Here is a 72,089-nt window from a genome sequence, read left to right on the forward strand (position 1 = left end):
TAACCCGTTTTCTTAATGTTATTACGTTCAACGTTGTGGAATTACAGAGAAAGGGCTTCTTAACGTGCTTTTATCCGGGGTGGAGGGAGTTAAATATTAGTTAAATATAACATTGGGGCGTGTGATTGTAGTGGGTGGAGGTGGTGAAATGAGGATATCCATGTTGGAGTTCAAGCTAGCATAATATAGTTGACGTTACACACTCATAAGGAAGAGAGCTATTTTTGTGATACATTGCTATTGATATGGATTTAGAGTGGATATTTGAGACTTCTAAACAGTAAACAAAAACGTAACTTATGGGTGAGTGGTTTTAGCAGAGTCATATTATGTCCTTGTGATTCTGTTGATTATTACCTCTCTGTATTATGTTGCAGCTCAGCTGATTTTGGATTGATGGCAAAGGGAGAGGGACTTAAGTGAGAGTGAAAACACAAGGTAAGTTTAAAATAGGTCAGCCATTTCCCATCCTATAGGTTGCTAGATCTATCTAACCCTTTCTCCTGTCTTTGTCTCCCTCTCTCAGCACAAGAACTCCAGGGGGATTCAATGGAGCCTGAAGACCTGCAATGAGACCCTCACCCTGAGCCTGAGTCTCAACTCCCAGAGTTTTGCAAGCCTCTCCCTGTTCTTTATTTTGATTAAAAAGACATTAAGCTTCCCAATGGTGTGGTCTTCGTTTTGTGAAAAATATGATTACCTCACATATTTTGTTGCTGTTGTTGTCTTTTGTGATAGTTAAAAGGCTCCTGCTGACTTGAGCCAGCCATTCTTTCCTCCTCTCTGCAGGTTATTAACCGAGGTTAAACCCTGCAGGCTTTTGCAACAAGCCCTGCTGGCTAGTAACCGATAGGTTTTAGGCAGCTGGCTTACACAGGGGGGATATGTGAGAAACACTTGTTACTGATGACTCAGTACAAAAAGTTGGAAAATGAACACACTTTATTTTACTCACAAACCCCAGAACGTTAGAGCCGGCTCTGTTTCCTCTGAGGCTCTCGTGGAGCAGACCAGGAGCGGGGGAGCCTCACTCCCCTTTGACTCGCCGCCGGGAGACGCTGTCTCTGGGGGAGCGGAGATGTGGGACGGAGCCCCTGCAGCCGCCGAAGGGCGAGCCTGATGCTGAGGCTGAAGCCAGCTGACGTGCTGGCGACTTGAAAGGCACACTGGTGCACCCGGTCGGCCTGGCGGGCGACATACTGGGGGCGCTCAACTTAGGGTGCCGTCCGGCGATTATGTTGGCCTGTCTTACCCCCAAAAAACGCAGTCAGGCTCGGCTCCAGAGAAGGGGCGGCTGGAAAACCAGCATCTGTGAACCCCCCCACCTTGGTAATGGAAACAAATTTGGCCACCGGAGCCTTCAGGGTCCTAGGGTTCGCCGCCGCCCCCTCCTGGAACCTCCTGATGGCTGGGAAGCGTGGCCAGATCGGGTCACTCCTGACCGTCTGCACCCGCGAAAAGTCATTATGAACCCAGAGCCACATGAGGGACAATCTCTCACACAATTGTTACTCATGTTTACTTTGCAATTGAAGTGTCTCTTGTGCTTCAGTAACGGGGTGCTGAAGACAAGAGAGAGTAGATTGTCGGGCCTCCTTCCTATTTATACCGGAAGGGAGCCCGAGGGTGGGGCCCACCTTGCGGGCGCTCGTGGACTACAAGTGTTTTCAGTGCTGCGCGGGTGCGCAGGGGGATTACCCAATAGCGATAGCCTTAGAGGGCAAAGCCATAAACGAAATAAGAACGTGATGTTTTTTGCAACTTCAGCATAGGGGATTGGGATGTTTATTGAAATTCGGCTTTCAACTGATTTACCTTCGAAACACATGTATGGCTCTGCCGCTCAGCGCTGCAGCTTGCCTCTGTCTGTGTCTGCGTTCTTCGCACCTGCCTGTAATCTGAGAAGGTCCCGCCTCTCTGGCTGGCTCCCGCGGAAAATCTTCAGTGTTGATTGACACTTCAGTAATAGCCTTTCAGATAGCGCTGTGGGCGGGACATTGCTCGTGTACAGTGGTGGCTGCAGCCAGAGAAACGGCCACATCAGAGCCAAAGTTTTATCGGCAATTTGATTAAAAAAAAGGCAGATACCGATAATCGGTCAAATGCGGAATATCGGCTCCGATAATCGGCCTTGAGCCCTAATCTCTGGTTATATTTGATGCAAAGGTTTGTTTTAATTATCCAATGAAATTAGAAGTTGAGGTAAATCTGGTCATTTACTAGCATTACCTTTTACATTTTTAAGTATTAGTTAAAGTAAAAACGTATTTTATTCTTGCAGGAAAACATCTTAATTACCCATATGAAGGCTGCTTCTGTTTGGTGCCAAAACACAGTTTTGGATGCCGAGAATCTCAGTTATCAACACACATTGAAGTCGAGGAGAAAGACAAACACAGCACACCGAAAAATACCTACAAATCAAACGCTTGGTAACACTTCGGATTTTTCAAAAAAGACGGTCAACTTGAAAATTCGCTTGCAAAATGGAAATGATGCCGTGCCGCTTTAAAGTACACAAGTAGTACGAGGAACTTAGCGACGCACATGCTCCCCTCCTGTTTGTCTCTCTCTCTCCCTGCTGCACAGACACACCTGGTCCGCCCCTGGCTCCGCCTCCCCCAGGTGTCCTAATTACGTTCAGCTGGGGACGACTTAAAAAGGAGAAGCTGGAGGAGAAGAGCTCTCTTCCCCGATCTTAATGCCGGCAGACGTTGTCCGTGGACTTCCTCCTTCTACTGCTTCAGGATCTGTAGATTCCTAGTGTTTTGTGTCTTATGTACTCTGGAGGAACAGGTAGTCTAGGTTTTCGCGGCTTTGTTTTCTCCCACAGGGATTTGTTAGGTTTCTGGGTAGCAGAGGGAAGCTCTGGGTCCTACGGCCCGTGGTGTGGCTGGCCCAGGCCCCCTTTGTCCGTTTGTTTGGACAAAACAGTGTGCATCTTGAGCCGGTGAGGACACTACCTACTGACTCAGCAATCACTGTAAGTTATATTCTTGTTTAAATAGAGTTCTCTGTTTTATTTATTCCACTCTGTATAATTGTTCTGTAGTTATTGTAGCTAAAACGGCGATTTCTGAGAGATCTTAAATCTCAGATCTGCTCAACTCAACCTGTAACACAGGTCTCAGTGGGTCACGCGCCTCAACCCTGCATTACAATAGGCAGGAACACTCTGCTGATTGCGCGAAGTGCAAACAGCGTGAGTTAGTAAACCCTCAGCTAAAAATCATTTAAATAGCACATTTAAAATCTGAATAACTCAGTGTGCATCTTGAGCCGCTGAGGACACTACCTACTGACTCAGCAATCATTGTAAGTTATATTCTTGTTTAAATAGACTTCTCTGTTTCATTTATTCTACTCTGTATAATTGTTCTGTAGTTATTGTAGCTAAAACAGCGATTTCTGAGAGAATTTAAATCTCAGATCTGCTCAACTCAACCTGTAAGACAGGTCTCAGTGGGTCACACGCCTCAACCCTGCATTACAATAGGCAGGAACACTCTGCCGTCACCCACAAGCTGAAGAGAGTAACTAATTAGAGAGGCGTGCCCCCACAGCTGTGAGAACACAGCAATCAGGTGTCCATCTTAGGCGGCTCTTTCCTGGAGCGTCAGCTTCAGCGTCAGCCAGACAAAGACATTGGAGTCCTGTGGGAGTCACGAGGGAGGCAAAGAGGAGGCAAATCCTATTTTGATTGAGCTAAGTATCGCTGGTGTTTTCTTTTCTTTTATTCAATTCTCTTTGGTTTTTTAGCCCCTCATGCTATAATCATGTGTATTTTCTCCATTCCTGTTCATGTGTCCTCTCACAATTATCACTGGCCCCGTGTATCTCCTAATCGATATAACCGGCCTGCTCTTGTCTCTCCCACATGCTCCACTGAGATCCAACATCTCGTTTCAGGGGGGCTGTGGAACTGTATGTCAGCTGTTCCTAAGGCTGACTTTATTTCTGGCTACGCTTCCCTGCAGTCTCTGGATTTCCTTGCTCTCACAGAGACCTGGATCACTCCATCCAACACATCCACACCAGCAGCTCTCTCCACAGCAGATTCCTTCTCCCATACACCCAGACCCACTGGCAGAGGAGGTGACACTGGTCTCCTGCTCTCTCCCAACTGGAGCTTTTCCCTCTTAAAGCTACCTAACTTCACTCCTTCCACCTTTGAATTCCATGCCGTCACAGCAACCCATCCTATACAATTAACCATTGTTGTTCTCTACCGTCCACCAGGCGCCTTGGGGGACTTCTTGGAGGAATTAGATAATCTCCTCTCACACATACCTGAAACTGGCCTTCCCGCTGTACTTCTCGGGGACTTCAACCTCCAGACAGGGAAGATAGACGAACTAACATCTCTGTTAACCACGTTTGCTTTCTCACTGTCTCCATCCCCACAAACTCATAACGCTGGCAATGTCCTTGATCTCATATTCTCAAGGAACTGCACTACTTCTAACCTCTCTGTAAACCCGCTACACACATCCGATCACTTCTTCATTTCATTCTCTCTACCCCTTTCCAAACATAACAAACTAATCTCTTCTAATTCTCCACCTGTCCGCCGTAACCTTTGTTCCCTCTCCCCCTCTACCTTTGCCTCATCGGTGCTCTCAGCCCTCCCTTCCTCTGATTCGTTCCAACTCCTGCCTCCAAACTCTGCTGCAGAAACTCTCCTCTCTACTCTTTCATCCTCTCTGGACTCTCTCTGTCCTCTCACATCTCGGCAGGCTCGTCAGTCCCCTCCTGCTCCCTGGCTAAATGACGCGCTGCGTGCTAATAGAACCATCCTTCGGGCAGCAGAGCGGAAATGGTGGAAATCCAAACACCGTGACGACCTCCAACCTATCAGGCACTCCTCTCCTCTTTCTCTGCTTCCATCTCTCAGGCAGAAAGCACTTTCTTTCAAGATAAGATCCAATCTTCCTATTCCAATCCCAAAAAACTATTTTCTATCTTCTCCACCCTCTTGGACCCCCCCCAAAGCCCCTTCCCCCTCCTCCCTTCTGTCAAGTGACTTTGTTAACCACTTTGAAAAAAAGGTTGATGATATTCGCTCTTCTTTTTTTGACTCACCTTTACTCACCGCTGGGTCACCAGACCCTCCTTTCACCCAGACACTAACCTCCTTTTCCCCTCTCTCTCCAAGTGAGGTTCTTACTCTCGTTACCTCTGCCCGTCCTACCACCTGTCCTCTGGACCCTATCCCCTCAAACCTCCTTCAGACTATCGCTCCTGATATTCTGATGTTTCTCACCCATTTCATCAACACTTCTCTAACTTCTGGTCACTTTCCAAACAGACTCAAGGAGGCAAGAGTAAACCCTCTCCTAAAGAAACCCACTCTCAACCCGTCTGAGGTTATAAACTACAGGCCTGTCTCTCTCCTCCCGTTCCTGTCTAAAACACTTGAACGCGCTGTCTTTAAACAACTCTCCTGTTATCTCCATCAGAACAACCCTCTGGATCCGCACCAGTCTGGTTTCAAGGCAGGTCACTCAACAGAAACTGCTCTCCTTGCTGTCTCTGAGGAACTGCACACGGCTAAAGCAGCATCTGTCTCCTCTGTCTTCATCCTTCTGGACATGTCTGCTGCATTCGACACGGTGAACCATCAGATCCTCCTTCGCACTCTCCAAGAACTTGGAGTTTCAGGCACTGCACTTTCCCTCCTCACCTCATACCTCAAAGACCGCACCTACAGGGTAACTTGGAGAGGGTCCGAGTCCGACCCTTATCAATTAACTACAGGGGTCCCTCAGGGCTCTGTTCTTGGTCCCCTCCTCTTCTCCTTGGATCTGTCATTAGCCCGCATGGTTTTTCATACCACTGCTACGCTGACGACACCCAACTAACTCTGTCCTTCCCCCCTCAGAGACCCAAGTCGTCGCATGCATCTCTGCTTGCCTAGCAGACATCTCTCGTGGATCTCTGCTCATCACCTCAAGCTCAACCTTAACAAGACTGAACTGCTCTTCCTTCCGGGAAAAGATTGTCCCACTCTTGACCTAACAATCAACATCGGCACCTCTGTTGTTTCCCCGACTCAGACTGCAAGGAATCTGGGTGTGATCCTAGATAACAAACTGTCCTTCACTGCAAACATTGCTGCTACAACCCGCTGCTGCAGATACACGCTTTACAACATCAGGAGGATACGTCCCCAGCTGACCCAGAAATTAGCGCAGGTTCTGGTCCAGGCTCTCGTCATCTCACGCCTAGACTACTGCAACTCCCTCCTGGCTGGTCTACCTGCATGTGCCATCCAACCTCTGCAGCTCATCTAGAATGCAGCGGCTCGTCTGGTCTTCAACATTCCAAAATTCTCCCACACCACGCCGCTCCTCCGCTCCCTTCACTGGCTTCCGGTAACTGCTAGAATCCACTTTAAGACACTGGTACTTACCTACCATGCTGGGAATGGATCTGGCCCTTCCTACATCCAGGACATGGTTAAACCGTACACCCCAGCACGTGCACTGCGCTCTGCATCGGCCAAACAGCTCGCTGCACCCGCACTGCGAGGGGGACCCAAGTTCCCATCAGCAAAAACACGTGGGTTTGCTATCCTGGCTCCAAAATGGTGGAATGAGCCCCCCATTGAAATCAGAACAGCAGATAGCTTGCACATCTTCCGGCGCAGACTGAAAACTCATCTCTTTCGACTCCACTTCGAGCGATAGAACAACAAACATAATAACAAACTGTACATAATTTATATGGTGCTTCCAATTGAGTTTTTCGTCAACAAGCAGTCCTAAAAATGTACCAACTTTTTCTATCTCCGTATTGCAAATCCGTATAAAGTCATTTCTACTCTCAGACTTTGTATTGAATAACATATAATTTGTTTTGGCCACATTAAGGGATAATGTATTAACTGCAAACCAGTTACATAGTATTTCTAATTCTGCATTCATAATTTTAACAAGATCGCCAAGATTATGACGGGAGCAGAGAATTTAAAGTTCAGGTTCAGCTTCAATATATTTGGGGAGAATTAAAATGAGCTGTCTTTATTTGTAGACAGCCAAGCCCCCTCCTGTGTTCGGTGAAGCATTATATGCTTAAAAATCCAATGTAGGATATAAACACGACTAAACTCCAATGATAGCAAAGCTGTGGCTTGTGTTTTTGGGGTAATAAAGTCCAAATCATCGTTGAGCTGTCAGCCAATGAGTGACGTCTGAGGAAGACGAAAAATGTAAATTATACATTGTTGAAAAAATGCTGCATATCTTGCATTTATTGACATAGACATATTGGCTTATTGTTTACCTTTTTATAATTTTTCATTTTCAATTGCTTGGTTTTTGTTAATTTAGCCTGTTTTCCTAGTGCTAGTGGATTGCCGGAGCTGTATTAGATTAACATTAACATGCTTATTGTAGTTATAAGTTGGAAGCAATTCTAGAACCCTGAAGGCAGGAGAGACTAAAAAGAGTCAAGGGAAGCTTATAAAAGTTAACAGCATTTAATTACACAAAATATCTGGTGGTGTACAAAATGAAATGTGCGAGTGGAGGCGCTCTCCACATCCAACGACCGGTCAGTTCAGGTCAGGGGGTCGAAGAGATCAATTCTTGGCTTGCTCTTCTTGTTGTCATCTGAGGTCTTCTCCTATTGGCCGGCGTCGTCGGGGGGCGGGTCCAATGCAATTCCTGCCTTTTTCTTTAGCTAAATTGCATCATTCTGGTGTCTGTGGTTATTTAAACATTCCCTGCTACACATTATTCAGCGTCAATAAATGAGTGCTAATCCCAGTGTGCTCAGTGTACAACATCACATGTCATTTCACCTTGGTTCAAGGTTTGAAATCGTATGATTCCGCCAGATGCTAAATGCTAACCGAAAGTGACGAATTTTCAGAATAAAAGTGTTAAGCTAATAGTGAGAACTTCCGGTTTTTCAGAATAAAACTGATTTAAATCAAATAATGTATTTAATTCAAATTACGCCATATCAACATTGATTTTAATTTCTAACAATCCCTCCTAACATACCATTTAAGGTATGTAAATAATATTGAAATCAATGAGTTCTTCATCCGAACATTGCATGGGAACTCATAAAAGTAAAAAATACAAATAAGAATACATATTCATCATAAATATGAAGTTTTTCATTTGTGCATAACTTCTAGCTTAAACCTTTAATTAGACCCTCCAGAAAAACGCGATTCTGTGATCGCAGAATTTACCGCATAATCAGCAAAATGGCGCAGATTTTAAAAAAGCCGCATATTTATCAAAAGGCCGCATAATCCCCGCATTTTTCCACACAAAGTTGAGAAGAAAAAAAAGTTAACTCGTCTTGACGTGACGTCATCAGCTCGCGCATCACAGAATGTAAACAACAATATAGAGCTCATTTACCAACGAACATTTCTACTAAAGACCGGGCAAAAAGTGGGGGGAAACTATTCTGCACCCCGTGCAACTGTGTGTTGCAGCATAAGAGAAAATCGACGGTGGCGACCCACTTTGATTCATTCAAACATTCGAAAATGCTTTCTGCTGCTGCGGACAAGACAGCCATTCAACTCCCGTTCACCGAGGGATCAACCTCCAAAACCCTTTCGAGGTCTACAAGAAACGAAGTGAGTAGCCTACAAGATTGAAGCTGGTCAGATAACGAACGAGTAAATGAAAACAGAATGAGGCGGAGAAGTGTTTGTGTGTGTGTGTGTGTGTGGGGGGGGGGGGGGTGGTGTGTGTGTGAGATTAAAATAGCCCAATTGCTTTTACAATAAATAAACATTGAATGTGTTTAATTGAATAGTAAAGGGGTTTAAGTTAGTGGCAGGTTGTGTGTGAGAGAGAATAAATAAGACAGCCCAATATTTTAAATTTTTTTTATTTTTCCCCCCCGCATATTTAGCATATTTCGCAACTTTCCGCATATTTCCTAACTTCCCGCAATTTCACCGCATAAAATCACATAAAACCCTGCATGTTTAATCGCATAATCAAGGATTTTAGTCCGCATAATCAAGGAATTTAGCCCGCATAATCAAGGATTTTTGCCCGCGTTTTTCTGGAGGGTCTATTTAATGTCACTTTGCAAAATAGCAGCAATTAGCTTGGTATGGAAAACGTCTAACGCCCTCTTTTCACATCATAAATCATCTTCATACTGTATCTGGTGTAAAGGCACTTGTTCTTTTACAAAGTATAAGAAGGATTAAACTATCTAAAAATTAGGGATGCACCGAATATTCGGCCGCCGAAAATTATCGGCCGAAAATGGTTAAAAAGGCCCTTTCGGCTTTTGGCCGAAAGGGTTCTAGCACCGAAAAAATATCACCGAATGTCAGAGAACAGGGTTACGTTGGTAAGCTAACGTGTTGTTGTGATGACGTAATCAAAACGCGGCGAAAAGCACGGCGCGCGACCATGACCATGACCATCAGAATATTAAATAAAATATGATAAATACAACTTTGAAGCTTGTAACGGCATAATTACAAGCGGAGAACGGAGTAACTTTACGTCAAAGCAGGCATAACAACAGCCGGTGTTTCTCGTGAGTGTTTTCCCCGGGAAACTAACACAATACACACAAACGCAAAAATACACAAATACAAACACACTCGCGAGCTTCCCCCAGACCAGTAATACAAACGAAAATATGTTTCCTCCGTTAGAAAGCTAGGAATATCCTCTTTCTAACAGTGTGTAACTCAAAATGTGTCTTCGGGTCAATGTGACTGATTTCGATGGAGCAAGTTTAGGCACGAAAAATACTACCAGTAGAAATACATTGCTTTTATGTGCTTCATCCTCTGAAAACCACAGGATGGCGACTGTCGCACATACTGACATAGGTACGCTCCTTTTTATTATTGTCACCTGCATAAGCAATTATCTCACATCGAGTTTGCTAACGTTACTAGCTTAAACAAACGTAACATGCAACGTTAGCCCAATCCAAAATGCTCTACTACGGCTTACCTTTCATATGGCTCGTCAGCGCAGACTCTCCCATCGCGAATAATTGAAATTCTTTGTGGCAAACTGTGCAGAAGGCGAATCGTTGGGTTGATCCTCGTTTTAGCCACAGCTTGTATATCTTTTCGGATAGCCGGTCACACAAAATAAAACACTTGCACGCAGGGGTGAAAGTGGTTTGAATTTCTTGCAGGTACTATAATGCTACCCCGACCTTCATTGGTTCATATTGTTCTCCTCCCGCCCCCAGCTTCATGCATCCTTGAACACAAACTTCACATTTGTAATGCCTTTATGGGGTAGAAATTAGAAACACTTGACAATATGTATAGTCAATTATTTATTTTCAATTGTGCATACAACTTGTGTCAAAACGTAACAGACCATTAGCAAGGCATGTTGAGGGAGGTAAACTACACACTTTTCCACATTTTCCACAGAGGGCTGAAGTAGCTCTCCTCTTCTGTGTACCGGCGAGCCATGCAGCTTGTTGAGTGGGCAGCTCTTCTTCCTTTGCCCAGCCAGGTCTTCACATAAGGCAGTGGATCCCACTGTCTGCATGGTGGTCCCACAGAGCTGATGAAGAGGATATTTGCTGCATTTTTTGCTGTAAGTTTGCTCCTATACTCAGTTATGATGTTGTTCATTGTGCTGAACCCCCGTTCACAGTCAGCATTGCTTGGAGACAGTGTGTCCACTGCCATGAGCAACTTCTTCATTTTGTTGGGAATGTTTCTTCCTCCACTGGCCTTGTATTCTGTGAATCCAAGATGGGCCTCTTGTTGGTTCACATGTAGGACATCACACAAAGCCCTCACCTCATTATCTCCAAATCGAGGATTGTCATGGTCCCAGTTGTCAGGATTGAGGACTGCCATTTGAATGATAAGGCTGTAATAAGCCTCTTTTCGGTTGGCTGCAACACTGGCCTGTGCTCTGTTTGCTGTGGTTGTGAAGAGTCTTTCTTTCATATTGTCTGCCACTGCTCGGATGAACTGAGCAGAGTCAATGATGGGAGACCTGCCAACTCTTAACTCCTCTCCCTTGAATTCCATCACTTCCTCTGCCTGACTGGCATCAACTGCATGTTGTCCTGGGTAGCGATTGAAACTTTCTATGCGTTTGACATACGTCGTCATAGAATTTCTGACAAGTTCTTAAGTTCAGTCAGAACATCTGCCATCAGTGCAAGACTTTTCAGGAGGTTGATGGAGCACAACTTAGAAAGCAGACCTTTGAATTTGGCCCTCTCTCTGCTGTCCCTTGTATCATCCTCTGATGCCTCACGGAAATGTTGTGCCAAGGCTGGATAAGACTGCCAAACTGCAGAGACTGCCCTCCATGAAGAAGCTACCCAGCGAACACTGAACACTTTTCCAATCCTCCTGAGGGCGATGTCCAGGTTGTGAGCACATTCACTCAGCTGCCGCATGTTTTTTGGTGACTGGCTATATAATGAATATAGGCTGTCCATGAATGCCTGGAAGTCCTTTGTTCCCCCTGTCACATCCAGTGCCTGGTCAACAGCAAGCTCCAGTCTGTGATTAAGGCAGTGCCATAGTATGATCCCTGGGAAGTCATCCTGGAGCAACTTCCCAACACCTGACTTCACTCCCAGCATGACACTGGCCCCATCACTGCAAAATCCAATGAGGATTTCTCTCAGCAACTCAACAGTGAAGCCATTTTTAAGCAAGCAACCCATAATCTGTTCCTTGATATGAGCAGCAGACATACTATCCAGCTCAACCAGGTCCAATGGAAAGGCAATGGGCTCCATGTCTCCATCAACACTAGCCTTCAGGAACACAATTAGTGTCAATTTGTGCCCAACACTGGTTGACTCTTCAGCCAATACTGTGATTTTTCTCTTGGTCCCTCTTATCTTTTTTAGAAGTTCCTTTTTCATCTGTGATGACACATGCTCAATTATGTCAACACAGACAGTTTTGCTATGCAAAACACGCCCTAAATCAGCAGAATTTGCATGCTGCAGGTCAATCAGACTCTCAAAGTCTTTGAAAGGCTTGTTGTTCTTGGCCACATAATAGGCTGTCATGAATAACTTGGCAGTAGACTCAAACATAGACTCCTGACTACTCGCGTTCATTCTCAGAAGAATATCTTTATTTGCTGTCTGAAGAATCTTGACTGCTTCATTATGTGCTGCAGAGTTCTTGTGCTCACAGATTTTTTTGCGCAGTGATGAAAGCTGGACATCCCTTGATTGACCAGCTGGGATTATCTTTCCATCAGCCCACTGAATAGCAATATTAACACCACGGGATGCCATGACACCCAGATCCTTCACATCATGGCATGGGGTACAGCCTAGCCTTCCATTGTGAGCATACATCCATTCATTTTTCTGTTTGAACTGTTCATATTGTTCTTCTTTCCATATAGAAGGGTATGCAGTAGGGCTAGCATCACCTGTGGTGGCTTTTGAGGGACCTGCTGCCACTTCTTCTGGCTGAGTCTCCTCTTCCTCCCTCTGGGCCTCAACTTTTATAAATTAGAATAAAAATGTATAACTAAATTCAGCAGACAGTCAAAAGTGTACAAGTCTCTGTCTTTCTTTGAATTTTCAGAATATTGGTTACATAAATTAAAATACTAATAAAATAAAATATCTCAAAATGTATGCCACAATGTCCAGATTAAAATAGAAGATATCAAAGTAAAATATTTAATGTTAAAATACTATGCTGTGTACATGTTGTGTTCTGAGTAAGATAGCCATTGACTATATAGAGCAGGGGTGCCCAACCTTTTTTGAACCAAGACGGCGGTGATCGTTGACGGGGGGGGGGGGGGGGGGGTTATTAACTATAGTTATTTGACCACAATATTTGACCACAATTACAGTTTATTTTATTTTCAACTATATTCTTCTTCTTCTTCATATGTAATATGTTTCACTCCCTTCTCTTTTTCAAGTGAGGGTGCATTCAAACATGCATTCATAACATTCAACTGGGACCCTTATGCACCCCTGTAGAACCGGGCCCGGAGGTGGCCAAACTATGGCCCACGGGCCACATGCGGCCCGTTGATCTGTTTAATTCGGCCCGTCCAATATTGGTATAAATGAGCCAGGGTTCCCGCGCTGATCTTAAAAAGCCTTAAAGTCTAAAATCCAACGATCCAATTTTTATTTATGTTATCCTCCACTGTCCACACGCACCGCGCAAAGTCCCTTCCTCCCTGGTTGTCACAGCTGCGCGTGGACGTCGCGCCGCGCGCGGGTGAATGAGATTAAAACAACCCTCAGCCCGACATGAATCAAGACGGAACCAAACAATGCCCCCCGGCCCGGCTGTCACATTAATACATCATTGTGGCCCCTGAGCCAAAAAGTTTGGCCACCCCTGTTGTAGGACATTAACGATAAAACAGAATATTGTTGTTCTACTTTTAGACATCTCGCGATCAACTTGGGATCGACTGGTTGGGCACCCCATATGGAGATATACAGTTTACTAGTTAGCTAACTTATTATAGTCAGACTGAGAGGCTGATAACTACAGCTCAGTGAGGTAAGGACTCTGAGTGTTTCGATAGTTCACTTCGACGGTCCGCAGGCTGTGGTCCGCACTTACAACATGGCGCCTCTGTTTGGCTTGGCTATTGTTGCTCCTGCTGCCACCCGTTTTTCGCTGTTTTTATCTGTCATTTTTGTTGTCATAACCTCACCTCTAAATGGATGTATCTCTGCTGCAATGGTTTATGACCGATGGTCCTTGTTCCGGATTAAAGCGTCCATGGAAAGACCCTTTGACTCCCGGGAGGGCTACCGACAAACTTTTCCGCCACCGTTTGTGTGTTCCTCCTCCTCACCTGAGTACCGGCTTCTCTTCGCAAACTGGCGTCCAGGTAAGCCAGGGAAGAAATCCAGGAGAAGGGGTTGCCGAGGTGGCGTACAGGTATCGAGGAGGCGAGCTTTTCGGGCTGATGGTCCTGGGTCCAGTCGCCATGAACATACTCGCTGGTTGCGACCGATTTCCCTCCAGGACATGGCCGCGGATGCTCCACTGATCCCCCAGTCATGGATTTATTCACCTGTCACACACGTTTCTCCGCCCTGGCCGCTCGTGGATGGGATTATGGACCCGTCTTTGGTGTTTCGCCGGACTGTTCTGCCCGACCAGAGAAGGACTGCCCGGCCTCGCTGGAGTTCCTGTCATCGCAACAGGTGCCTGCTGTCAGTCCCTCTACAGTCAGCTGTGGCCACAGCCGATCTGTCAGTGCCGATCCGGATGGCATTATTGAACGCTCGTTCCATCTCCAACAAATCCCTGACTCTTAATGAACTCTTTTCGAGTGAGAACATGGATTTTATGTTCCTTGTTGAAACGTGGCAGAGGGACAAGGACTATTTTCACTTAAAGGAGCTCTGTCCTCCCGGCTGCTCTGTGATCGGGTCGCCTCGCATGGAACGCCGTGGTGGGGGACTCGCTGTTGTGCATCGCGACAGCAAACTGTGCAGACTGGTAAATTCCGAGTCTTTCTCTTCCTTTGAGTCCCAGATTATCAGAGTTGGGACTTTAAACACATTTTATTGTGTTTTAATTTACCGTCCTCCTGGCACAGTGAGTACCTTCCTTAATGATTTCACAGACTTGTTATCTTCCATTATTAAACTGGAGAGGGTCCTAATCATTGGAGATTTTAACATTCACGTTGATGATGTCTCTTGTAACACAGCTACTGACTTTTTATCCATCACTGACTCTTTTAACTTCACCCAACATGTCAGTGGACCAACACATACAAAGGGCCATACTCTGGACCTTGTTTTTTCACTTGGCCTAGATGTTGGGAATGTGCAGGTGGAGGACCTTCATGTCAGTGATCATAGCTGTGTGCTTTTTAATTTAAACTTTGCTGTAAACCCTCCTCCTTTTAAAAGAAAAGCCCGAAGGCGGATTTTAAATCAGGAGGTTGCAGATGATTTCTCTGCTTTGTTTGAGCCACTCATAGGCCTACTGATGGGAATAAATCATCCTGATGATTTTATCCAGAGTTTTAATAGCCACTGTTTGGCTATTTTAGATAAAGTTTCATTGGTGAAATCCAGCTGTGCAACAGTAATTCTGCCTCACCCCTGGATAAATGACTCCATCCGCTCCTTTAGGACAATTTGTCGAAAAGCAGAACGTCTCTGGAAGTCGACACAATTAGAGGTCCACAGACTCCACCTAAGGGAACTTAGAGCCTCTTTTAATGATATGCTGAGGAATGCTAGGACCCAGTACTTCACCCAAATAATATCATCAAATAAAAAAAATCCCAGAGTCTTGTTTGACACAATTAACTCTCTTGTCTCGCCTGCTGTCCCCCAAATTCCTGTGTACTGTAAAACAGACAGCAATGAATTTCTTAGATATTTTGTAAATAAAATCAGAGACATCAGGGAGAACATTTCACCACAGTCTTCTCTAAACTCTGTTGATGAAATGCCCCCACCCTGTACTTGGTCCTCTTTTAACCCGGTGACTCTCCAGGATATCACTGCTCTGCTTCTAAAAATGAAACCCTCCTCAGCTCCTACTGACATCATTCCTACTAAGCTGCTTTTAACAGTCTTCAATTTGATCGGCCCCGCTGTTGTATATTTGATGAATCTTTCACTTTCAACTGGTGTGGTTCCAACCTTTTTTAAACATGCAGTTGTTGAACCTGCACTTAAAAAGCCAAATCTGGACCCATCACACCCTAAAAACTATAGGCCAATTTCTAAGCTTCCTTTTCTGTCCAAAATCTTAGAAAAAATAGTGTCAGAGGAACTTACAGTGTTCCTTAAGGGAAAAAACGTCCTGGATAAATTTCAGTCCGGTTTCCGCAGTAATCACTCCACGGAAACTGCCCTTATTCGAGTTTCCAGTGACATCATGATGGCAGCCGACTCTGGTGAATACACTGTTTTGGTTTTATTGGACCTTTCGTCTGCTTTCGACACTATTGATCATGGCATTATGAGAAACAGACTCAAAGATTTAGGGTTAGCTGGTTTGGTTTTAAAATGGTTTGATTCTTATCTTACTGAAAGAACTTTTAATGTGTTTTCCAACGAGTTCTTCTCCGAAACAGCTGACCTGACATGTGGTGTACCACAGGGCTCGGTTTTAGGGCCGATTCTGTTTTTATTGTATATTCTTCCCCTGGGACAGCTAATTGGCCAGTTCCAAAATGTCTCCTACCATCTTTATGCGGATGATATCCAGCTGTACTGCACCTTCAAAAACTCTGAGCTACACAAACTGTCCTCCTTAACTAGCTGCTTGACGAGCATCAAACAGTGGTTAAGTGAAAACTTTCTCCAACTTAACTCGGACAAGACAGAGACTCTGATCATTGCTCCAAAAAACCGGATCCCTCTCATTAGCCACCACATGGGTAGCCTTGACTCGTCCACCCAGTCAAGTCTTCGGAATTTAGGTGTTGTTTTTGATTCAACCATGTCATTTAAACAACACACTAAAACACTGATCAGGAGCTGCTTTTTCCAGTTGAGGAACATCTCAAAGCTGAGAACCTTAGTATCAAAGGTGGAACTAGAGATGATCATTCATGCTTTTATTTCATCCCGCCTAGACTACTGCAATAGTCTCTTTACTTGCCTGAGCCAGAAGGATCTTCATCGTCTCCAGGTTGTTCAAAACTCTGCTGCAAGGCTTTTAACCCACACTAGTAAAAGAGCGCACATCACACCAGTTTTAGCAGAACTACACTGGCTCCCAGTCAGTGTCAGGATACATTTTAAAATACTAGTCCTCACTTTTAGAGCTCTAAATAATCAAGCCCCTGCCTATATTTCTGAGCTGCTGAAACTTTATAATCCTGCACGTTCTCTTAGATCCTCTGACCAATGCCTGCTGGTCATTCCGCTCACGCACTTTAAAACCAGAGGGGATCGAGCCTTTCAAGCAGTGGCCCCCAGACTGTGGAACGCGCTGCCACTTTCCTTGCGCACTTTAAACTCTGTGGAGCCTTTTAAAAAGCAGCTGAAAACCTTGTTGTTTAGACAGACTTTTAGTAAAGGTGAAGGTTCTTTTTGACAGTTTGTTTTATGTTTTGATGTTGTGTTTTGATGTGTATATGTAGCTGTGTGTTCCTTGTTTTACACCATGTATTCTCCTTTTTATCGTGACCTCACTGTGAAGCACTTTGTGAATCCTTTCTGTGAAAAGTGCTATATAAATAAACTTTACTTACTTACTTACTTACTTATATTCATCATGGCCAGGTTCATGTCCATTCTCTGAGCTAAATAAGCATCATCACCTGTGTCATCTGTGGGCGTTGTTTTTCTCATTTTAATCACATTCTGAGTTTCTTCATCTCTCTCCTTTCTCTTAAACATCTGAAGAATCGTCGTTTGCATCTTTGCTTTAATTACCACGTAGCCTAATTTTCTAGCTGTCATTCAGTCACTCCATTCTTTTCTCCTCCCGCTGTTCTGATAAAGTGGGAAAAAGCAAATATGTGACCCGCTCTATCGAAATCAGTCGGAAGTCGCAATGGCTCATTTCAAAATAAACGTGGATTTGCGTAAAAAAATAGTTTTTCGGGGTTCGCGTATTTTGTTTGATTTGAATTAAACAAAGTCTTGGCTTTCAGAATATGAAACTTGTTTCGACAAATTCAGATGATAAATACAACTTAGAAGCTTGTAACGGCATAACTACAAGCGGAGAACGGAGTAACTTGAGGTCACAGCAGGAATAACAACAGCCGGTGTTTCTCGTTAGTGTTTTCCCCGGGAAACAAACACAATACGCAAAAATACACAAACACACACACACACACACGTATACACACACACACACGAGCTTCCCCCAGACCAGTAATCCAAACCAAAATATCTTCCCTTCGTAGTATAAATTCCACGGGTGGAGCTGTCAATTCTTCCTGGTCCTCCGGACCACCTGGAAATCTCTTACCGGTACTAAGGACCGGGTAGGACCGGCACACTTTCAACACTGCTTGCAGGTCGCGTGCATAGCGCGGGAAGGCCGGAGCGGAGCTGTTTTATGTAGAAGCGAAGCAACTAAGCTCGCTCCGACTTCTTTATTTTCTTTTAATCTAAAAAGCGAACTATTCAGTCAGACAGCAATTTATTGTAAAAGTAAAGCATTTACAATTTCAAGCACTTTATCTCAAATCCAAGCACCATTCCCAAAATTCAAGCACTTTTCAAGTCATGAAAACACCTCGTAAAAATTCAAGCATTTTCAAGGATTTCAAGCACCCGTACGAACCCTGTACTTGGCATGTTACAAACAAAAAACATCTTCATGGTGAACTAAATAAAATCCTTGTAATCTTTCTCAAATCTAATATAAAAATTAACTATTCCTGTTTGTGGTAAAAACACACTAACGTTATGTAATACAATTTCATTATGATTCAAAAACAACTAAAGTCATGATGATTTCAGAGTGAATGATTTCCTGAGTGTGTCTGTCCTGTAAGGTACGTCATTCTCTGCTTGGATCGTTTGCAGAAATCCCATTGATTGCACCTGGCAATACTGCTTCTACCTATCTATTATCAAGCTGAAAAATGAATATAGAAATCCAACATACTGTCATCAAATGTCTTTCTGTTATTAATTTAAATGAAAAGTATATCCCCATAATGACCTAAACAATAAAGTCTATGGCCTTTACTTCTTTTACCAAGCTAGTTACAAGATGTTGTCTAAATTAAATTCCGTCTCATTACATTAATATGTTTTAGCTTAACTGTAATATGTTCTTTCTACATTTCAAACCTCAGGTACTTTAATATCTGTTGAAATATTACAAAATTGTTTCATTATCACAGGTCAACTTCTTCGGTATTCCATTCTGGAATTACATCTCTCACAGTAGCCCCTTGGCCACTGATTCTGCATCTGTGTTACCGGTTATAACTCAATCCATATTAGAAACATGTCAACATTCACCAAACAGTATATTATCCCTAGATATGGAGCAGGTTAATCCTAAAACTATCTTCAATGCTCAGTTTGAACATCTGGGTTGGGGTGGAAAGTTTCTTTCAATCCTTAAAAGAAAAATTTAAATTGTGAATTTTACAACCATGCTGACATTTTATAAATTATACACACTCCCCCCTTTTTACACATGAACTCATGTGTAATAAAATCCTGTAATGGGGAGGGGAAACAACCTTCAGGTAAATATTGGTTAGGGACATAGCGAACATTCACAATTTGACATCCATTATTGTCATTTCCAAAGTAAACACTTCAGTGAAAATAAGTGTTTCTCTCCGTCTTTCAGGCCTAAAAGAAACATAATCTTCAGATTTTAGTTTGAGTTTTACATTTGCAAACCGCCAACTCCTGTGGGAGTAAAATATCATCAAGTAGATTAGAAACGGGTCACATGTCCGGTTTCCCCTTTTTACGGAATTTTTAGGAAATCTCTCGTTTCCCTTGGAGCTCCAAAATAATATGTTAGTCCAAAAACATGTTTGTTTAGTTATTGTTTTAGAATCATGCAGTTACACTGATCACATGCCGGCATTCATTCACACTCACACTGTCTGGTTGTCACGTCAGGTTTGGTCAGGTACACCCCAGAGTCAGTCATTGACAGTGCTTTTGTCACACTGTCAGTCAGGGTCAAAGGTAATTTGGTCTCGGTCTTTTGGCCATGTCGTGCTCTGCAGAGTCTTTTCAGAGGTATTTCAGCATAGGCGGGTTCTCTTTATCTACAAAAATATGTCATATGTGGAACGCCATTCCTTATTCATTCACGATTTCAACTATGATCTTCAAGACGGTTCTAACTTTCCATTTGGACTTCTGCCTCCCATCTTTCCTGAAACTTGGTACAAAACTCACTTCCTTATAGTACTACTACTACTGCAATTCATTTACACCTAATTAGTATTACAATGTCTAATAGATCTAATTCAGAAACTTGCGTACATAACTATTATCTTGAGTCAAACCATTACTATGATCTGTGTAGCTCTGCTATGTATTTCATAGCTCATCTATCTTCAATTCTGGTCTACTTAAAAAACAATGTTAAAGTCTTTAGCAGTGTGTGGAACCTTGGGTGTACAAACATGTAACAATTACTCCCTCCTTTATCAAGGATTTTAAAACAGAAGTCATTTCATATTTCCATCTGAAAGCCCTCCTATGGTAATAACTATGCTACAATGGAGAAATCAACACTTTAGATTGGAATACTATATTTGGCTTGGCACTAGCTCTTCCTTTAACATGATCCATACAAATACAGATGTGTCTTATAGAGTGGTTCCTAAAATTATCCTTTTAATGGTGATCAATATTGTAACAAATGAGATGACTACTTTATTCACACGTGAATAAAAATCTATAAAAGAATAATTTGTTTACATGATGAAAAGATTGAAGAATATGGTTCTACTCTGTACTCCAAAACAACCATTGCTTAAAGTGGAGTGAATATTTCCATCATGTCTCCCTCAGTGTTATTTTCTCATTTTACTTTACCTCTTTACTGCTATTTTTTATTTACCAATTGATTAATTCATGGTTAATAAATCTTTTTGTCTTCACGTACTTATCAAGTCAATTCAAGTTATTAAATATTGTCTCTTTTATGTGTGTTTTGTGAATAAGTGTGTTTATGTGTAAACTCACTCATTCCCGTTCTCCTTTTCTCCTCCTCTGGTTGTCTCAAGCCGTGACCCCGGCCTCCTCACTTCTAATCGACCATGCCAACTCCTCTGATTCTGTCTTTTCTTCAGTCCATCAGCTCTTGAATCCATCCGCTGTAACTATTTTAGGCAGCCTTTGGCCCAGTCACATCTGCAGCCCACATCATGCCACTGTTCTTGTACTGTTTTGCATTTCATCTCCTCCTGTACAGTCTCTTCGCTGTTTTTATGGAGGGCGGATTCTGCTCTCATGTCCCACACTCTGCTCCTGTGCCAAATCTCGTGGCTCAGCTTGGAACTTCATGTCCTGTCTGAGGGACTGATGAGAGTATCTCTGTATATGTCAGCAAGCTGTTTGGTTCTGGATGCCACAGGTGGAGCTTGTTGTTGTTGTTGTTGTTGTTGTTGTTGTTTCAGCTCTGGTTCTCTGTCTGTTCGATGGAGAAGGAGGAGTCTCCTGTTGGGTTAGGTATTTTGTCTGCTTGGAGGGACGGGATCGTAGCCTTTCTGACTCAGAGGGGGAGTCCAGGTCTCGGGACGCATTATCTATAAGAAATCTAGCACACTGAGGTTAAATAAATCCAACCCTTTCCACTCCGTCCCTTTCTAATCATACTATCCGTCTTAGTTGTTAAATGCCATCTAAACAACACAATGAATGTCTACTAATGATATTACAAATACTCCCTCTAAAAATTGTTTCATCCATTGCTACATATTTACCCAACCTGACTCTTTCAGGAAACTATTTTCTCCTATAAATTGAAACGCCTACATGTTTCAAGCATCACATATCCCACACACTATGAAAGAACATCTCCATATTTTCTCCCTATATTTTAAATCCCACTGTTACTTATAACAATAGTAAACCTGCAGAGCACACTAATCAGATCACAGTAATGAAATGTAACTCAAGTGTAGGCCTATGTCTACTTTCCATTATACTTATTACTTTTAGTGAACATTTATTTATTGTCTAAATCCCTTGTCTATGATGTGCAAACAGTTAGAGTATAACAATGTGTTTTTCTCTATGTATTTATACTCTACGGATTCTTGAGTTTACTCATCTCCTGGTGCTGCCGTTGTAAACATTTTTGATTCCTTATTGTTTTGTACCAGTTTTCCAAAATCAGTTCTAACTGCCGTGCCGTTTCTGGAAATGTGGCGGTACGGCTACACACTGTGTAAGTGGGTGCCAACATGTTCCTTTTTTAACTTTGATCCGGAGTGCATCTGCAGTGCGTTCTACAACTTCCCACGGTCCACTCCATACAGGTTGCAACAAGTTCATCTTGTGGATTTTTACATTTACCCAATCCCCTGGTCCAACAGAAATATTCGTCATGGCGCTGGCATATGCTTCCGCCTCAATTTTTCTCATATCTAACACTGGTTCTCCTCTGTATTGTGAGGTGATACCTTGTGGTGGATATTGCTGAGTGGGGCAATCTCTGGCCAAATGTCTACAATCACCACATATGAAGCAGCCGCCATCTCTTCTTCCTCTTGAGCGTTGCTTTCCTCTCCATTGTCCCTTTTGTTGATGCTGTATGGGAGTGTATACCTGAACTGGCGGCTGTACTTGTGTAGGAAGATACACAGGTATTTTCTGTTGCTGGAATTGCGTGGGAAGATACTACAGTGTTTGCGGCTGTACTTGCGTAGGAAGATACACAGGTGTCTGCTGTTGAAGATACTGCGGTGTTGGTGGCTGTACTTGCATAGGAAGATACACAGGTGTCTGCTGAACTTGGTTTTGTTGACATACACTTCCTCCTCCGCTTTGTTGGTTCTGCATTTGATTCTCTGGTTCTTCCTGAGTTTGAACTGTTGGAGGTGTCCACCCTGCCTTCTCTGCTAGTATGGCCATCTGATTAGCTTCAGTATCTTTCTCAGCTATCTGTAACTTCACGAGTCTCCTTGCTTGGATTTTATCATCCTCATCAAGTCCTGTTTTTTCCGCCTGGTGTCTGATATCGTGGTGAATGAGATGTTGTCTCCATTGTTCAGCGGGTTTATTGTCCAATCCCACCACTTCTTCCAGACGTGCCTGCACTGCTAGGGGAAGGGCTTTAATGACAGAGTTCTTCCACACCATTTCAATAGCTGGAGAAAGATCATGTCTTTCACCCGTGCAAGCCTCCCACACTTCTTCACATTTCTTCAAGAATGCATGCACGTCTTCCCCCGGCTCCTTCTTCAAGCTGCTGAGAGCATGAAAACTGCGTGTTGTTGGGTAGATGTGACGAATAGCAGCCCAATAATTCGACCTGATGTAGTTGAATGGAGTGTCATCTGGGTCATTTGTGCAATTGGCCTCGGAATCTATTGCTCTCACTTCAAGTCGTCCTTCAATCCGTCCGAGCAGGGCCCTCATGTCTACCAAGCACAGGTGGTCTTGGGCTGTGTATCTCTCCAGATCATTCACCCACTTCTGACCTCCTTTCGTGAGTGGAGGTAGCTTTGACACTAATGCTTCCATGTCCCTGTGAGTCCATGGTTGGTATTGAAATCCTCCTCTTCCAGCTGCTATCAATGGCATGGAGTTATATGCACCTGTTCTTTGTTCTTCTTGTTCTCTCCGTTGTCTATCTGCCATCATGTCCTGGAATCTTACATCTTCTTGTTGTCTTTCCGCCAAAAGTTGTTGGTATTTATCTTCCTCCCTTTGTCTTTCTGCAACAATGTCATTATGGGCTTCAACTGACTTTGTCTCTCTTCAATAATGTCATTATGGGCTTCAACTGCCTTTCGTCTCTCTTCAATAATGTCATTATGTGCTTCATCTGCTTTTCGTCTCTCTTCCATTCCTCTGTTGAGCTGCTCTTCCATTCTTCTGTTGAGTTCCTTTCCCATTATTCTGCAGAGTTCTTCCATTATTCTGTTGGATTCTTCCTCTCTTCTGCAGAGTTCCTTTTCCATTATTCTGCCGAGTTCTGCTTCCATTATTCTGCAGAGTTCTGCTTCCATTATTCTGCCGAGTTCTTCCATTCTTCTGTTGGATTCTTCCTCTCTTCTGCAGAGTTCTGCTTCCATTCTTCTGCTGAGTTCTTCCATTCTTCTGTTGGTCTCCTCTTCCATTCTTCTGCTGAGCTCTACCACATGTAAGCTGTTTGTCAATCCTTGGCTGGCATCTTCCAGATGGAATACCAGACTTGCAACCATAACTTTTCTTTTTTCAGCTCTGTTCATAGCAATGTTTTCAGGTCCATACCAAGAGGGTTGTCCGGCTTTGATCCATGCTTTTTCCTGTTGTAGGTATTCAGCATTCTCATGTTCAACTACAGCTTTTCTATGGGCTTCCGTTGGTCCAGGTTGATCATCTGCTGGAATCAATCCTCTCGTTTGCCACTGTTCTAACAGTTTCTCCATTTGGTTCCATGTCTTCTGTCTTTTACTTGAAACTGTTAAAGCATCCGATCTGATTTTTACCCTTTCCTTAATATCTGCAGTTGAGCCTGGCTCTGCGACTGGTCTCAACTTGGTGTCTTTTGGCGACATGTTTAAGTACTTGGATAATATTATTAAGTTATCAAAGATGAAAAACTAATCCTCTGAATAGTACCTTTGTATTCTTTATAAAGATATCCTCCGTCACCTGAACTTAACTTTAAAATCTTTTTTTTTATTTTTATTTTTTTAAATAAATTAAAATGTTGTAAAACTGAAATTGGAAAATCAAAATTAGACAAATTAAATGAACATTTTGAAATTATGCACATTTTAAAATCTGAATAAATAAATAAAAATGAACAGTGTATGGTTTTGACTTAGTAATATGAAAATAGGAATATGGTGCAAATCCAAATAAACCCTGTACAGTGTATACTCAAGTTTATGAAATTATGCAAATGTCATAAAATGAGTCAACTACAATACTTCAATTCAAAGAAACCACCTGTAATCTTTATCTGTGTGGTGAAGAATGTATTAACTGTAATACTTATTATGTCCGCTAGGGGAGCTGTTTTATTTTTAACTCCTCTCAAATGTATCAACTAGTACTTCCGGTTCATAAACCTGCTTCCGGTTTATTTCCCCAAAATAATAAAGTTCAAATGACTTTCTTTGAAAAGCATGAAAAACAAAACAACTCAATATACTCTCAACTTTCATCTACACCATCCCTGTGTATTTAATCAGTAATTACCGGTTGTATCTTTACTCAAACTATTTCACCATCTAGTAATGCCAACTGACTAGCTAACTAGCTTAGCATACACCTCATGTGACTGGGGGAAGGGGAACACTCAACATGTGCAAATTAAAACCACACCGCTTGACAATACAAAACAACACAATCTTAATTTATCTTAGCTCTAAATTCTATAGATGCTGACCTTAAAAGCTGATCTCATACCAATCTTTTACACAATCGTTTCGGCTTAGAACATCGCACAAAAATATACTTTTCGGCTAAAAAACTCCACACAATATACTTTATTAAACCAGACTACACCGGTTTAACACATCAAACATATAGACTACACGAATGGACCCAGTCCAGTGTAAAACAGATCAAGTCTGGTACCTCCCCAGAGGTATTTAACACAATGTGGATCCAGTCCTATACATGATAAAATCTAATGCCTTCTGAAGTATTATTTGAGTTATTTGAAGTATTAAAGTAACGTGTTAGGGCAGGAAAGTTCAATCTGGTATATTCATTTTAATGTCACCTTATATAGAATATGTGTTAAACTTGTGATTTCTGCATTGAGTGACTTCTGCCTAGCAGATACCAAGAAGAGGCCCCTAGGGTCTCTCTGTTAATTATCAATAGTGCTTGCAATTAACAGGGGAAGTCCCAGATACATTTTCAGATAATGTAGTTAAAGTCTTGTAGAATTAATGTTTATCTCCTACACATCCTGCAGGCCTGGAGACTTGGGTCACCCAGCAGTAACCAAGATAAACGTCCTTTTGAGCTTATCAATAAAATGTATTCATTCCTAGTAAGCTGACTTTGGGGTGAAGGGAAGTTCAGGGAAGCCATTAAGCCACAAGAACAATTAAACTTCTGTTAATCAACCAAAACTCATGACTTTCAGGGGACAGGACATTCGGACCTATAACAAGGGTCACTTCATAGAGAATATGTGTGTGTATTTCTTACTGTGATCAGATGTCCTGTATAATCATTTATCAACTATTCCTGTATTAGTGTTTTATTTGATTCCTCTGCTTTTATTCTTTCATATGTGGGTACTGGAGGGCTACAAACAGTGTGGAGAAATTAGCTTAAACATGTTTTATTACTCTATGGGAAATGGAAGCAGCATGTCAAATGATCAGGGAAATCTACTTGTTTTAAATATATGTGTGTGGTTGATTACTTTGTATTAATAATAGCAGTATGTGTAAAGGAAGCTGGAAATATGCAATGTGAAACCTTTTATTTGAAATAAAGATTCTGCAGGGAATATTCTTAAAGAACAATAGCTCTAGTGTCTGGAAGAGCTGCAGGCTAAATGAGTGTGCGGTACTTTTTACTGCTTGAGATCAGAGCTGATGTTTTCCTCTTGTTATTATTGTTTGAGGTTAAGGTAACTCACATGTGTTATTTGTATAATCCAACTATAAAAAACTATATCTTAAAACTATCTTTATAAAATGCCAAAAGTATGTGAAACTTGCAAGGAGGGGTTTGTTATCTCGAATGTAAGGGTCGCCTCTGGCTCGCGCTGATTGGCTGTCTTTTCTAAGTGGAGGACCCCTCGGGGGGGGGGGGCAGCCGCATAGCTCCTCCTGGGGTTTTGGATATAAGCCGATGTTTTCTTTAGACCAGCCTCTTCTTTTTCTTCAGGCTGACCAGGAGGGTAGGACAGAGATAGAGCAGGAAGTACTTCCTTTGTCTTTGTGTTTGTATGTGTATTTTGGGTTGTTACTGTATATCATTAAAGCAAGATTATTGTTTAACTTGTATTCTGGTGTTTCTTAATCCCTTCCTTTTTTACGAATTCACCCAGCTTAGCAAACGACACGCGGAGACGAGGTTGGTTTTCAACATCCTCCAAATCTCCAACACTTCCCAGAAGGTCTTAATCTGAGTAATATTCACATTACTCGGGCGGCGCCGAAGATACAACAGAGACAATAGAAACACTATATACAATCTCCACACCACTCGCAATCACCATGTTATCACAACAGATAAATCTACAAATCACTACCAACGCCTGCACCTAATGTAAGTTATTTTACAATACCGTTTTTGAATGGAACAGGTAAATGTCTCACCTTTCATTTAGGCCCAGCCAAAAACTCCAGCAGTGAGTCTGTATTCCGTCCTCCCTTTGTGCAACCTGGTGTGATGCTAGTTAGCTTGCAGCCTTCCCCTGTACTCAGCTCTATCCTGCTTCAGGCCCACCCAGGGACGCCAAATTGTAAGCAATTCTAGAACCCTGAAGGCAGGAGAGACTAAAAAGAGTCAAGGGAAGTTTATAAAAGTTAACAGCATTTAATTACACAAAAGATGCGGTGGTGTACAAAATGAAATGTGCGAGTGGAGGCGCTCTCCACATCCAACGACTGGTCAGTTCAGGTCAGGGGGTCGAAGAGATCAATTCTTGGCTTGCTCTTCCTGTTGTCATCTGAGGTCTTCTCCTATTGGCCGGGGTCGTCGGGGGGCGGGTCCATTGCAATTCCTGCCTTTTTCTGTAGCTAAATTGCATCATTCTGGTGTCTGTGGTTATTTAAACATTCCCTGCTACACATTATTCAGCGTCAATAAATGAGTGCTAATCCCAGTGTGCTCAGTGTACAACATCACATGTCATTTCACCTTGGTTCAAGTTTTGAAATCGTATGATTCCGCCAGATGCTAAATGCTAATCGGAAGTGACGAATTTTCAGAATAAAAGTGTTAAGCTAATAATGAGAACTTCCGGTTTTTCAGAATAAAACTGATTTAAATCAAATAGTGTATTTAATTCAAATTATGCCATATCAACATTGATTTTAATTTCTAACAAAGTGCACTGTCTTGATGAAGCATATGTGTGGGCTGGACCTGTATTTTACTGGAAAGGAGTGAGCAGAGGGTGGAGTTGTCGATTCTTGTTCTGTTTTCTGTGACTATTTTCCTCACCCTCTCAGACTGTCAGTTGTGCGTGCTGCTAAAGAGACGCGCTACCATGGAAACCAAACAATAGTGTAGCTGTATTAAAGTCTCAGTGGAAACAGTCCTGAGTAAATCTGATTTTGTCAGAAATCGGGAGAAATATGACCCCGGGAGGAAACCGGGAGAGGGCAATGAAATCGGGAGTCTCCCGCGAAAATCGGGAGGGTTGGCAAGTAGGTATGAGATGCACATCCCTGGTGTATACGTTGCTGTGTCAATAAAGATATGTATTTGTTAATTATTTGTCTTTACTAGTAACAATACACCTGGTTTATCGTAGCAAGCAGTGGAAACTCCCCTCAAGAAGCGACAATTGCCACCCTCACTCGCCAATTTCTTTTTTATTACAATACATTTTTAGTAGCCTACTATCATAAATATAGCACGTTTGTTTATTTTAGCAAACCACGTACTCCAAGTAAAATAGAATAGAAATTATAATTTATAATCTTTTTGAAAAATAGAGATTGCACATCAGTCCTGTGTACAGATCAGTTCGATAAAGTCATGCCTAAACAGCGACATTTTACACGATAAATACGGGTTTAAATAGCAGCATTTGCCACGGAAGGCGAGTGGAAGCTACCGTAAACCTTCTCATACGCTGGCATCTTGTGGCAACTCCCGTTCAGCAGCGGCAGATGCCACGGCGTAGTGGCCTCTGTGGCAGATGCCGGAAGTACTTGCCACTGCCACGAAATGAGCCAGGTCCTACTGAGAAGATGGCGCCCCCCAGGCGTTTTTTGTCAGAATGTAAGTACACGAGTTGAAGGACATTTTTTATTTGTAATACTGCTTCTGTTGAGGCGGAATCTCTGCTTCGCGCGTTCCTCTATGAGTTTGTTTTAAAAGAAGGAAAAGTCAAAGCAGCCAGGATAAGGGTTAAACAATAATCTGCTTTAATGGCAAAAACATACAATACATCACCCAATCTCCTATTCACCTAATCACGAAGCACTCTGCAGAGTACTCCGGGCTCAGGTTCTACCACCGTGTGATATACGTACCACGACAGCCAGTCAGAAACAAGAGCGCCGAGCAACAAAATGATCACAACATTTATAAACAGGTGGGGAGGAGTTTTGTCGCTTGATCTTCCCTAGCTCTTTGTTATTGGCGAGTTCACTTCCGAGCGAGCTAGCCAGTGAGTTGGCAGTGTTCCATTGGTCGGTTTCCCTTCTGGGCGGGACCCCAGGTAGTGAGTCAGCAGTTTGTTGATTCCATCTGTTGCTTCTGTGCGCGCGCGCGCGCGCGTGTGTGTGTGTGTGTGTGTGTGTGTGTGTGTGTGTGTGTGTGTGTGTGTGTGTGTGTGTGTGTGTGTGTGTGTGTGTGTGTTTGTCCCTCTGCCCTCAGGCAGATCCCCCAATCAATGATTTGGAGTCATGACAGAGGACTCTTTGACAGGACACATACTCATTCCCCCTAAACATCTTCAACACACACGCACATCCTATCATGTATCTTATCACACAACAGTCACCTGTTTTTCTCTATGAAGGCCATATTTGTAAATATCCAAACGCCATCGTCCCATGACAGTCACCGCATCAGTCAACCAACATAAGTTAATTGTTCTTGTGGCTTAATGGCTTCCCTGAACTTCCCTTCACCCCAAAGTCAGCTTTCTGGAATGAATACATTTAAAAATGAGAACAAAGGACTATGGCCTCGGTAACTGTTTGACTCAATTCTCAAGGCCTCTTTTGGGGTCTGTAGGAGATAAATCATTAATTCTACAAGACTTTAACTGCCTTATATCTGAAAATGTATCTGGGAATTCCCCTGTTAATTGCAAGGACTATTGATAATTAACAGAGAGACCCTAGGGGCCTCTTCTTGGTATCTGCTAGGCAGAAGTCACTCAATGCAGAAATCACAAGTTTAACACACATTCTATATAAGGTGACATTAAAATGAATATACTAGATTGAACTTTCCTGCCATAACACATTACTTTAATACTTCAAATAATTCAAATAATACTTCACTTCTCAAAATCATCTAAATTGATACATGTATTACACTATTTGTTCTGTGCTTGTTGGCCAAATTAGTTACTAAGGGATTGCTGGCTGTCTGATTTGAGGTAGCTAACCTATAAGGACCCACCGTGACACAGGTGTTACATGAGTCATGACATTTAAATGTTCTGGAAAGATCCTCATACAGCTTTAGCCTTGTTTTTATCTCAGGAAGTCCCTGATGCTGCGTTCACACCGGACGCGATGCGAGTATTCGCTTCGCGCTCTATTCGCATCATCGCTCGAGTTTTACCGTGGCTTGCAGTTTGTTTTATCGCGTTTTTCAAAACAGACATACCGTTGACGGACAGTTGAGGTTGTTTACACTTCCATGCAAGATCGTTTTGGTTATTTCTGTCCTTGACTATGGAGGATATAACAACTATTGCTGCTTTGTACCTTCTGTGGAAGTCCTAAAAACGTATCAACAAACGCCTGTCTGGGTTCACAATGTAATCAAGCGTCACACACAGTTAGGTGACTATCATTGTTTGATCAAGGAACTGCGCCTGGATGACTGCCGTTTCTCGCAGTATTTTAGGATCTTTTAGCTCGGCTTGGTGTCAGGATTTCCCGGATGGACACAAACTACAGGCGTTCCCTCTCAGCTGCGGAGCGCCTGTCAATATGTCTCCTGTAAGTTGCTTTGTTTTGTTTTTTATTAGCGTGTTAATATGAATCAAAAAATATTTAATGAATCTTGTCACAGCACTATGCCACAATCAATGCCACAGCACTATGGATCAAAATAAACTGTTTGTTGTTATTATTTAATTATAATAAACATTTGAAAAGGATGCTGAAATAACTTCCATCATGATAGTTTTAATGACTTTGTATACTGCAGGCAGTGTTGGGTATAACGCGTTACAAAAGTAACGGAGTTACAGTAATATATTACTTTTTGCTGTAACGAAGTAATGTAACGCATTACGAATGAAATGTGGGTAATATATTACCCGTTACAATGCTCAGTAACGCAGTTACAACACATTTTAACCCAAAATTAAATGGTGTTTTGTTTTTTAAGAATGTACTAACACAGCGAGACATTCCGAGACAAATTGTGCGGGTAGATTAGTAAACCTGGTGTTTACCCTTCAGGCTTCGCGTCGGGATCTTTGGGGATGCATAGGCATGCATTGCACCCCCAGTTGAATATTATGCAACCTCTATTCAAAAAAGAGAACGGAGCGAAAAATACAAATAAATAATTGTGTCAGGTGTGCGTGACCTGCTCTGCTGCGCCTGCATCATTTCCAAAGTGCTAACACAGCAGTGACACACATCTGTGGATAATCATTTATACGAAAATGGTTAAAGCAACCATCACTAAACGCCAGCAACACTGATCTACTGCAGACAGTATTAACAGGTCAGATGGGGACATCAAAACAAGTACCCGCCTGTACGGTGGGGTTAGGCGGTCATTTTGCCGCTCCTGGTATAAAAATAGACAATGGCTAGAATATTCATGTGAAAATAGTGCCATATTCTGCCAGGCCTGTAGAAATGTTGGGTCAAAAATAATGCATACAATAGCACAGATGCCTTCACTACGAATGGCTACAAAAAGATCTCATATCCCAAGCTTATCAAAGAGCTAATGTTGCAGCTGAAATGTTCTCAAGCTCACAAAGTCAACCTCACACGATGATGTGATACCAGTTTTCTAGCACAGTAAATATTCTCTTCCCAGAGTATATGATGGGACCAAGGTGATGATTTAGTACATGGTTTTAATAATACTTTTGCCTTTTAATGTTTGCCATTTCAAACCATGAGCTGGTTCAAATCATATTTGCCTTGATTTACAATATGTTCTCATTTGTTTTATCAGTACAGTTTTGAAGTTTTGTGCATTTCTTTGCCATAGCCCACTTTGGACTATAGGAAATATTTCAGGATTGCACTTTTAACTCACTTGAAATGTTCTCACTTGCTTGGTTTCAAAACATAACAAATGCCATAATCAGTTCATTGGGGACCATCAATGCTATTTTTCATTGCTGTTGCCGGACACTATTGCTCATGTAAACCTACTACTGCTGCGCCCCCTGTAATCTCAGATGCACCCTTAGTCATTTTGTTCTGGAACTGGGCCTGTACATGGCCATATACTAAACAAAATTCAGAGCCCATTCCGTGTCCTGTTAGTGTTTACTTCCTCTCTGCCTTCTTCTGGTGATTTATCTGACGTCCAGCGCTCCGTCTTTTAACCACTTTTCCTTTCTCTTTCTTGATCCTCCTTAGCAACCTTCATTATAGTCCTTGACAGTGGTCTGTACTGCTGTATTAACAACGTGTCACATGTTAAGAATCGAGTATTCAACTAAGCCGTGTAATACAAGTTGTTAGTAGCCTTAAGGGCCGACACAGTTGTTATGCTATACCACATTGCCCTTCACTGGATGCATAATGAGCTGCACTAAACTACATTTTAGCATTTAAAATACCTAGCCATTCTTTTGCGGTTATTTTAGTGAAAGTAACTCAAAAATAAATAAAGTAGTGTAACGCATTACATTTCAGAGAAAGTCATATTGTAATGTAACTTATTACTTTCAAAAGACAGTAATAAGTAATATGTAATATATTACATCTTGGAAGTAACTTGCCCAACACTGAGTGCAGGATAGCTTGTGAATTTACTCCAGGTGGAACTAATTGTCTAATCTGGTTTAACACTTGATTATATTTCACATCATGAATTCAAATCTGGAAAGTAACTAAAGGTATTAAATACATGTAGTGGAGTAAAAGTAAACCTTTTAATGTAGACAACTTAGTTACTTTTCACTACTTTTTCAGGGTATGTCTTCTTACAACTTGTTTGATTTATTTTATATATGTTTCTTTTCTTTTGTGCTGCAGGTATCTTGCTACAGGAGATTCATTCAGGACAATTGCCAATAGCTTCCGTGTTGGTGTCTCAACAGTCTCTACTATCATCCCTGATGTGGCCACTGCTATCTGGGGCTGCCTTGTGGAGGAGTTCATGGCTGTGCCCTCTACAGATGAGTGGAGGTCAATGGCAGAGAAGTTTGAGGAGCGGTGGAACTTTCCTCTCTGCTGTGGAGCATTGGATGGGAAACATGTTGTCCTCAAAGCCCCAGAGAACACAGGATCCCAGTTCTTCAATTACAAAGGAACATTCTTACTTGTTCTTTTGGTAGTTGTGGATGCAGAGCGTTGCTTTCGTCTCATTGATGTTGGGGGCTATGGAAAAACTAGTAATGGTGGCATTCTGGCCAACTCTGCTTTTGGTGAAGCCCTGAAATCTGGCTCCCTCCAACTGCCTGCTGGCCTGCCACTCCAAGCAGGTGACCACCTGGGACCCCTGCCACATGTATGTGTTGCAGATGAGGCCTTTCCTCTCAGGAAAAACCTCATGAGGCCATTCCCTGGGCGCAACCTTCCCAGAGAGCGCAGAATATGTAATTACCGTATGTCTCGAGCTCGGCTTGTTGTAAAGAATTTCTTTGGGATTCTTTCATCTCAGTGGAGGATGTACAGGCGTGTAATTAAGGTCCAGCCAGAAGTTGCAGAGAAGTTTGTGAAGGCTACCTGTATTCTCCATAACTTCTTGCGCAGGACAACCCAGGCAAACACACAGAGGGCCTTCTCAGTTGCTGATGTGGAGCCGCTGCCAGGTCTAGGAAGAATTGCAGCCAACAACTCTGCAAGAGAGGCCATCAGAGTTCGGGAGGTCTTCACATCATACTTCAATGCAGAGGGAACGGTCCCATGGCAAGACGACGTGTAATGCACCAGCACACATTAAAAGGCTCTTTTAAGAGCCACCCACACATACTATTGAGCAACCTCCTGCAACATTTCTATCCCAACACCAGATTTAGGTCACCAATTCATATAATTATATCTGCTAAATCCATGAATTATTGTTTTGTGAGGTAGTGCCACTTTCTGCTTTTTAAATGGCTTCATGATTTTAGGCAAAGCATATAATAGAAGTACATTTTGACTTTAAATGTAATAGAATTATGAAAATATGCAGTCTGTTATTGTGACGACCCCTCCACACCACGAGGGGTGCTGTCGGCTCTGTGTGTGTGTGCTTACAGGATCCAGTGCTGTGGGGCTGGCATTTGTCTGATGAGCTGCACCTGGGTCGGGGAGCCGAGAGCCAAACCAGATTCGCCCCTCGCTCTCATTCCTCTAGGCACTCTCTTCGTGCCAGCGTCGGGGGACCTATTGCTGGCTTCGTTTATTTGTTTAAATATAAAATAAATTATTGATATATTGTCGCACCTCGTCTCCACTCTCAGGTTTTGTTATAGAGAGGCGAAGTCCCTCCCCTTCCGGGAGCCTCCATGGGACCCCGGAAGCGGAAAATTATACATAGAAGTCAATGGAGAGAGAAAAGTTATCTTTTGATCCCGTTTGAATTGTGCCACGAATGACACATATGATGTTTGTCATTCTTAAACAATCATTTCCATGCAAAAAAAGTCACAGTTTGTCGTAAAACTGCTGAAATATAAGACTATGAATAATACGCAACTAGAAAGACTACAAATCCCAAATGCATTCTGGGTCGCGTAAGTGATGTCATAGGCGATAATGCTCCAAGACTGGTTGTGACTCGCAAAGCAAAGAGGAAGAAGAAGACTGATTTATTCCCTCCAATAAATATAAGAGATTGCTCCAATAAATTCACTTTTACAAGATGCCTGTGTGCTTTGTACGAGGTTGTAATCACAAAAGAGATCATACCACTTGCTCGTTCTATCGCTTCCCGTCTGATGAAAGGACCAGGAGTCGTTGGACCAAACATATCAGGTAATATACATGTTTTGCATGGAACATAGTCAAGTTAGCTACCTAGCTAGTAGCGAGCATGTTAGTTAGCATTATATTACATTACTTAGCCTTGTCATTTGTATTAGCCTTAACACGAAGTAAACCGAAATGTTAAACAGTAAGAGTATTCATGATGGTAAGTATTTTGTGAAACATTTGAAGAGTAGCCTATCGCCCCCTCCACCAGGTGCTAAGGGGGCGGGAGGTAGGCTAACGCAGTGGTTCTCAAACTTTTTCTGTCAGGCCCCCCCTTTGGAGAAAAAAAAAAGTCGGGCCCCCCCAAAACGAATAATCAGGCTCAGTGGCGGCGCCAGAGATTTATTTTGGGGGTGCTGTGGGGTAGCTTGACGTTTCATAGAGGGTGCTCAAACATTTAGGGTTTCCCATTAATGTACCGGTCGCTACAGTGGAATTTTCTACTGCAACAATCCCCACGCAAATACACAACGTACCCGCGACTGTTACAATGAAGGCTCGATATTCAGCTCACGGCATATAGGTGTAAGCAGGGATAAAGTGCTATTTTTATAGGTGGTGTGTGGACGTCACATAGGGGGGTCCGGGGGCAAGCTTCCCCGGGAAGATTTATTTTTAAATATTGAAGTTAAAAGCATCAATCTGGTGCACTTTGAGAGCGAAAGGAAGAGATCTATGGATACATCTCTCAACACCCATATGAAACAGAAATGTAAACAGATTTACTTTTTCTTGATGGATATTTTACAAATCACCCTTTTAAACTTTATTCTTGTTTTACTGTCATATAGTATTTCATACCTGTTTTTCATTTATTCTCTTATTTTTTTATAACTATAATGATCATATAAACGTGTGCCTCGGAAATAATTATTTACATTAATGGTGACCAAAACATTTGAGACCCACTGAGATAACACTGAGAGAGTCCTTTAGCTCTCAGTCTGACAGGAGAGGACTCTCCTCCACTTTGTTGTTTTAAAAACTCCTTATATCCGTTAGCGTAGCTCGCTAGCACCAGAAGCTAACAACAACGATCTCCAGTACCGGTGCGCTCTCTCTCTCTCACGCGCACACAAAATGGCTCGTTCCACACACACACACAGAGCCGAGCTTTAATGAAACAGAGACCCAGACGTAATAGTACTGTACTGCATCATATTATTTTCGAATCAATAATCTTTCAAATTATGATTTTTTTTTTTTTTTTTTTAAATCTTTTTTTTTTTTTTTTTATAACCATTTTTCCTCCTCGTCTCTCGCGCCCCCCCTGGCATGCCTCTGCGCCCACCAGGGGGGGCGCGCCCCCCACTTTGAGAACCACTGGGCTAACCCCACATTAGTATCAGCGATCTTTTCTACTTAATGCTATCTGCACAAATGGTTAACATTGACCATTAAAAGATCAGGCAGTTCAGGGAGAGTCGAAGGAAGGAAGGCAGGCAGCTTTGCATGACATTCTTCTGGATGTGTTTCATTGTGATGATAGTGAGAGTGAGTCAATCTGTTTGTTGGAAAGACAGTAGTTGAGTGATTACTGAGAGAAAATTATTAAAAGAGATAATTATTCAGTGTTGTTACTTTAAAGTGTTGTTACTGACCTTTTTCTTTTTTCTTTTCTTTACCTCACCTGTAACTGCTGAGACCCTGAGGAACAAGCACACTGGACTGACCTGCTCTGGCAACCTGATTTCCACTGTACGTAATAGTATTTGGTTATGGTATATTATTTATATACATCAAAGGCACAATGCACCCCCCAGAGACACACATGTATTGAGTGTGATATTTTGCATTGGTCATGTGAAATCATCTTTACATACTAGAAAACTGTAGGAGCGGCAACTTGTTTTGAAATTGAATTTTTAATATCCGATAATAAAGTTGATCTGTTTTCTTTATTCTTCTCTCTTCCCAGCTCCATCCATCACCATTCTCTGTTCCTGCAGGTCCTGCTTGCTAATCAATATTCATATTTTTTTACACAATTACAAATAAAGTCAATGTATTGTATGACATGAAGTTGTGCTTCATTCTGAGTCAATAATAAATTCATTCTGCCTTCAGCTGCAAAATTATTGTGGACTGCACTGACATCCATGTAGCTGCCCCCCAGTAAGATGAACCAAGCAAAGTTGACATACTCAACATACAGCTGTACTCTTAAGTTTACATGAAGAATTTGTGAAATATTGGTAATAACAGGTTTAAATGATTATTAGTAATTAATTATATAATTTTCTCATCGTAGATGAGCAGACAGGGAGCAGATGAGAAAAGCAGAATATGCAGCTGCCATTTTCCACATGGAAAAGAGAAAGGGCCAAGTGTATTTGAGTGGACAAAAGAGAAATCCCAAATACGAAAAATAAAATTATACAATTTACAGATATGTATACAAATAAATATATATCCTATATACACTATCATGTATAATGATGGTGTATGATGTAGAAGGAAGTGTGGTAGATAACAAGTAAATATAGAGTTACATACAGATCCATGTTACAGCAAAAGATGGAAAAACTAAGAAGCACGCAGTATAATAATAATTACACGCAACAATTAAATAACTGCTCAGCATCTCCACCACAATCCCAATCTGCTGTGTCCTGTTTTCCTCCCCTCTGCATAACACCCCATCACACATACGAAACACAACGCAGAGTCCGAGGGTGTTAAGAGTATGTTTATTTAAATGTCCTCCTCTCTACTGGCCAACACAGGGAGCATATGCTGGGTGTAGAATTGTTCCAGGAGGAGGAGATTTCCATGCCATGCAGGGTCTTTGGGGATGGGGAGGATGATCGCCTCCATCGTGGTCCACAGCAGCAGAGACTCCGGTCTGTGATGTGCAGCTGTTATATAATATACAATACATTTTTTTGAAAAACATTTGATCAAAAAATAAAGATTTGGTCAGGATCTAGAGTCAGTGTGTAGTTTATTAATTAATCAATGCTCTCTACATTAGGAAAACACATACCAGTGTACCAGAGGGAGTCACACACAGCTGTGCCTAGATAACCAAACAAATTGACAACAGGGATGCAAACTCATCAGGTATGAAAAAGGTGACAAGGATCCGAGCCCCCTGACCCCACAGAATATCGGCTTTAAAATTAGGAATAACAGGATTTTAGCAGTCAGAACAACTAAAGCAGCAGTGTTAATATTAACAGAAACGCCATAGAGTCACATCTAATAGAAATATATAAAAAGCATTTATTTTAATTGTGTAGCAGTCAGTTTATAATTTTGGCAGCACTGTTGAGCATTTTGAAAATGTATTTTCATGCCTCTGTGCAAGGCTTAGTCTTTCTATCTTTATAGCCACTGGTGTAAAGTAACCAAGTTCATAAACTCAACAAGTACTATACTTGGGCACAATTTTGAGATACTTGTACTTTACTTAAGTATTTCAATGTTTTGCTACTTTGTACTTCTACTCCACTACAGTTCAGAGGTAAATGGTGTACTTTTACTCCACTACATGTATGTAATACCTTTAGTTACTTTACAGATGTGGATGAATGATGTGAAATATAATCAAGTGTTAAATCAGACTTTAGTTCCACCTGGAGTAAATCCAAAAGCTACCCTGCCTGCAGTATACAAAGTCATTCAAACTAGCTGCACCTTTACCAGCTTTGATAACACTTTAATGATCAGTCATTATAAAACATATCATATTATTCTGAAATGGACCAATCTGCAAAATGACTACTTTTACTGTCGCTACTTTCACTATATTTTGATAATAATAATTTTCTACTTTTACTTGAGGAACATTTGGAATGCAGGACTTTTACTGTAACATAGTATTCCTACACTCTGGTACTTCTACTTTTACTCAAGTACAAGAACTGAGTACTTCTACTTTTAATCAATTTCAAGATATATACTTATACCACCTCTGTTTATAGCCTATGAAAAAAACGATTAGAAAACGAAGGCTAAAGCTAACGTTAGCAGATAGTGACAATGTATGCTAGTTAGCTAGCTCAACGATAATATTGCGACGGGGAAAAAAAACTTTTCAGTGCATATCACGCTCTGCCGCTCCGACAGGGAGCTCTACTCTGAACACCTGAACGGCCCGTTCTAACAGCTGTTCACCAGCGGTCCAGTCTGTGCCACAGTGACTCCGGACGCACAGTTAATATTAACGAACGCACCGTAGGTAATGTAGCTGCTGAAGCTAGACCATCATCGCCGAGCAGCAGAGGCTTATTATACATCATGAGCAGAGCCGACAGGCAGGAAGACTCGAGCACACAGCTCGCGCTTCATTATAATATATAAAAAAAAGCTCGCGGCCGCACATTAATCCGGGTCCCAGACCCCCTCCCATACCCCAAAAATATTTTTATTGCAGATCTACAGGAATCATAAAAACGACCTATTTTGGATTCAAAACGGAGAATTTCGCCGAAAGGTGACAAGTTTGCATCCCTGGACAAGATAACCAAAATCCTTGAATCTACACACAGCAAATAAACTCAAATGACACAACGAGATGTAAAAAGGAGATCACACATATAGTCGATATAGAACTGGCCGCTTCAATCTGAAGAGCAACTAAAACAAAACACGGGAGTGTATCTTGTTCTTATGCACACTAATGTTATCCACAGCATACACAGACACCACACAGTTCTTAAGGAGAAAACTAGTTGCTAAAACAAAACACGTTAGTGTACCTTGTTAGCTAGCTGACATTAACCTTAGACATTGCACTCATATTACTCACTGAAACCTTGTAAAGCCGGTCCCGCATGCTGGCTCTTACAGAACCGCTCCCTTTCGTGTATGTACAGCTCTCAACATGCCCAGACTTGTAGTGATTTTCACCTCTTTTTATACTTTTTCGCCTCATTCTGAAAGAAACAGGTGAAATTTACTAACGTGACAGCCATCTTTGTGATGGTGACGCGTATTGTGCGAGACCAGAGACCTGTAGTTCACTGAGCGGTTTCACACAAAAAAAATTGTAACTTCACAGTTTTACGACACATTTTTATTTTTTTGACTTGCAAAATGTTCTTTTAATTTGACAAACATCATATGTGTCATTCGTGGCACAATTCAAACGGGATCGAAAGATGACTTTTCTCTCTCCATTGACGTCAATGTATAATTTTCCGCTTCCGGGGTCCCATGGGTCGGAAGTAGATGGGCGGGACTTCGCCTCTCTATATGTAACACTTATATTTCTAGAAAGGATTATATGTGACTAGGAATACTCTGTACCAGAAAGAAAACCTTAAGAAAAGTATGTGACGGTGAAAGAATAAAGGAACATACGTGGGCATGGGCGTAGGAAGCATCGTGAATGTGGGGGGGACATTGTTAACGGGGGGTATGGGGATCCCCCCCACGAAAAAAAAATATATATTTCCTGTATTCTGGTGCATTTTAACGGGGAGTGTGATACTTTTATGTGGCTATACTCACATGAGGAAAATGATGGGTACATTTTGTAATTTCATCCAGTAGTAAAGAAAGGAAACATACAGTATGTGACCTGCTCTATCGAAATCAGTCGCATTGACCCGAAGACACATTTTGAGTTGTATACACTGATGAAAAGAGGATATTCCTAGCTTTCTAATGATATCAGGATTGTTGTTGTAATCCAACAATTAAGCGAAATATGTCACATTATATAATGTCTGTCACCGAGTCATCATTTTGAAAAAAAGGCCTTCAAAGTTTTCTCTTCTCTGGAATCCATCTATCTGATTGATTATTAGCGGAGCAAATGATCAAAATACTACGGAGGGACGATATTTTCGTTTGGATTACTGGTCTGGGAGAAGCTCGCGAGTGTGTGTTTGTGTATACGTGTATGTATGTTTGTGTAATTTTGCGTTTGTGTGTATCACGTTTGTTTCCCGGGGAAAACCCTCACGAGAAACACCGGCTGTTGTTATGCCTGCTGTGACGTTAAGTTACTCCGTTCTCCGCTTGTAATTATGCCGTTACAAGCTTCAAAGTTGTATTTATCATCTGAATTTGCCGAAACAAGTTTAATATTCTGAAAGCCGAGACTTTGTTTAATTGAAATCAGATGAAAACAAACTGTAACGGACCCTGCCGTGTTATTTATGATTACTCTACGCTTACATTCATAATGTCATCCGGAGGGAGGGGGGGCAGCGCTGCGGAAGAGCAGATTGCCTGTCATCTTCCCTTTACAACAGGGGTGGGGAACCTTTTTCCTCTTAAGGGCCATTTTCAATTTTTTCAACATCCTCCGAGGGCCGTACAAATTATTGACCTCTTCTTAAAAATACTAAAATCACAGCCCATTAATTTCGCCTTTCTTTCATGCTGTGCAAAGAAAAAGCAACCTCTTAATCCAGATATCTTACCATGACTCGTGCATGCATTGACGTGCACGGTGTGGCATGACCACCAAAACAGAAAGTATATGGACACAAGATGTGTGCAAATGTATTTTTTAAATGTTGAAGTCAAAAGCATCAATCTGGTGCACTTTGAGAGCAACATTAGGAGATCTATGGATAGATCTCTCAACATCCATATGAAACAGAACTGTAAGCAGATTTATTTTTCTTTATGGATATTTTACAAATCACTCCTTTCAAACTGTATTCTTGTTTATTAATAACAACTTTTATTTACTGTCATATAGTATTTTATACCTGTTTACTTTATTCTCTTGTTTTTTTATAACTATAATGATCATATAAAGATGTGCCTTTACCTCACTGGTTGGAGAAAAAGCTTCTTATATTCGTTAGCATAGCTAGCTAACCAGATGCTAATAACAACAACGTTATTGACTGTATGATCAGTATGACAGATGAACAGATCGCCACTGGGCTTTAAACTAAAGACACAGCCACGAAAAAACTGCGGCATGTGTACGGCTTCTTATGGGTACTGCAATTTTTGGAAGTGCTGAAGCGACGTTCTGATGCCCTCCGTCAGAACTGCACCCCTGTCAGACGAGACATATACCACGTGATGACACGTAAGGCTCGTGTTGTGTTCAAGGACCCTGACTTGGCCAGGAAAAACAGGCACTGGCTTGTTTATTTTTTTTGCGGCCTAGATTTCTTTAATTTTTTTCTTTTTTGCGTGTGCTTATAAATTACCTCGAGGGCCGTACCAAATGGTCTCGCGGGCCGCATACGGCCCGGGGGCCGGAGGTTCCCCACCCCTGCTTTACAAGCTTAAAGAATGTATTTATCGTGTGAGTTTGGAAATAAAAGTTTCATATTCTGAAAGCCAAGACTTTGTTTAACTGCCAGCACCACCATTTGGTAGAGCACATTTCGCGTCTTGATATCTTGTTGAAAAAAAAAAAAGAAAAGTTGAACTCCAACTGATTCAGCCAGCTCTACCCTTTGGTTGACATGTTATGCACAAAACAACCTCTAGATGTCACTGTGGTTCAAACAGAATTGCCCTTCAGCTAGCTTCAACTGAGAAAGTTGGCAATGCTAAAAATCACTGCTGAAGAAATCACTCTTTTTGGTACTAGTAACCTGGCATTTCGATGCCTTTTCTCATCTAAATTATTCAGTATTTGTATCTCTCTATCATGACATAAAGACGAAACTCCTCTCCAGAAGTGAGACGCTTTTGCCGCCATCACTGTTAACTGCTTAACTGCTACCAGCTGATTACTTACTTTCCTCTTCTTTGACAAAAATGTTCTTATGTCCATGTTGTCTGGGGGAGAAAACATATCAAACCAAGAGATCGTCAGCTTTGATTTTCGCTGTATTAGCAATGCCCTGAACATTTGGTGTGTGTGCCTTACCTCTGCTACCGGCTTTGCTTCATACAACAGATCTGAGCTGCCCAACTATGACAACACTCCTTTAACATGCGCGTGCTATGTGAGAATCTGCCTTGGTACAAAGCAGCAGAGAAAACATGGTACGGAGTTCCATTGATTTGGGCATTCTCTCAATAAGCAAGTGGAATGGATTTGATAGTGAAGCACTGACACAGCGCTCTACAAAGTGCAGCGATTGGATAGACCGATTCACGGACTTTCCGCATTGTAAAAGTGGGGGGTCTAAACTAATCATTTCAAAAAGTGGGAGGGACTTGTCCCACCTTCATATAATGGCTGTGACGCCCATGTACGTGGTTAACATTAAAAAAGTTTTAATAATAAATTACAATTTAAATAATATTTAAAGTGATTAAATGTACAAAAAAAGCCTGTTTTTTTCCCTTCAAAACTTGTCAACCCATGGCAGGTAATCTATTAAAATTACAAATTTAGCACAACTGTGCTTGCTTCATAAATTAATTTATGAATTTCGAACTTCACAAAGTTCTTCTGCTGCGTTGGCAGTCTTTGAAGGGAAGGAAGCAGGCTTTGGAGGAAATGCTCATCCTCTGAGAGAGGCAGAGCACCGGACCCCCGCATTGTCAGGGCCTCAAGGAAGCGCTCATGCACCTCCTTTTCATTGTCTACTACACTCCTGGGCCTTTTTCTTCCTGCATGACAAAAACAAATAGCATTTTTTAGTGAAGGTACAGCAATGCATCAATACAATAAAATGCAATCAAAACTGTCATTTACATACCCCTTGGTGCTCTGCCTACACCACTAGGTCCTGCAGGGTCATCAGTAGGGACAGCAGCAGGGACAGCAGCAGAGGCAGCAGCAGGGACAGCAGCAGAGACAGCAGGAGGCGCATCAGGGGCATCAGCAGTGGCATCAAGGTGTTCCTCTGCCTCACTGCCCTCTGAAAACTCATGTTCATCTGTAAATATTGAACATATAAGAAAGATGTAAGTAGTAAGATTCATCCCGCTTTCGTCTCATTAGTATGCATAAAAAAGTGACAGGTCACACCTCCCCCCATTATGCAAATGAGCTAAGTCCCGCCTCCCCTTTGATCGAGGTGTGAGATCTCAAGTAGGTGTGATATCCCAAGTAGGTGTGAGATCCGTCGATAGGAGGGGGTTGATGTGTATTCACAGGTGTGAAAAGCCCCCACTGTTGCGCCTTATGGTGTATCATAAAAAATGTTTCAATCACATTAGTATGCATAAAAAGTGACAGGTGGGCCCGCCCCCAAGTCTATTAAAACAAAATGCCGCTTCCATCACATTAGTATGCATAAAAGTGACAGAAGGGCCCGCCCCAATTATGTGATGTCAGAAGACCGAGGGGGTGGAGTGAGATAAAAAAAAAGAACCCCGTGCAGATAAAAAGCCAGTCATTTCCAATCATCAAGTCATCTTTCCAAAAAGAAAAAATGGCCAAGAGACGCCTCAATATGGGTTTAATCAGCGAGACGCCTGTGACAACTTACCGCCATCCATCCGGAGCGCCAATCAAGAAACGGATGCAGTATCTGTGCCGGGTTCAAACACCTCCGGTCGAAGATCTTGAAGAGAAATGGCTTCTGGAAAATGAACATGTTTGGGGATACGTATTCAACTATATGGCGAATGAACTGCATTTCTACAATCTTAAGAATGGAGAAACGTATGGACCCCACAGTGTTAAAGCGACGTTGACCTCAACAGATTGGGCTGTGTTAACTCTGGTGTCTTCCAGAGATCTCCACGCAACCATTGTATCGGAAGAAGTAGTGCATCAAGAAAGTACTGTGAAACCAGCGGTGTACAAGATATTTGCAACAAAAAGCAAAGAAACGCAAACAAAAAGCGAGATCAGAGAAGAGTTTTCACCGTTACCCCCCAATGTGGAGGAAGAAGAAGGAAATATCCCCCCGCCGCCAGAAGTGAAAAGAGTCCTGACAAGCACCGTCTGGGAAACTAAAAGCGAACCATCTGGGCGATGGTATTACCGCGCAAGCCGTTTGCTGAAGCAGGGGGGAGGGGTTCTCTCTAAAACACAGTGTCCTGCCATCTCTCTCTGTTTCTGCTGATGTGTAAAATATACAAATTAACGTTTTATATACTTACTCTCTTGTTAAAAGGTGATGAAGTTTGTAGCGTAAGCCAGCCATCAGTATTCTAGTTTTAAGGATCGAAGGATCCAATGTATTTTTAAATGGAGCAGAAATAGAACTAGTCTCCCAGTGCAAGTATCTTGAACAGAGAGTGTCATATTGGACTCGCACTTGACTTTTTAAGAAACATGTCCAGAAAATATCCAATACCATTAAATTCAACTTGCAACATTTTAAACAAATTAGACCTTTTTCTTAACTGTCAATGCTGCAAAGTCATACCTCCACTGTATGATTCTATCCCACATTGAATACTGTTTTACAAACTGGTCGTTTGCTTGTGCCACACACCTGAAACCAATAGAACAGCTGTTCAAAAGAGCTATCCAGGTGTTTGACAGAAAGCCACAGTCATACCACCACTGTACCATCTTTGAATATGCTGCTCATGCTCTTTCTGCATATCATGTATTTATTTTTGCTGTATATATAAATGTCATGTTCTTATATGCTGTATGTGACGGGGCTATAGATGGAAATTAGCTCAGAGCTAAAATCCGGCTCATTTACACTTGTAAGCATTATTTCTGTTTTAAAGTGTTCATCAATGTGCACTACGGTAGCCCTGAAGAAAATTAAACATTAAAATATGTTATCAATGTCCCCATTCCCAGTTTGTTTTGGGAATAATTGCGATGTTTACTATGTTTTTGGTAGCTCTTACCAAAACAGAATTTTTGTAAAAGACTGCGACTCTAAAAGGCAAGTTTGTGATTTTAACACTGTTTCGAAGAAACAATACATTATACAATATTACGACTTTTTGCCATATTTTTAACACAATCTTTTTTTTGTGGTTGTAGGGCTTCAAGATATTTTGCATGTCATGCATAAACACGGTGTCATCTTTTCCTTGAAACTGACGTGCTGCCCGTTTTACAAAACAAGTTATTTTTCTGCTTCTTCATCCTCTGAATTTTCCTCCCCCGTCCCTCTTCCTTCAGCCAGCACAACAAGAATCAAGGTGGATCTGTGAAATGAAACACCTCCTCCCAAAGCGTGACTTCCCTATTGAGAGCATGCGTCTAGGGCAGTAGGGTCTAAACCAATTGGCCAGATAAACTAACATGCAGAACGTATGGTATGTTTGAAGACTAACCATTTATCCAGTTCAAGCTGTCTTTAAGATGTGACATTGCGCTCTGACTATTTCCCGTAAAATGGTGACAAACTATTACTTATTCTTAAATTTGACCTCTTGCTGCTTGGTTGAAAATGATAGTTGAAAAATAACTTAAAAAAAAAAAAAAGACTCAAACAGCGAGGGACATTATACTGGTGAAAAAAACTCTCAATTATACAGATGACTCCCCCTCCACTCAACGCAATAAGTCCCTCCCTCCACTCAGCAAAGCATCTAAAACTAAGGACCCCACTAAGACGACAGTTTGAAAACTAGCTATGGATCTGAGAAAAACCAAGTCTCCCCCCGTGAGTTGCAGCCAGGAACAAACTCCTGGACTACCATCATCAATACCATTCTGGACACCCTAATCTTGCAGTACTACTGCTGCTTATTTTGCTTCTTGGGCCAAGACGTCTCTGTTTATGGACACAGTGAAATCAGTGTTGGTTGATATTGTGGAGGGGGTGATACATTGGTACAGAGAAGAAATATGCAACGGATGTCTGAATGACATGCCCGATTTTTTCTTCAGAAACAATTACAACACGTTAATGAAAAGACTCTGGCTCACCGACTTCATTACTGAGATCGACCAGACTCTTATTGATAAAGACATTTTCACGGATTATTGGAGGATCCAAGGCGCTTCGGAGGCTTTTCTGCACAATCTCAAAAATTGTAGACGCCTCAAGGAGAGACTTGAAAAGATCCATGCCGAGTTGGATGGAGAAGAAGAAGACTAATAACCTGCGGTTGGTTGAAGCCAGGGATTTTTTCTTTTTCGATACATTGACATTTTCTTTAAAGTAAAATAAAAATGGGGAACTACTATGCAAAACGCTCCGTATATATTGATCAGAATGTAGTCAATACCCTTTTAATAAGTGTGGTGATGAGGACGATTGAAAACAGAGTGAATAGTGATCCCCGTGTAAACAGAATGGCTGAAGTTTGTAAACTAGAAGACATTTTGGATATCGTTCGTTCTGGCAGTACTATTCCTGGTCATTGGGAAACGATTGTAAACGAAACATTTAAAGTGGTCCTGGAATCTTCATTTTCCGAAACATTCTGTAACATTACCGAAGAAATGAAACAAACATCAAAAGTGTATCATGTGCTCTCATTGTATGCTCTGTTTGTAGATGTAATGCATCTTTGTGTCAAAAACAGCATACACATGAATATTTTGACTGAAGTGAAAAAACTCCATCATGATATTTCCAGTAATCTGGGGAATTCTAAGCTGGAGACGGTCCTGGGGATGTTACAATCAGTATAACTATTGATTTTGTGTGTGAAAATGTTTGTAAATGTAATTTAAATGCTCGAGCAGCGCTGGGCCCCCTGCTGAGTTAGAGATTTAACTGTACGGTTCTGGTTGGTCTTGGTGACTTTCGAGATAAGCTCGTCTGGCAATACGGGAGTTACGATTTCCCATAGTGAGACATCGAACGGAGTGTTATGAATGAGAACTATAGGTTACTTACGTAACCCCAGTTCTCAGACTAACATGAAGTGAGATGTCTCACCAGACGGCCCTCCTTGCTATGGTGAAGCGAGAAGAGGTGCTTATTTTGAATGAAGCATGCGACGTAGCGCAAGCTACTTATAGGGGGTGGATTCCCTGACGCTGACGTCAAGATCACCTGCCAATCAGGATTGACGTATGTGAGATTGATGCTTCTGTTTGCACCGCGATGAGGCGCATCCCATAGTGAGACATCTCACTTCATGTTACTCTGAGAACTGGGGTTACGTAAGTAACCTATAGTTAATATAGTCATTGGTAACAGTAGTTATTTCATCTAGTGAACTTTCCTGAAAAATGGCCCAATCTGTCCAATCAAAACAGGCTTTCAACTGTTCCCTACTTTAATTTGTCCATGTCCTTATTACTTTCTTTTCCGGTTTACTTCTCTTCAGTTTGGTCTTATACACTGCTATCATATTCACAACATTATGATCAGAGTTCCGTATTGGTGGTCTACATTTAGTCACATAGGCTCCTTTAACATTTACGGAGCATTTGTCAGGATATTGTCTTTTCTGTAACATTACCGAAGAAATGAAACAAACATCAAAAGTGTATCATGTGCTCTCATTGTATGCCATGTTTGTAGATGTAATGCATCTTTGTGTCAAAAACAGCATACACATGAATATTTGGACTGAAGTGAAAAAACTCCATCATGATATTTCCAGTAATCTGGGGAATTCTAAGCTGGAGACGGTCCTGGGGATGCTACAATCAGTATAACTATTGATTTTGTGTGTGAAAATGTTTAAATGTAAATAGGACATTTTTTTTTTGTTAAATAAAGAAAATAGTTTTTTACATTTTAAAAACTGTTGTCTTCATTATAGCAAGGGGAGCGTGTCTGATACATGTGTATTACAGTCCTTCACATGCACTGTTGTCTTCATTATAACAAGGGGAGGGTAACAGTGAAGATGTATGATACATGTGTATTGAAACGTGCGTATTATACCCCCACAGAAACACAGAAACATGGAAACACAGAAACACAGAAAACACTGAAAACACTGAAACCACTGAAACACTGAAAAAACACAGAAACAATGAAACACCGACACACAGAAACACCGAAACAAAGAACTACAGAAACACAGAAACACAGACCCACAGAGACACAGAAACACAGAAACACAAAAACATGGAAACATAGAAACACAGAAAACACAGAAACACAGAAACACAAAAACACAAAAACACAGAGAAACACAGAGAAACACAGAAACACAAAAACACTGAAACACCGACACACCGAGACACAGAACCACAGAACCACAGAAACACAGAAACACAAAAACACAGAAACACAGAAACACAAAAACACAGACACAAAGAAAACACAGAAACACAGAAACACAAAAACACAGAAACACCGACACACAGAAACACAGAAAACACAGAAACACAGAACCACAGAAACACAGAAAACACAGAAAACACAGAAACACAGAAACACAAAAACACAAAAAATACAAAAACACTGAAACACCGACACACAGAAACACCGAAAACACTGAAAACACAAAAAAACAGGCTTGTGTGCTAGTATGGTTTTTGAATAAACACATCATTATTTTAAAAAGTCAAATAGTATCAGCCTCCCATCGACTTTTTAAAATACTGATGTTTTTATTCAAAAACCATACTAGAACACAAGCCTGTTTTTTTGTGTTTTCATTGTTTTCGGTGTTTCTGTGTGTCGGTGTTTCAGTGTTTTTGTATTTTTTGTGTTTTTGTGTTTCTGTGTTTCTGTGTTTTCTGTGTTTTCTGTGTTTCTGTGGTTCTGTGTTTCTGTGTTTTCTGTGTTTCTGTGTGTTGGTGTTTCTGTGTTTTTGTGTTTCTGTGTTTCTGTGTTTTCTTTGTGTCTGTGTTTTTGTGTTTCTGTGTTTCTGTGTTTTTGTGTTTCTGTGTTTCTGTGGTTCTGTGGTTCTGTGTCTCGGTGTGTCGGTGTTTCAGTGTTTTTGTGTTTTTGTGTTTCTGTGTTTCTGTGTTTCTCTGTGTTTTTGTTTTTTTGTGTTTCTGTGTTTCTTTGTTTTCTGTGTTTCTATGTTTCCATGTTTTTGTGTTTCTGTGTTTCTGTGTTTCTGTGTCTCTGTGGTTCTGTGTTTCTGTGTTTCTGTAGTTCTTTGTTTCGGTGTTTCTGTGTGTCGGTGTTTCAGTGTTTCTGTGTTTTTTCAGTGTTTCAGTGGTTTCAGTGTTTTCAGTGTTTTCTGTGTTTCTGTGTTTCCATGTTTCTGTGTTTCTGTGGGGGTATAATACGCACGTTTCAATACACATGCATCATACATCTTCACTGTTACCCTCCCCTTGTTATAATGAAGACAACAGTGCATGTGAAGGACTGTAATACACATGTATCAGACACGCTCCCCTTGCTATAATGAAGACAACAGTTTTTAAAATGTAAAAAACACTTTTCTTTATTTAAAAAAAAAAAATGTCCTATTTACATTTAAACATTTTCACACACAAAATCGATAGTTATACTGATTGTAACATCCCCAGGACCGTCTCCAGCTTAGAATTCCCCAGATTACTGGAAATATCATGATGGAGTTTTTTCACTTCAGTCAAAATATTCATGTGTATGCTGTTTTTGACACAAAGATGCATTACATCTACAAACAGCGCATACAATGAGAGCACATGATACACTTTTGATGTTTGTTTCATTTCTTCGGTAATGTTACAGAAAAGACAATATCCTGACAAATGCTCCGTAAATGTTAAAGGAGCCTATGTGACTAAATGTAGACCACCAATACGTAACTCTGATCATAATGTTGTGAATATGATACCAGTGTATAAGACCAAACTGAAGAGAAGTAAACCGGAAAAGAAAGTAATAAGGACATGGACAAATTAAAGTAGGGAACAGTTGAAAGCCTGTTTTGATTGGACAGATTGTGCCATTTTTCAGGAAAGTTCACTAGATGAAATAACTACTGTTACCAATGTCTATATTAACTATAGGTTACTTACGTAACCCCAGTTCTCAGAGTAACATGAAGTGAGATGTCTCACTATGGGATGCGCCTCATCGCGGTGCAAACAGAAGCATCAATCTCACATACGTCAATCCTGATTGGCAGGTGATCTTGACGTCAGCGTCAGGGAATCCACCCCCTATAAGTAGCTTGCGCTACGTCGCATGCTTCATTCAAAATAAGCACCTCTTCTCGCTTCACCATAGCAAGGAGGGCCGTCTGGTGAGACATCTCACTTCATGTTAGTCTGAGAACTGGGGTTACGTAAGTAACCTATAGTTCTCATTCATAACACTCCGTTCGATGTCTCACTATGGGAAATCGTAACTCCCGTATTGCCAGACGAGCTTATCTCGAAAGTCACCAAGACCAACCAGAACCTTACAGTTAAATCTCTAACTCAGCAGGGGGCCCAGCGCTGCTCGAGCCACACTGGGAGTAGAGACGTCTAGCCTGTAAAAGCGGACAAATGTGAACGGCGAGGACCAGCTCGCTGCTGCACAAATGTCTTGAATGGAAACACCCTTGAACAAAGCCCAGGATGTAGCCATACCACGAGTCGAGTGAGAACGCAAACCCGAAGGTGCCTGCAAACCCTGACTCGTATAGGCCAAAGCAATTGCCTCCACAATCCAGTGGGAGAGCCGTTGCTTGGTAACAGGCCTGCCCTTCTGAGGGTTAGCCCAGGACACGAAGAGTTGGTCATTATGACGAAACTTCTTTGATCTGTCGATGTAAGTGCGTAAAGCACGGACTGGACACAACAAATTCGGCTGCTGTTCCCCGGAGGGACACAGCGTCGGAGGAAATGCTTCAATGTCAATTGGAGTACATGAACCCACCACCTTAGGTACAAAGGCAGGGTTGGGCTTCAGTAACACCCTAGTATGCCCTGGGGCAAACTGGGTGCATGAAGGATGCACAGACAGCGCATGAATGTCACTGACACGTTTGGTGGATAACAGGGCCAGTAGCAGCACTGTCTTGAGTGACAGGTGCTTCATGTCATCTTCTTCCAGGGGTTCAAATGGAGCTTGAGTGAGTCCATCTAAAACCACTGTCAAGTCCCATAAGGGCACCAGTGACCTGGAGACCGGGAGGAGCCTGCGAGCTCCCTTCATAAAACGGCAGACCAGGGTATGCTGGCTGGCCGTCTTACCCTCAAAGCCCACATGGCATGCAGCAATAGCAGCCAAGTACAATTTTAATCGTGGAGAAAGCTCTGTGTTTATCAACCAGGTCCTGTAGAAATGATAAAATCACTCCAACAGGACACTGAAAGGAAGTGTGCCTCTTTTGAAGACACCACTCCTCAAACGCCCTCCACGTATAGTCATAGGGAGACCTGGTGGAGGGGGCTCTCGCACTCTGAATAGTGGTTGTCACCTCTTGCGGGAGACCCACTGTACTTAAATTGTACCACTCACGGGCCAAGCCCAAAGGGCCATGCGCTCCAGGTGTGGGTGAAAGACCGCCCCCCTCGCCTGAGACAATATGTCTCTGCGCAAGGGGAGCTGCCACGGCTGACCGTGCAGCAACTGATAAATCTCCGCCAGCCAGTATATTGCAGGCCAGTGCGGAGCTATCAGGATCATTGTGTGGCGCTGTTCCCTCACTCTGGCCAGAGCTTGGGGTATCAGGGCCAGGGGTGGAAATGCGTACAGGAGGACCGGGGGCCACTCGTGTGCGAACGCGTCCACGCCTAACGGTGCGTTTCGATCGTGCATTGAGAAGAAAAGCTGACAGTGAGCATTTTCTTTTGATGCGAACAGATCTACCATGGCTCGGCCGTAACACACCCACAGCTGGCTCACAATCGTTGGATGTAGAGTCCAATCTGCATATAGTGGTTCACCCCTGGACAGTAAGTCTGCCCCAAGGTTCAATACCCCTGGTACGTGCGTTGCTCTCAGAGAGAGGAGACGGCCGCAGCTCCACAAGATCAGTTTGCGTGCCAGCATGTGTAACTGGAGAGAGCGCAAACCCCCTTGTCGGTTTATATACGATACTGTGGTCGTATTGTCAATCTTCACGAGGACATGGTGTCCTCTGAGAAAAGGCAGGAAGCTTTTCAGGGTGAGAAACACCGCTAGAAGCTCCAGGTAATTTATGTGCGCCCGCTGGCAGTCTCTGCTCCAGAGACCCCTCACCGGGCGACCCTCGTAAATACCTCCCCAGCCTGTCAGACATGCGTCCGTGGTGACTATCCTACGTAGAAGGACAGTTCCCATCGGTACGCCTCGTACTAGAAAAGTCGGGTGTAGCCAGTGGCGCAGTGCCCTTAAGCAACTCGCCGTAACCATCACCCGCGCTGAAACTCCCTCATGTGTAAGCGTCCCAGTCGTATGACCAGAATGGCTGACGCCATGAGCCCCAGTAACCGCAGGCATGATCTGAAGGGAACATGTTTGCGCAGCCGGAAATGAGCGAGACAAGTTCTGAAAGCTTTCACTCTTCTCGCCGACAAGCAGGCTGTAAAAGACACCGAGTTTAGGTGTAAACCCAGGAAGAGCACAGTCTGTGCTGGGCACAGCATGCTCTTCTCCGTGTTTATTATGAAAACCCAGGTTGAGCAGGTGCTTTACGAGGAGATTTGTCTGCGTAATAGCCTCCTGCTTCGACTGTGTGAGGAGCAGCCAGTCGTCCAGGTAGGTTGCCAGGCGAATACCCTGTTGTCTCAAAGGGGCTATCACGGCTTCCGTACATCGTACAAACACTCTGGGACTGAGAGACAGTCCGAAGGGGAGTACTCTGTATTCGTAAATTTGCGGGGGCAAAAGCTTTAGCCGGTCAGAACACACTTCTACTCATGATGCGCATGCGCGGAAGTAGTGTGTGAATTTTGAAAGCGTGTAGCTCCCGTCTCAAACTTTTTGAAAAAATCTGGTTATGAACGGATGATCAAGTTGTTCAGTCAAAGTCCACAGGAGAGTATAATGTGGGGAATGTAATGCCGTCGAAGAAATCAAGAAGAAAGGCTAAAGTGGCGTTAAATGAGAGCAGCGATCTGTCTGGAGTGGATGAAACACAAACAGCTGATGAGAGCGCCATGGACAGCGGGTCCTCACAGGTGAGCCACTCGGAGCTGTCGGCACTAATACGCTCCATAATGAGAGAGGAGATAGGGGCTGCTTTTGAGAGATTCCAGCCGCAGCTTGATACTTTAAAGGGAGAACTCGACTCATGTTGTCAGAGGATCGGTGATATGGAGGTGGGACTGACTGATGTGGATTCTAAGGTTGCTATACTCGAAACTGCAAACCAAAATCTAATGAAGGAAAACAAAGACATTAAAGACAAAATGGAGAGGATGGAGATTCAAACCAGAAAATGTAATCTACGTGTCTTTGGACTGAGAAGGGATATAGAGAAGAGCGATCCCATTGCCTTTATGACAAACCTTTTAAAGGAGGTATTCGGAAATGCGCTCTCGTGTGAGCCGGCAGTAGAGATTGCCTACAGGATTGGCCAGGGGACTGATTTGAGACCCAGACCTATGATCGTCATAATGCAGAGATATCAAGCAAAGGAAGCTATCTTGAAGTTGGCAAGAAGCAAGGGAGAGATCATGTTCCGAGACATGCGACTGAAGATATTTCCTGATATCACTGCGGATATTGCCAGGAGGAGAGCCCTATTCAATGAACTCAGGATGAAGCTGCGTAAGGCTGAGGTGAGGCATGGACTACTGTTCCCCGCAACACTTATTGTAACCTTCAATGGACAGATAAAACTGTATCGGGACTGTAGTGAAGCTGAACATTTCTATAAAACAGTGATAAGCCCGAGTTCAACTAAGATCTGAAATGAAGGTGGGAAAGGACTGATGGACATGACGTATCAGATGGTATGGTTATGCATATTAGGAGATGAAATTAATTATATTATGCAAAGGGAATTGCTGCAGTTGTGGTGAATTGTGTATTTGATTGTTTTCTTTTAGGCCAATATCCACTGGCCTATGAGTGATCTACTTTTTATTTAAAATTATTTACTTATCAACTGTGATTATGAGTTTATTGTGATTATTATAGCCCTTTAGGAGATGAAATTAATTATATTATACAAAGGGAATTGCTGCAGGTTTGATGAATTGTGTTTTTGATTGTTCTCTTAGACCAGTGGTTCTCAAAGTGGGGGGCGCGCCCCCCCTGGGGGGCGCAGAGGCATACCAGGGGGGGCGCGAGAGACCAGGAGGAAAAATGGTAAAAATAAAAAATGTAAAAGATAAAAAAATCATACATTTAAAAATTATTTATTCGAAAATAATATGATGCAGTACTATTCCGTCTGGGTCTCTGTGTTTCATTAAAGCTCGGCTCTGTGTGTGTGTGGAACGAGCCCTTTTGTGTGCGCGAGCGAGAGAGAGAGAGCGCACTGGTACCGGGGATCGTTGTTGTTAGCTTCTGGTGCTAGCGAGCTACGCTAACGGATATAAGGAGCTTTTTCAACAACAAAGTGGAGGAGAGTCCTCTCCTGTCAGACTGAGAAACTCAGTGAGCTAAAGCAGGGGTTCCCAACCTTTATTGTGCCAAGGACCGGCAGATACATAAAAAAAAAATCGCGGACCGGTTGTCAATTTTAGCTGATTTTAATATTTACTCACCAGCAGGTGGCAACAGAGGCTAATTGTTTTTAACAGCCTGAAGAAATACTAATATGCATCCAAAACATATTAATAACGTTTAAAACCAGGATACAATTAAAACAAAAAATTAGGACCGCTTTACAAATATTAATATAATATATAATATAATATAGCCTAATATGGCAATATCAGGCTGTTACATTGTATGTAACAAATAATAGAACAATATGCATCCAAAACATATTAACAACGTTTAAAACCAGGATACAATCAAAACAAATTAGGACCACTGTACACATATTGATATAACTGAAATGTCAGGGAGACCCCTAGGCTTGTTTGCCAGCCATAATAACGTCATACCGGGGCGTTCGTTCCGGTGCACTCCGACAGCATTTAGAACTACATCGAGATTAAGATTAAACTAACTTCTTTTGGGAACACCCACATACCTATGGAGTTGGCCAGATGTGTGTAAATTACTGTTCATGGTAATTTGAAAACAAATGCCGTTGTTGGACACACACAAACACACCGAACATACACACACACACAGCGGAGCTGAGCAGAGCACATACACACACACATCATGTGCCTTTGTGACCAGACATTTCCTTCATACAACGAGTAATAGGGGTAATAATCAGGCCGTTCGGTGTGTGTGTGTGTGAAACGTAGCAGCCTGCAGTGGGGAACACAGTGAAGGCTGTGTGTACACGCTGGTGCTGCACTTCTCAGAGGCTGCCTCCTGATGCTGCAGCCATTTCATGAAGTGAAGAAGGTTTTACAAATTAAAAAAATAACTCTACACCCCTGGCCGCAATGTCCTTAAAATGAAGTCCGAGTTCGAAATATATCTCAAATAATGTATGCACTGCCACTTCCCCACATAAACATAACAGTCTGCGATTAAACGGTTGTCCCCTGTGTGCTCCACTTCCTATTGGCGCACTGGTAACTTTCTCTGTGCATAAATGAACAATGATAAAATATTTTTAAATATTTCCAATACTGCAAATATTACGATAAACTCACAGCCATTTCGCGGCCCGGCAGTAACACCTCCACGGCCCGGTACCGGTCCGCGGACCGGGGGTTGGGAACCCCTGAGCTAAAGGACTCAGTGTTTAGATAGTTCACTTTAGTCTAAGTTATCTCAGTGGTTCTCAAACGGTTTGGTCACGATTAATGTAAACAATTATTTCTGAGGCACACATTTATATGATCATTATAGTTATAAAAAAATAAGAGAATAAATGAAAAACAGGTATGAAATACTATATGGCAGTAAAACAAGAATAACGTTTAAAAGGGTGATTTGTAAAATATCCATAAAGAAAAAGTAAATCTGTTTACAGTTCTGTTTCATATCGGTGTTGAGAGAGGTATCCATAGATCTCTTCATTTTGCTCTCAAAGTGCTCCAGATTGATGCATTTAACTTCAATATTTAAAAATAAATCTTCCCGGGGGAGCTTGCCCCCGGACCCCCCTATGTGAGGTCCACACACCACCTATAAAAATAGCACTTTACCCTATGCCGTGAGCTGATTATCGAGCCTTCATTGTAACTGTCTCACTGTGTATATGCGTGGGGAATGTTGCAGTAGAAAATTCCACTGTAGCGCCCGGTACATTAATGGGAAACCCTAAATGTTTGAGCACCCTCTATGAAACGTCAAGCTACCCCACAGCACCCCCAAAAGAAATTTCTGGCGCCGCCACTGAGCCTGACTATTTGTGTTGGGGGGGCCCGACTTTTTTTTTTCTCCAAAGGGGGGGCCTGACAGAAAAAGTTTGAGAACCACTGTCTTAGACCAATATCCATTGGTCTATGAGTGATCTACTTTTTATTTAAAATGATTTACTTCATCAACTGTGATTATGAGTTTATTGTGATTATTATAGCCCATTAGGAGTTGAAATTAATTATATTACACAAAGGGAATTGCTGCAGGTTTGATGAATTGTGTTTTTGATTGTTCTCTTAGACCAATATCCTCTGGTCTATGAGTTATCTACTATTTTATTTTAAATTAGTTATTTCATCAACTGCGATTATGAGTTTATTGCTATTATTGGGCTATATAAGGGTTTTTTTTTTGTTTTTTTTGTTTTTTTGTTTAAAGATGTTGAATAGAGACCAATTCTTACTGGTCTCTGGGGTTGTTCATTCCTCCTAAAATGTCATTTTGATTTATTCATTTTTTTGATTTATTGATTCATAAATAAGATCGTGTGTAATAGACATTACCATGAATGTATCTAACACATTGACAACGATCTAAAATGTTTGGGAGCTACATGCTGCTCGTATAGGTGATTGAGTGAGTGAGTATGCACAGGGATAGTAATCCTTTATGTGCAGTTAGGTGGTGGGTTGTATGTGTGGTTTTAGTTGTGTTACATGTGTGTTTTGGTTCAGCTCTCAATTTAAAAAGTAGTGAAAGAGAAACACATTTTAAATTGCCATCTTAATGTCAAATAAGTTACCAAAGAAAGGGTTTAAATTGGCTCATATCAATATTTGTAGTTTAAGGAATAAAGTTACTGAGATAGAGGAAATACTATCATCGGGTATTCATTGTTTAGCTATATCAGAAACTCACTTAGATGACACATTTAATGACGCAGCAGTTGACATTCAGGGATATAGTATATTTAGAAAAGACAGGAATGCACATGGAGGTGGGGTGGCAGTGTATATTCAAAAGCAAATACCAGCTAAAGTGAGATACGATTTAATGTCTCCTGATATTGAAGTACTTTGGTTGCAAATTCATTTACCACACTTAAGACCTTCGTTGGTGGGATGCTGTTACAGACCTCCTAATGCTAACCTTGCTTATTTAGAAACAGTATGTCAAAGGTTAGATAAAGTTTGTGATCTTGATAGAGAGATTTATTTTACAGGTGATTTAAACATAGACTGGAATATGTCGCACTGTGCCCTAAAAAATAAGTTGCTGACAATTACTAACACATGTAACTTAGTACAAATGGTGACTAAACCTACTAGGATAATCAGAAAGAAAGATGGATCAAATAGTGCAACTTGTATTGATCATATATTTACTAATTTCAGCCATTTATGTTCACAAGCAATTTCAATCCCGGTAGGGTGCACTGATCATAATCTAATCATCATTGTGAGAAAGACAAAGGTGCCAAAACCAGGACCAAAAGTAATAGTTAGAAGATCAATGAAATATTTTTGTGAAGAGTCATTTATAAAGGATGTTCAAAAGATATGTTGGAAACAAGTTCTTGAGAAACTAAACCCAGATGATGCTCTTGATGGCTTTAATTTCTTATTCAAGCAAGTGATTGATAAACATGCACCACTTAGAAAGCAGACTGTAAGGAACCTTAGAACGCCCTGGTTAGATGATGAGCTAAGAGAACTAATGAAACAAAGAGATGATGCAAAACTTGTAGCTATCTCATCAAGTTATGAGTCAGACGGGCACATTTATAGAAAATTGAGGAATTATGTTACAGCATTAAATAAAAAGAAAAAACGAGTGTATTATGGAAATAAAATTAAAGCTATTAATAATGATAAGAAGAAGATGTGGGATTTAGTCAATGGCATGATGGGCCGTAAGCCCAAATCCACCTCAACATATCTTGAAGTGGAAGGGAAATTTTTGACTAAACCGGTACAAATTGCTAATTATTTAAATGATTATTTTCTTGATAAAGTGGATACTTTGAGGAGAGATATGAAGCAACCTATTAACAGGAATTCCACTTTTCTAATAAATGATTTAATCATGGAAAATAAGAATTGTAAATTTAAAATAGAGAAAGTGTCAATTGCAGATGTTGAATGTCTACTAGGTAAATGTAATGATAAACCACCGGGTATTGATAATCTAGATGGTACATTTCTTAGATATGTTGCTAATTTGGTTGCGGAGCCTATCTGCCATATCATCAATGTAAGTATTGAAAAGTGTATTTGCCCACAGGCATGGAAAATAGCAAAAATTATTCCACTTGCAAAAAATCCAGCTGGATCATTTTCTGGAACAAATAGTCGCCCGATAAGTTTATTACCAGCGTTAGGAAAGATAATGGAGAGAATAATGTTTAATCAAATACAGAAATACTTTGAAGGTAACAATCTTAATACTGCTTATCAACATGCCTACAGACCGGGCCATTCCACATGCACTGCTTTAACACAAATGACCGATGACTGGAAGGTGGAGGTAGATAATAGGAAGTTAGTGGGAACGGTACTACTTGATTTTAGTTCTGCCTTTGATGTCATCGATCATCCATTGTTGTTGAACAAGCTAGAGCAATATGGTTTTCATCTGAATGCACTGAGGTGGATAGAAAGTTATTTGACCAATCGATGTCAAACTGTTTTTTTCAATGGAAGTCTGTCAACTATTAAGAAAGTCAGTTGTGGAGTTCCTCAGGGGAGTTGTTTGGGACCACTTTTATTTTCTATTTTCACAAATGATCTACCATTGGTCTTACAGGAATCCAAAATTGTTATGTATGCAGATGACTCGACAATATATGGAGCAGGTTCATCTACAAGGGAGCTGAGTCACTGTATAAATAAGGATCTACAAATGATTTCAGAGTGGGTAATAAATAATAAGTTGGTACTTAATGCAGGAAAAACTAAATCTTTAATAATTGGGTCAAATCATCAGTTAAAATGTGAACCTAAATTGCAGTTACATTTAAACCATATTGACATTAAACAAGTCAAGGAAACTAAGTTGTTAGGGATAACTCTAGATCAAACACTGTCTTGGTCTAAACAAATTGATAATGTTGTGTGTAAAATGGGAAGGGGTGTGTCACTCGTTAAAAGAATTGTAAAACATTTGCCAATAGATGTCAGGAGACAAGTCTTGGATGCTTTGGTGCTATCACAGCTTGATTACTGTTTTGTTGTTTGGTCTAGTGCTTCAGAAAACGATTTAAATAAACTACAAGTAGCACAGAATAAGGCAGCACGATGTGTTCTGCAGTGCTCCTACAGAACCAGAGTGACTGAAATGCTGGAGACACTGAAATGGATGAGTGTTAGACAGAGGTCCATTTATTCTCTGTTAAATTTTGTAAAGAATATTACAGTGACACACTTACCACATATATTGTCACAAAAGTTCATAGCACAGTACTCTACACATAACTATCAAACCAGACATGCAATAGAAAAAAGGTTCATTTTACCCAAATCAAGATCAAATATCAGACAGAAAACAGTACTATACAGAGCAATGGTCAGCTGGAATTCGTTACCGGTCCATATCATTCAAGACAACTCAAACATACATTTCAAACATTTGCTAAAACAATATCTGAGAACTACAAATTAAATTTGAACTGTACTTGTGGGTCAATTAGTAATTAGTAATTAGTATTATCATGTAAATTATATTGTTGGTAAAATTTTGTTTAGGTTTTTGACTTGATGATGGCTAAAATGTGATGACTATTTTTTTCTGTTTTGTTTTTGCTTTCACTTCCTTACCATGCACTTTTCATGAAATGATGAGTTGTTCCGTTCTGGTTTGTATTATGTATGTTTTGTGTGGGTGAGGACCCCAGGAAGAATAGCCAATGCTCATGCTAGTGCTAATGGGGATCCTAATAAAAACTAAACTAAAAACTAAACTAAACAGACCCCCTGAAATGCGAATCTCAGATATTTCCTGTGTGGGCAATATACTGGGATGTGGGAATAAGCATCTTTCAGGTCGACTGAAGTAAACCAGTCGTTTTGTCGCACGAGACGCAGCAGAGATGTGTGAGTGAGCATTCTGAATTTGTATCTTCTTAGATATGCATTCATAGCCCTCAAGTCTAGTATTGGAAGTGAAGAAGTGAGAGGATCTCCCTTTCTAGAATAAGGGCTGACTCCCCTCGGGCCTGTGAATATACGATGCCCGAGAAGCGAGGGGGGGGACAGCGAATTGGAGTTTGTAGCCCCGTGTAACTGTTTTTAACACCCAAGCAGACGTTGTGAGCATCTTCCACTGTTCGCTCCTTAGAGTCAGTGGAGATGACACGTCTCCTGATCCCTGAGTCTCTATTTGTTGTGTTATAGGGCCCTCTAGTGTCTGAACACGGTGGTACCCTGATTTGACGATTCCTACCGACACTGCGCATGCGCGAGACGGAGGCGTCATCACAACCCCCACCGGTACTGCGTCTGCACGTGACGGTGGCGGCCTCATGGCCCCAGTCGTCACTGCTTATGCGCGAGGCGGTGGTGCCTTCACAGACCAGTTTATTGTCCGTCTTTTGATAGAGCTCGTAGCTGCTCTCCAAAAGGGGAACAAATGGCGGGCTGTTTATTGGTTTTATTGGTTTTATTGTTTTTTCTTTCCTTTTTTCGAGCTGCTCCCTTGGCCTGAGGCCTGGATGCTTCAGCGGAAAATGGTTTAGAAGAGAAAACGGAACAATATTGTGACAACATGTGTATTGGTGCACTTGAGGATGGCGTTCTCTCGAAGAAGCGGGAACACATCTGGAGCTGGGGAACCGTGGACTTCCAGCTCTGTCAAGGGGGGGAGAAGAGGGGGCTGTCAGACCGGCCGCTTCTTCTTCCTTGCCTACTGGCCGAAATTCTGGGTTGGCTGTGCCTGGGCTGCAGCCGGAACCGGAGATTTTCTGGACCAGTTTGTTGTTGTCTCCTGCCTGGGCTGGGGACTCTGGGGGGACTGTGAACTCTGCAGCTTGGGTATATTGAACCAAGCTGCTGGGGCGGCCTGGGTGAAGGACTTCCGCCGTGGAGGGAGCGGCTGGACCCGTCGAGGGAGACAAAGGTGGTGGGCCTGGTCTTCCTTCTTTTTGGACTCGCATCTCTTCTGCATGGAAGCTAGCGCAGATCCAAAAATTCCCTCGGGAACGATGGGCATGTCCAGCACATCCTCTCATTCCCGATCCGGGAGGTTGGTGAGGTTGAGCCATCTCACTCTTTCCTTCACCACCATAATTCCCATAGCCTTGCCCGTGGCCTGGACGGCAACGTTGAACACGGAGACAGATGTCTGTGATCGCGGCTATCTCGTCCAGTACTGCCGGTCCAGGGTTGCTTGACATTTCCTCGCACAGCTCCGCTTGGTATGCGGTTAGCAGTGAGGAAATGTTCAATGCCCTGGTGGACAACGCTGCGGCTTTGTAGGACCGTTCAGTCATGGTTGACTGGAACTGGTCCGCCTTTGCCGGCAACGTGGGGTTCCTGCTCGGTGCAGACACCGTCCTCGGGAGGAGGTGAGCTGCCACCAGCGGTTCCATCGGCGGCATGCGGAGTAGGCCGAGCTTCTCCATGCCGTCGCAGTCTAGGGAGGAGGTACCCTGGATCGGGGTCTTGTTGCTGAAGGGCCGGTCTCTCCACGAGACCAACACTTCTTCCAACATCTCCGGAAAGACTGGTAGGAGTTGCCTCTTTGTCCTCCTTGTTTGGGGAAATGTCTTGCACTCGTAACAGGATCTGGAGGTCTCCTTGGGCATTTCAGGCCATGGGATGTCCAGTCTGGCTGCGGCACGCTGACACACGGCCTGCAGGTCCATACTTAGACAGGGCAAAGCTGGTGTGCTATCGCCCCCGCGAGCAGTCATCGCTCCCGGCGTAGCAGCCTGAGCCGATGACATGAAGACATTGTCTTCCTGCTCGTCAGATTCGGACAGGAGGAATCCCGAGGCGTCCTCGTCATCCTCCATATAATCCAACTCTAGGACGTCTTCTATGGGCTGGACCATGGTGAGGTCCAGCCGGGAGCTCCAGCTTGGTATAGCGTGGGGCTCCGCTCGCGCGTCCCTCGCTGCTACCGCGTCCCAGCCTGAAACGGCGCGGGACTCCGGTTCTGCAGCGGCTGCCACTGATGAGCCCCAGACCGACACAGTGCGGGGCTCCATCTCTATGGAGGACGCCCTCATGTCATGATTTCCATCCGGTAAATCAGGGGACATGAGGGAGTCCTGGCTCGACAGGCTAGCTTGGCGAGCTAGACGTCGGCGGAGGCTCCTCGTGGTGAAACGAGCACAATGCCCGCATGAGCCGGAGTTGTCGATAGCCTCCTGGGCATGTTGCAGACCGAGGCAGGACGAGCAGACCTGGTGTGCGTCTATGTCGTAAATCTTTGACCCACAGCCGCAAAGCCGAGCCTCCGGTTCCCTGGCTCCTCTGGTGTGAGGAAGAGACGTGTCCATCTTGTTCGCCATTATGGCGACGTAGGAAGGACGCGCTCGTAGCAGGTGCGTTAGCCGAGAAAAAATCCTCCCCAACCTGTCGTTAATCCGGGGAAAAGACGACGGTGTAGGATTTATTCCTGAAGAATATTAACTGGTGTGTTAATATTCTGACTTAATTCTATTCTTCTCCGGTGGAGAAGAAAGAAAAAAAGCGTCCTCGCTAGCGTGGTGTCGGTAGCAAGGAGGGTAAGCTAGCAACAGGTGTGCTGCTAGCTTAAATCAAAACCTTACCTTTTCGATTTCCGAAGAAATAAGAAAAAAGGGTGAGGTCGAATGTGGCACTAACTGGTGTGTTAGTACCTACAATCTTCTCTTCGAAGAATATCTAAGGGTAGCTCGCGAGCATCCGTCGACCGAATTTAGCTAGGATAGCTTGGTTCCGTCTGTGGACAGTTAAGCTGCGCGGCTGCCGATAAAGGGATGTGCTCTGAAGCGAGAAGAGGTGTTTGAATGACGCATGCGACGTAGCGCAAGCTACTTATAGGGGGTGGATTCCCTGACGCTGACGTCAAGATCACCTGCCAATCAGGATTGGCGTATGTGAGATTGATGCTTCTGTTTGCTCCGCGATGAGGCGCATCCCATAGTGAGACATCGAACGGAGTGTTATGAATGAGAACTTCTGTGTAGAACTAGTTGTTCCCACTAAAGAAATACAAATCTATCCTAATAATAAATCTTATGTGAATATGGATATTAAAACCGTTAAAAATATCAGGAAAATAGCTTTCAAAAACAAAGACTATGGAGCACTTAAACAGACAGAGAAAGAACTCAAAGTCAAATTGAGGGAATCAAAACTGGCACACAGAGAGCTTTTGGAAAATGCTTTTAAAGCCAAAAACCCCAAAAAGGTATGGGACACCATGAAAACCATGACAGGAATGTCATCCTCAGCTAAACCTATTGTGACGAACAATGAATTTTGTTTTGCTAACGAACTAAACACGTTCTTTACCCGTTTTGAGTCACTGGATAATTCTGCAAAGTGCACTGAAATGCTCGAAACTATAATACCTGCTTCTTTTGACAAAATTACCATCAGTGTCGAAGAGGTCAGAAAAACATTTCAGTGCACCAACACCAAGAAAGCGGCTGGGCCAGATGGGTGCAGCGGTTTTCTGCTGAAGAACTTTGCTACTGAGCTGGCTCCAGTGTGGCAACCCATCTTTCAGGCTTCTATTGACATGCACACCATCCCTCTGTCATGGAAAACTTCACACATCAAACCGCTACCGAAAATTCCATGCCCAAAAGAACATAAGGACTACAGACCAATAGCCCTCACCTCAGTGATTATGAAATCACTAGAAAGAATTCTGCTCCGATTTCTTACCAGTACAACACAAGACAAACTGGATCCATACCAATTTGCCTATAAACAAGGGTGCGGTACGGAAGGTGCTGTGGCCACTCTGGTTCACATCATCACTAAACATTTAGATAAACGCAACACCTATGCACTTCTCATCAGCATTCAACACAATACAAGCAGACATCTTGGTGTCAAAAATGGCCAAAATGGAAGTAAATCCATACCTGATTTACTGGTATGCTGCTCTCCTCACTAGTAGAGAGCAACTTGTGAAGGTTAACAAAACCCTATCATCTTCCATCACAACCAATGTAGGGGCCCCCCAGGGCTGTGTGAGTTCAGCTGTGCTCTTTACTCTCTACACTGATGATTGTCGTACCAACACACCAAATCAAGTCATCATTAAGTACTCTGATGACACTGCAATAATATCTCTGCTCAGTAACACAGACGACCCTGAGCTGCACCAACAGGCTGTAAATCAAGTGGTGGAGTTGACTGATAACAATGCTCTTGAGATCAACACCAAGAAAACTGAGGAAATCATTTTTGGCTAACCATCTGACTCCCATAAAGTCCCCATTGTCATCCATAAAGATGAAATCAAGCTTCATACAAATACTTGGGTGTGATGATTGAACATCTGCTGTCATGGAAGGATCACATTGAATATCTGTGCAAAAGGACAAAACAAAGAATTTATTATCTCCGCCGTCTTAGCTCTTTTGGGGCGAGCAGAGAAATTCTTCTGTTGTTCTTTACATCTGTGATCATGTCTATTCTGCAGTACTGCAATACTACCTGGTACAAATGTTTGTCAGCAGCTTTAAAATTAAAACTGCTCGACCTGTTAAAAATCTGCTCAAAGATTATTTGTCAACCCTGTCAGTGACTCTATGACTCAGCCTATCATAACAACCTAGTGAGGCTGTCCAACCACATCATCTCTGACCCAAACCATGTTCTGAACAGTGAATGTGAACTGCTACCTTCTAATCGGAGATACAGGGTCCCACGATTCAATAAAGTCAGACTGAAGCACTCCTTTGTGCATCAGTCAATCCTCACAGTAAATACAGAGCTAAATCCCAGATCAAATGCACGCTGAAGGCTCTTGAGCATGTTTTCTCTCACTGATTGTGCTGTTACGTTAAATGTTTGTTGTTTGTGTTTCATGTATTGTGTCTGGATACTTGTCTGTTGATGTTGGACATGGAGCTGCTGTGACGGAAGTCAAATTTCAGACTTGATCTGACAAATAAAGTATTATCGTATCGTATCGTTATACTTTTTTTCATTTTCATCCATTATCCCTGGTTCTCCAAAAACTTGAATCTGACTATTTTGCCTGTGGAGGAATGACATGGGAGTTGACAGGGGACTCTACCCGGGTTATGAGGCATTATTTTCGGATACTTTTTTACATTTTCGCCCCTTTTTTATGGTTCTCCAAAAAGTTAACTCAGACTTTTTTCTGACTCTGGAGGAATGTAAAGGGAGTTGACAGGGGACTCTACCCGCCTTATGAGTAGGGCTGCAACAAACGACTAATTTGATAATCAATTAATCTATCGATTACTGAAACGACTAATGGATTATTCTGACTATTACTTGCGCAATTTCTCAAATGCTCTTCTTTAGCCATCAACTATAAAATGTAGGTTTGAGGTTGTTTTAGGCATGTGGAAACTAACAATGAAGACAAAATAGACAAATACTTGATTCAAAAATGCATATTTATTAAACTTTCTGCTGAAATATATAAAAGATAAATAAAAAAATCTGTCCGTCAACATTTTTAAACCAAGGACATCAGCAATATAAAATAAAAACTACAGCAGTTTCCCTTAATCAAATACAAAAACTATTTCAACTTAAAAGGGATAAACACTCCTGCATCTAGGCTAGATTATTCTGGGTTGAAATGGAGGAAAGTCAGCATCTCCACATGATCTCGGGAGAGGCTTGCTCTCTTCTGAGAGCAGATATTCCCCGCCACAGAGAAGATTCGCTCAGACGGGGTTGATATTGCGGGAATGCAAAGGAAAGATCTTGCAAGCTTTGACAATACAGGGAAACGCCCCTTATTTTCCCGCCACCATCTCAGAGGGTCATCTTTTTTGTGAATGGCTGGCTCTGCGAAGTACGTCTGAACTTCGCTCCTTGCCATTTGGAGCTTTTGGTCCTCGTGAGATTCATCCTCTTCTTCACTCAGACTGTCTGTGTCAGACTGAAGGAGGTTATCCAGTGCTGATTTGTCCCCTCTGCCTGGAACACTGACCCTCTGCTGTTGAACTTGCTCACAGCCTTGTATCTCAGACCCCCTTACCTCTTTGATTGCAAGGACTTCAATTGACCCTTGCACCCGTGTGCCATATCCAGCTCCCATAAACTTCAGCTTTCTGAATCTTGGGTCAAGGGAAGCTCAAAGAACAATCGGGTTTTCTTTCTCTGCTGAGATGGTGTTCAGACACCCCCATTTTTCGTTTATCCCTTTTTCTGCACTTGCCAAAAATGCTTTTCCTGCGCCAGTCTCAAAACGGGTTTGCTGTGTGGACCGTTGCAGCCCTTTGACCAGCTGTGGAAGACATGAAGCGGTTGCATACTCCTGTCCACTGAAAAGGCTGCAACCCTTGTGTCAGCTTTTCAAGCAGCACCCATTGATCTGGCAAGTCAAAGTGCTGTTTGCCCCTTGGAGTTACCTCAGGATCGGATAGTTGCAGTAACTGGCCAGCGCTGTTCCAGGAGTCTTTCTACCATGTAGTATGTACTGTTCCATCTTGTACTGACATCCTGGATCAGTTTATGCTGTGGTGTGTTCATTTGCTGCTGTTTCACCTTCAGTTTTGTATTTGCCAGCTCGCTTCTCCTGAAGTGTTCAACCAAGTGTCTTGCAGCCCCTACAGCTCTGCTAATGCTGGGCTCTTTGAGGGCATTGTTAACTATGAGCTGGAGTGTGTGCCCACTGCAGCGCACAGAGGCCCAGCCGTGTTTTTCATCCAGCATTCACATTGCTGCCACAATATTGGACCCATTGTCGTGAACTACTGCTTTTATTTTGGTAGGCAAGATGTCATATTTAGCTATCACCTCCTCCAGCCATGTCATGATGTTCACACCAAAATGCCTCTCCTCAAGAGGCATGGTGGCAAGATTCAACGTCTTCATTTCCCAATCTTCACTGATGAAATGGCAGGACACGCCAAGGTATGCCTCTGTTGCACGACTAGTCCAGACATCAGCTGTCAGTGTGAGGGCGCTTTTGACTGACTTAATGGTCTCCTTTACCTTAAAAGACATCAGATGTGATCTTAGTTAACCTGTTAAACCCTGAGCCTGTTTTTCAGGTTTCAGGCTCGAAAATGACATTCCCAGAACAAATGACCATATCTTCCCTTCTAAAAGGGTTAAATTAACCATATTTTTTCTCAAAGTAATGATAAACCTGTGAGTTGGATGTACAAAAAAGTCAGAATCAATATAGATTATTTTTTATTTTAAAGAAAATTCAGATTGAACATGGTAAAAAACTGTAAATTATAGTGTCCGTCCAAAATATATTTTGTACTTATAGTGAAAACATTACATTACATTATATTGCATTTAGGTGACGCTTTTATCCAAAGCGACTTACAATAAGTACATTCGACCAGGAAGATACAAACTTGAAGAAAACAGAATCATATAAGTACATCAGGTTTCATAGAGCCAAACATTGCAAGTGCTACTCAACTGGCTTTAGATAAGCCAGTCCTTTATTAGTATATAAGTGCTTTGTTCGTAATTCTATCGCTCGAAGTGGAGTCGAAAGAGATGAGTTTTCAGTCTGCGCCGGAAGATGTGCAAGCTATCTGCTGTCCTGATTTCAATGGGGAGCTCATTCCACCATTTTGGAGCCAGGATAGCAAACCCACGTGTTTTTGCTATTGGGAACTTGGGTCCCCTCGCAGTGCGGGTGCAGCGAGCTGTTTGGCTGATGCAGAGCGGAGTGCACGTGCTGGGGTGTACGGTTTAACCATGTCCTGGATGTAGGAAGGGCCAGATCCATTCGCAGCATGGTACGCAAGTATCAGTGTCTTGAAGTGGATTCTAGCAGTTACCGGAAGCCAGTGAAGGGAGCGGAGGAGCGGCGTGGTGTGGGAGAATTTTGGAAGGTTGAAGACCAGACGAGCTGCTGTATTCTGGATGAGCTGCAGAGGTCGGATGGCACATGCAGGTAGACCAGCCAGGAGGGAGTTGCAGTAGTCTAGGCGTGAGATGACGAGAGCCTGGACCAGAACCTGCGCTGTTTTCTGGGTCAGCTGGGGACGTATCCTCCTGATGTTGTAAAGCGTGTATCTGCAGCAGCGGGTTGTAGCAGCAATGTTTGCAGTGAAGGACAGTTTGTTATCTAGGTTCACACACCCAGATTCCTTGCAGTCGGGGAAAGAACAGAGGTGCCGATGTTGATTGTTAGGTCAAGAGTGGGACAATCTTTTCCCGGAAGGAAAAGCAGTTCAGTCTTGTCAAGGTTGAGCTTGAGGTGATGAGCAGACATCCACTGAGAGATGTCAGCTAGACAAGCAGAGGTGCGTGCAACGACCTGGGTCTCTGAGCAGGGAAAGGACAGAATGAATTGGGTGTCGTCAGCGTAGCAGTGGTATGAAAAACCATGCGGGCTAATGACAGATCCGAGCGAGTTTGTGTACAAGGAGAAGAGGAGGGGACCAAGAACAGAGCCCTGAGAGACCCCTGTGGTTAATTGACAAGGGTCGGACTCGGACCCTCTCCAAGTTACCCTGTAGGTGCGGTCTTTGAGATATGAGGTCAGGAGGGAAAGTGCAGTGCCTGAAAACTAACCTTGGATGATGGGTTAGTAGACTGAAAGCTGTAGGAATCCAAAGTACAACATATAATAAGTACTCTGTATCAAGATTGATGCAAAACAAGTGATATTTGACCTTTTTAGACAGATTTAGCAAAAGAAAACCTCTTCTGGGGCCATTTGGGTGGATTTTCCATATCTCTGGCCCCCCTTGCTGGATTTTGACATGTGACATCTCTTTCTAACCGTCAGAGCCAATGGAATCGAGGGAAACTCCCACATAGTCCTTATTTGGTAATGTGTGTGTGTTAAACTGCCGTATAGCAAAGACCGGAAGCTGCGATAACTCTGGTGGCTACCATTAGCAGTTAACTTTTCCTTTTCCCGATTTTTACATAAAAATTGAATTATGGATTATAAAAGAAAAAATTATTACACAGACACATTATCAACCTATGGATTAACCGATTCAGCCGCGTTTTTTCTCGTTCTAATGCCATTGAACACGTCTTTTGATCAGATTGACAGCTACGGTGAGACGATCTCCCTAAAAGCTCCGTAAAGGTACGTGTTATGATGTCTGTGTTTGGTTCCCTTGTCGCGAGTTCGGATCACTCAGTGATGATACTATATACGTAAATAATCTGTGGAACCTCAGCTTTAATCGGATATCTTGTATGTGCAGCTACAATAAGTAATAAGGGTACTTTTATCTTGACTTCTGTGCCAACGTCCGTTAGCATTTTTCGCTCAGGGGACATTTAGATGCTTCTTATGAGACTTGTGTTTTGTTTTGGTAAAAACTGTTTGTATCGTCAGTTAGCTGAGATTATTTCCGTTAATCTGGTATAACACATTAATAGGTTCTTAAATATTAAGATCCCCGGAGACACAGTGTCGTGAAAAATAAAACAGCTTAACAGGTTAAAAAATGTAAGCGCATACAGTGTATACAGTAAACATCTAACATAGAATCAGTTTAAGATGTTTGGGACACTTTATACTTTAATTTAAATACAATTATGTATCAGTGATTTTATTTCTTATTCATGAAGTCTACTTTTCAATTAATAAATACAAATGCAAATTATATTCTATTGGTCTATGCGTGCCTGTGGGAGTGAGAAAGTGAGTGAATGTGAGTGAGTGATAAACACTTGTTGTACCTTCAGAAAGGTTGTTTAATATTTCTGTGTGAGTTAAACACTTGTACCTACCTTCAGTAAGGTTGCTTCTTATTTATTTTCCATCAGGTGAGTAAAGTGGGTTCTGGATGGAAGGATGTATTCAGGGTTAAACTGCCTGATCATTTCACGAAACCCTTCACCATCAACCATCGACATTGGTCTCATATCCTTGACCAGCATGGTCAGGATTGAGTTTGTTAGCGCAGTGGCTTGTTGGGGAGATACAGGTCTTTTCCTTTGAAGATAGCATGGCAGTGGGACTGGCACAGCTCCTCTTTGGCCTGCATTTGATATAAAAATACATATTTTATTGTCAGGCAAAAGAGTAACATTAGTTTCTAAAAACATACATATACAATCAATTACACTTGATTTCACATTAAATGAAGTTGAGCTTTGTTATGCCTATCGCTTTAATTAGCAAAAGTCAAATCACGAGATAAAACAAATCCGGAGATCGTTCGAGTAAGTTAAATCAAAAGCATCCTGAAGATCATTCTCATATGATGGAAGTGTGTCCTTTGCAGGCCACTGTAGCTAGTGCGCCAGCGCCACCCGGTGACGTAACAAGAAACAACAACTTCTACACATCCCATTTGGACACAAACACATTAAATGTTTTCCAAATTATCCGGTGTTCTCTTGTGCACTCGATCAATTACATCTCCAGCCAGGCGCGCCGGATTCATTTTAGAAGTGGGGGGGCCAAAAAAATGCGTGTTTTTGGCCCAATCCCAAACCACGCCCTACACCCTCCCCCTACAGACTCCCCCTCTGTGACGGAGTGAACTCCGTGGAGTGACACATGAGGCTCCCTCCTGTCAGATGGAGGGAGTAAATACAGCGGCAAGCTTTGGGACGGCCTCCCCTCTCTCCGGCAGACACAGGAAATGCAGTAACTGTATGTAACAACGGTTTCAACTAAGCATCTCTTTGACAAAAAATGTAAATGAATAACTCAAATAAAACTCAAAAAATCTTTAATTGTGTTACTTTTTTGTAAAGTTCTTTTAGTTTTAAATCTGATGTTTATAAGCTTCTTAGTTTTTGTAACAGTCTGTAAATATACACAACTTTATATAAAATGCACACATTTACCTTTTTCTAGACTAAACACAGGTATGATCCTAAGTTAAAACATATGAGGTTATCATGAGGTTGTTAACATCGCAATTTATCACTATCGTTTAGTGGTTTTGCAAAGAATTAACCAATCTCTGTTTTTGTACCATTCTGCGTTGAAGTACCTTCTCTTCGCCCAAATAATCTACTAGCAGTCTCATTTTTTCCGATAGTTAGCTGTACAGCTTTACCCGCCTCAATGTCCCGACAAAAACCTCCATGCAGTCGGAACCAGCCTGTTTCGGTTCAACAACGGCGGCGGTTGGGGCGGCGGCGGTTTTGACAGTGGCCGTTTCTGGCCGTGACATGTCTTCCGAGTCACTTCCTTCAGAATCTAGGCAAGAATCCTTCCTGGCATTCGGACAACGTAGAGTGGAACAGGCTAGCAAGTGTGCAGGTGTGCGTCATATGAGATGCCCCGCCTTACATTTTCCACCACAGATTTGGGGAAATTGGTCCGTGCGCAAAGGATTGTGGGGATTTGAAGGACGCGAAGTCTACTCATGTGCAGCCTCGAAATTACCCCCAAACCAAGGACGCGGCCTCGGTGGAATTCCAAGTATGCTGGAGATTGGAACAGTCCTTCGGCGGCACTCGATGACGTAGTATCCTTGAAATATTGGCTTGGAAGCCAG

General features: G+C 42.3%; 2 long non-coding RNA genes across 2 annotated transcripts; one reads left to right on the plus strand and one right to left on the minus strand.

Moving 5' to 3' along the window:
* The first annotated feature begins 35,747 nt into the window (after positions 1–35,747).
* Positions 35,748–36,599, plus strand: LOC307034738. The gene is made up of 2 exons (XR_013806982.1): positions 35,748–36,275; positions 36,496–36,599. It is a non-coding gene; the product is annotated as an uncharacterized lncRNA (long non-coding RNA).
* A 649-nt stretch (positions 36,600–37,248) lies between these two features.
* LOC307034737 lies at positions 37,249–39,730 on the minus strand. The gene is made up of 2 exons (XR_013806981.1): positions 39,331–39,730; positions 37,249–37,435 (listed from the first exon to the last, which is right to left on the minus strand). It is a non-coding gene; the product is annotated as an uncharacterized lncRNA (long non-coding RNA).
* Positions 39,731–72,089: the final 32,359 nt, after the last annotated feature.

Source organism: Notothenia rossii (assembly GCF_949606895.1).
Source record: "Notothenia rossii genome assembly, chromosome: 4".
NCBI lineage: Eukaryota > Metazoa > Chordata > Actinopteri > Perciformes > Nototheniidae > Notothenia > Notothenia rossii.